Genomic DNA, 72,089 nt, shown 5'->3' with positions numbered 1-72,089 from the left:
AGAAGTTAGGAACCATTTCCCGTAGAAATATGATGCCTTTGAACCCTATTTTAGTGATTGAGGTATTTGATGTGTGGGGCATTTATTTTATGGGTCCATTTCCTATTTCGTTTGGTTATCTTTACATACTTGTCGCTATAGACTATGTGTCTAAGTGGGTTGAGGCGGTTCAGTGTAAAACGAATGACCACAGGTTCGTAGTCTAGTTTTTGAAAGAGAATATACTTACACGTTTTGGTAAGCCGCGAGCTATAATTAGTGATGGAGGTTCACACTTTTGTAATAGACCGTTTGCTCTTTTAATAAAACAATACGGTATTACCCATAAAGTAGAAACCCCATATCACCGTCAGACTAGTGGTCAGGTAGAGGTTTCCAATAGGGAAATTAAACGTATTCTAGAGAAAACAGTTAATCCAAATAGGAAAGACTGGTCGTCGAGGCTTACTGATGCCTTATGGGCTTACCGTACTGCGTTTAAGACACCCATTGGAATGTCACATTATAGTTTAGTGTTTGGCAAGGAATGTCACCTGCCTGTTGAGTTAGAGCATCGATCCTATTGGGCTATAAGAACTTAAACTTTTCACTTGACAAGGCAGGAGCTCAAAGAAAGCTCCAGCTCAATGAGTTGGAAGAGATTCGTAGAGATGCATACGATAGTGCTAAGGAGTATAAGAACAAAATGATACTTGTGCATGATAGGAATATTTTACGAAAGTCATTTTCTCCATGTCAAAAAGTTCTTATGTATGACACTCGTTTGCATCTATTCCCCGGGAAGTTGCGCTCTCGGTGGACCGGTCCTTTTGTGGTCCGTATTGTTTTTCCTCATGGCGTTGTTGAGATTGAGACACCAGATGGTAGTAGTTCTTCGAAGGTTAAGGGTCAGTGATTGAAGCCCTTTTTAGAGCCTTTTCCTACAGGTGATTTTGAGGAGGTCTCTCTGGAGGACCCTGTTTACCTTGATTGACCATCGAGGCGATTTTGTATGTTGTATAATATTTTTGTAGGTTTTTGGTTACACTTCACCCAGGTACTATCTTTCCGACTTCTCTCTTTACTATTTCCTCATGTTACTTATATTTTTGGTACTGTTCTTTGATTAGAAACATTGAGGAAAATGTTAGATTTAAGTTTGGGGGTGGGGTAGAACTTTTTGTTACCTTTTCGTTGCAATAAATAAACTCCAGAGCCTAGAAATTTATCCATATTAAGGATGGCACTAACCAATCTAAGTGGATGGAAGCATTTTGGTTGTAGGAGTTGAGGAACCAATCTGACTAGATGGAAACATCTAAAGAGTCTATTCATAAAATCACAGAGCTCAGGTGTTAGAAATAACATGATAGTTTCACCATATCTCGTTGAGTCCTTTTCACTTCTGTTTTTATTTTGTTTTGTTTTTAAACTATGTTTCTCTAAGTGATTAGGTGGGGCTCACGATTCAAGTTGTTACCAATGCTAGGGTGAATTAGAGTGATTGAGATACAAAAAAACAAAGACCAGACCATCAGACCAACTGGAATAAATTCAATAAAGTCGACCAATGGAACCCTTGTATATGCCAGTTGTGTTGACCTAGAGTTAGGATTGTCGACCACTGGTACCCTTGTATATGCCAGTGTGTTGATATTAGGCACATTTAGTATCTCGAGCCGAGTATACCTCGCCTATCTATTTCTCTTGTAGTTGCGTGTTCTGATCTTTCCCGATTCTATTGTTTGAGTATTATCTTCTCTAAGATTAATTTCTCTGATAGGCAAGATAAAACGTGGTCATAAAAATCTTCGTCTCATCGTTTGTGATTCCACAATATCTAGTTTCGCCATCATATGATTAAGATTATTGTGAGGTGATTGATAATACTAGGTTGTTCTACGGGAATATAAGTCTGGTTTATCAATTTGTTCATGTTCACCTTGATTTATCAAAAGACGGAACAAAAACTCTTGGGTATTTCTGTGGGAGACAGATTTATTCAATCATGTAGACTTTTCTGTGTGAGACAGATTTTTTTATCAAGTCTTCGATTTTGGGTCGTAGCAACTCTTAGTAGCGGGTGAGATCAGCTAAGGGAATCAAGTGCGTAGTATCCTGTTGGGATCAGAGACGTCAGGAGCGCAACTGTACCTTGAATCAGTGTGAGATTGATTAGGGCTCAACTACAATCCAGTCCGAAGTTAATTAGTAGTAGGATAGTGTCTGTAACGGATTAATACAATGTGGTGTTCAAACTGGACTAGGTCCCGGGGTTTTTCTGCATATGACGTTTCCTCGTTAACAAAATTCTGGTGTCTGTGTTATTTTTTTTCCGCATTATATTTTGTTATATAATTGAAATTTCACAGGTTGTGCGTTGTATCAATCAAATAGGAAATCCAACCTTTGGTTGTTGATTGAGATTCGTTTGTCCTTGAACATTGGTCTTTGCCACCGTTCAAGTTTACTTCTCTTATATTCAATCGGGCTAGCAGATTTCTATTTGCTGATTGTGGATTGAATTAAGAGTTAGAGATATTAAACTTTTTGATATACTTTAATCTAGATTGATTCTGACTGTCTAGTTGATTCTCTAGAACGTATATTGGATTAAGTCCTCTCAGATTGCCAAACGAATTATTGGGTCTGGTTGTTAGACCCCCGCATTTTCAACCTCAAAATCCGGTATTATGTCTCCCGAAGAGAAACCTAGATTATTATTCACCTCACAAGTATAAACTTACGGAATCACAAAGTCTAAGACGAAGAACTTTGCGATTTCTATCTACCTTGTTTGTTGGATCAAAGTTGAACAATCAACACAAGATCAGGATACACGAACTATCAAGATAACGACCTGGCTTCACGAACCCCTAGGTGAAGTCTCTTTAGTCGTTAAACCCTAGAAGGGTTTTAAGGAGAGCATGACTCTATTTTACAACTAGGACACACAAGAATAGTGTTAGGGATTCGAAGATCCTAGTTGTTTGAGATTCTTCTTAGATAGACTTTCAAGATCAAGGTTGCTTTAGTTTTAAGATAAGTTATCTTTGGAATCAGGCAATTAATAATCACCGTTAGATGAAAAACTGGACTTGGGATTAACATAACAAAATATACACTTTGTTTATAGGATGAACCTTAACCAAACCGTGTATAATTCTTGGTTCATAAAAGTTATCCAAAACTATGCAAATGAACAATACGCTTAACCATTTTCGTATAACACTTTAAAACTTTTCTTGAACCAGATCCATCATTACATAAGTCAATATATACGGGACACTTTCGGATCCAATGTCCAATCTATCTCTTCAAATCGCAACCCGGAAAAGAAGGGGAACTGGGTCGATCTGAAATGGTGAAGCATCCGAAGCATAATTGCACACTCACACGATCTTTGACAAGAGATAGGAGCATTCGGTGGAACCGGTGAACTACACCCCATTCATGTATGGTTACCTGATTCCATAGAGGGGCCTACCCCTATTTCATCTCTTATACACGCTGCTACTATGGTAACAGCAGGAATTTTTCTTGTAGATCATGTGGCATATAAGTATTCTTCATGAACTATTTTTTACTTAGCTCAATAAATAACTTTAGAGCACACGAAGTATCAGACTTTTTATTTCATGGATTGTTTCAGGGAGCATATCTCAACCTTATCACAATTATTAATATGCCAACGGATGATACAATGGATTAGACACCCATTCCCTTTAGTAGTTATTTCATACAAGGGAGAGATGAGAACCAATGGAGAGTTATAACATGAGAAACTCCATCCACATCATGGACATCATGGAGGATAAGGTGGTTTTTCAGGAATAGATCTATGTCTAGGTCTTTTATTTACAGAAACAAGAGTTTGGGAGACAAGGGTCTAGTTTGTTACCTTTGATTTACGCAATTTTTCCTAGAAACTACTAATTGATTTTCATAATTGTGAATATATCTATTGAACTCTCTTGAGAGTTCTGACTCTTTCCCTTTTTGAACCTTCTTATGTTTCTGATATAAAGTAGTTTTAGAATAGTTATATTTTAAACCCTTTTATCCTTCAGGTGATCCCGATCCTTGTACAAGAAACACTTAAGTGTTGTCTCCTTGTTTTCAGTCAGAGGTTCCTCTTATTTAGGTGTGGACGAGTTTTTCGAACTTTAGAACATGGAGAGATTTGTTGGTTTCTCTTATAAGAATTTTTAAGAAAAGACCGCTTATTCTTTTTATGAGCAATAGGATCAAGCGGATAACACATCTCTTTTAGTTCCTGCTTTAGCTTAATCAATTCACATTCCATACTTTCAAACCTTTTATTCCATGTTTCTTTTTCAAGTTGAAATTCAGCCTTTTTTGAACGAATTTCTTCAATCAAGAGGTCGATTTTTTCTTCTGAAAAAGACTTTTGTATGGCATGGCTAGAACTACTTGATTCATGAACCTGATCATTAACAATACATGTGAGAGGAACTGCATGGATGATTCATCCTTTGGACAATAGTCTAAGGTTGCCATCCAGGCTTTTGTTTTCTCACGATAGTCCTTGTTGGGACACACGAACTTATGATGACCATAACCAAGACATTTGGAACAGGATCGATAATCTTTGTCTATTTGAACCTTTTTATCCTTATTCTTAATTGATAGTTTTTTATGATTTTTCCTGTTTCTCTGTCTGAGAGTTTTCTTCAATTGTTGTATAAACAATGACATAGTGCAATTAAGGATATGCTCATATTTTTCATCAATTTGTTCAAAACTTAAATATTTTTCATAAGCATTTCTTCCCACATTCGAAACATAACGACTGTCTGTTTTACTGATTTCTAGATCAAAGATTTTTAACTTTCCAACTAAGGTATCTTTGGAATGAGTTGCAAGGTTATTTCCTTCCATGATGGCATGTTCCTTAGACTCGTATCTTGCTGGCAAAGATCGGAGAATTTTCATCACAAAATCCTTTTGGGAAATAGTCTTCCATAACGCATAAAACGCATAACAATTCCAGAAACGTTTTGATTAAACTCATCAAACGAATCTTCATAAGACATATTAAGATTTTCGTAGTCAGAATTTAGGTTTTGAAGCCTAGATTCTTTCTCTGAGGTATCTCTTTATGTTATAGCATTGCTAAGTCGAACTTGCATGCGTTGTTATCTCAAGCATGTTTTTCAATGTTAGTTATCAAAACTATAAGTCTTGATTTCTAGTTTATTATAGCTAAGTCTCGGACTAGGATAGAAAGTGTAGATGAGCTCAAGGACTTCATAGTGATTCATCATACAAGAAGAAGAATTACTCAAGGAACCGATGGAACTTCTCGACAAAAAGGTATGTGAAGACTTGAACTTATCTGTCACTCAAAAGTATATCTACTCTATCTCTTACTCTTTGATACAAGAAGTCTTATGCTATATATATAGACTTGGATTATACACATTTGGTATTTCGATCCGAGTATACCTCGCCTATATATATCTCGAAATATGTGTTGGTAAGCTTTTCGCTTCGATCAAGTTTATCTTTACCTAGTGATGAAAGTCATGATATGTTTCAATCACTTTGAAAATTGCTTTGACGAGAAATAATGTAACAAATATATAACGTCCTCTAAGAATGTTTCAATGATTGAAATGAGAGTTTAGATTATATAACCAATGGTGGACATAAGCATTGTTGTGGAAAGACATTTATGTATAAGTCATATTCCTTGAAACAAAGTTTGCTAACTTTGTTGATCGAGAGAACCGGAAGAATTATGTGAGCCAAGTCTGCGAACTCAGTCCGCGAACTGACGAAGTTCTCAAACCCGAAAATTTCTGCTGGAGTTGAAAAACTACTTGCTGAAGCTAAGTCCGAGAACTCAGTCCGCGAACCGGCGAAGTTCTCAAACCCGAGAATTTCTGCTGGAGTTTGTAAACTCTGCCCGGTAACTTAAGTCCGCGAACCTAGTCTGTGAACTTGAGAAGGTTATATATCTGAACATGCATGTAGGTTTGATGTGTGGGGCATTTATTTTATGGGTCCATTTCCTATTTCGTTTGGTTATCTTTACATACTTGTCGCTGTAGACTATGTGTCTAAGTGGGTTGAGGCGGTTCAGTGTAAAACGAATGACCACAGGGTCGTAGTCTAGTTTTTGAAAGAGAATATACTTACACGTTTTGGTACGCCGCGAGCTATAATTAGTGATGGAGGTTCACACTTTTGTAATAGACCGTTTGCTCTTTTAATAAAACACCATAAAGTAGAAACCCCATATCATCGTCAGACTAGTGGTCAGGTAGAGGTTTTCAATAGGGAAATTAAACGTATTCTAGAGAAAACAGTTAATCCAAATAGGAAAGACTGGTCGTCGAGGCTTATGGATGCCTTATGGGCTTACCGTACTGCGTTTAAGACACCCATTGGAATGTCACCTTATAGTTTAGTGTTTGGCAAGGCATGTCACCTGCCTGTTGAGTTAGAGCATCGAGCCTATTATGCTATAAGAACTTAAACTTTTCACTTGACAAGGCAGGATCTCAAAGAAAGCTCCAGCTCAATGAGTTGGACGAGATTCGTAGAGATGCATACGATAGTGCTAAGGAGTATAATAACAAAATGATACTTGTGCATGATAGGAATATTTTACGAAAGTCATTTTCTCCAGGTCAAAAAGTTCTTATGTATGACACTCGTTTGCATATATTCCCCGGGAAGTTGCGCTCTCGGTGGACCGGTCCTTTTGTGGTCCGTATTGTTTTTCCTCATGGCGTTGTTGAGATTGAGACACCAGATGGTAGTAGTTCTTCGAAGGTTAACGGTCAGCGATTGAAGCCCTTTTTAGAGCCTTTTCCTACAGGTGATTTTGAGGAGGTCTCTCTGGAGGACCCTGTTTACCTTGATTGACCATCGAGGAGATTTTGTATGTTGTATAATATTTTTGTAGGTTTTTGGTTACACTTCACCCAGGTACTATCTTTCTGACTTCTCTCTTTACTATTTCCTCATGTTACTTATATTTTTGGTAATGTTCTTTGATTAGAAACATTGAGGACAATGTTAGATTTAAGTTTGGGGGTGGGGTAGAACTTTTTGTTACCTTTTCGTTGCAATAAATAAACTCCAGAGCCTAGAAATTTATCCATATTAAGGATGGCACTAACCAATCTAAGTGGATGGAAGGATTTTGGTTGTAGGAGTTGAGGAACCAATCTGACTAGATGGAAACATCTAAAGAGTCTATTCATAAAATCACAGAGATCAGGTGTTAGAAATAACATGATAGTTTCACCATATCTCGTTGAGTCCTTTTCACTTCTTTTTTTTATTTTGTTTTGTTTTTAAACTATGTTTCTCTAAGTGATTAGGTGGGGCTCACGATTCAAGTTGTTACCAATTCTAGGGTGAATTAGAGTGATTGAGATACAAAAAAACAAAGACCAGACCATCAGACCAACTGGAATAAATTCAATAAAGTCGACCATTGGAACCCTTGTATATGCCAGTTGTGTTGACCTAGAGTTAGGATTATCAACCACTGGTACCCTTGTATATGCCAGTGTGTTGATATTAGTCACACCGGTATCTCAGTCCATTAGGATAGGGTCATTTTGGCGGAGGCCTTCAGACAGATATGAGAAACACCGTTCACCTAGTAAACATCAAAACCATCTATGTTTTTCTCTATACCCATATTCTTGATCTATCCATGTGATTAGTTTCGACTCCGGATATTGATGTCCATAGTGCAACTATCTGAGTAGACCTCTGTCACTTATATATGAATTTTAGTATGCTTGAGTGCAAACTCGTGTACAACAATTGGAATTTCACATCAGGGTACTTCCTCCTGTAGTCAATAAGTATGCCAACCAAGGAGATTCTTTAGTGCTTTCCAAGGTTCTGTGTAGATAGCTAGGGTCTGGAGTATAAAGGTTTTGTGGGTATACCTCTGGTAAGCCCTCCGGAGACAACACTCCGCCACTAGGGACACCTAGGGGTTTAAAGGCTTATTGCATACGCTAAATGCAATCGATGATGCCTGCGACAGTGAGTTAGGATTTTATTTCTATTTTATTTTTGCTCGAGGACTAGAAAATAATTGGTTTGGGGGTATTTGATAGACACATTTTTGTGTCCGATTTGTCTCGATTCTATATATTGTTAGGGCTCATTTTTTTACTTATTATGGTGTTTTATTTTTGTACTTATTGGCTCGAAAAGTTGTCGGAAAGCACCTGGAGGACATTTGCTATTCAGACTCTCACTTTGGATAAGGGGTAACCTAATTACTAAGGGGAATCCTATTTCCAGGAAGCTGCTAATCGCACCCCTACCCTGGATAAGGGGAAACCATCTTCAACATTTCAAAAACCAAGTTTTGGCGGGAAAGTAGGTGCACTGAAGAACAGATTTTAGGGTTCCTGATTTGGAGGAGTTTGAGGTCGATTAAACCTCTGATTTTCATATGATAGACTCCTTATGGGTCTAGGAATCTGATATGGGTGTTGAAATCGATTAAACTGGGCTCAATCGACGGATTTTTATCACAACAGAAAATATGGAAAGTCACGTGTGTGACCTGTTTTAGGGAATTTTAGAGAGATTAAAGTATTGTAAACCTTCCCAAAGATTTGTATCTATCTAAGGAAGAGTTTAGAATAAAAAGGAAAGCTCAGAAACGCGTAGAAATTCTAAAACAAGGCCGCAACTTGGCCGTGAAGACAAGGCCGCAATCGGTATTTTTGATATAAATAGATTGTTTGGGTCATATAGAAGGGGTGTCGAGAGTTTGGGGACCTGAGGAGAGAGCCAGAGAAGAAGAAATCAGAGTTTTATCAAATTTTGTTTCTGCTGCTGTTGCTGAAGAGGAAGAACACGAAGAACATTGATGCACGAGAAACAGTCGCAGAACAGTGTCGTTGTTTAACAGCTGAAGAACATTAAGTTGTGCAGGACAGTCGTACTCTAGGGTCTTAACAGTCGTTGTTACTCTGATCCTGTAACAGTTGATTAGTAGCGTATATCTTCAGTATTGCAACACCAACTGTAACGGTGACTTCTGTAACATCTATACACCGTTGCAGATCTGTTGTTTTATATATTCTCTTCAATAAAACCACCTTTTGAGCCATGATTTATTATTTTGAACCTGTTTTTGATATGAGGAGATAAACCCCATTGCTGAGGCGATAGAGGAAGCTATTTTTCCAACAAAAAGCGGTACAATCTATTTAATTTAATTTATTGCAATTATTATTATGACTATTTGCCTTGGACTATTATTGAATATGATTTTTATTTGAGTGATTGTGATCTATTTTTATGGAGTATACTTAGTTTATAGACTCTTGATGCTTCATGCTTGGTATTTACAATTATTGCTTTAGAAAATCTACTTGTTGCAATAGTAAGAATCAAATTGAACAAGAAAACTGCATGAATATAAATATTGGATTAAATCACTTTGAATTTGGAAAATAGTGGAATCTTAGCCTCAATGTTCTTTTAATATTGATATCAACTTTGATTGAGTTTTTTATAGTTTTTAGTGAGTTTTCTATTTTAATATTAGAATTTAAGTCTAATTAATATCCTTCACAAGTTTGAGAATCGAACCACTTTTACCACTATCTACAAATCACATCACTCTATCTCCTACTCTTTGAGATATAAAGTCGTATGCTATATATATATAGACTTGGATTATACACATTTGGTATTTCGAGCCGAGTATACCTCGCCTATCTATATCTCGAAATATGTGTTGGTAAGCTTTTCGCTTCGATCAAGTTTATCTTTACCTAGTGATGAAAGTCATGATATGTTTCAATCACTTTGAAAATTGCTTTGACGAGAAATAGTGTAACAACTATATAACGTCCTCTAAGAATGTTTCAACAATTGAAATAAGAGTTTAGATTACATAACCAATGGTGGACATAAGCATTGTTGTGGAAAGACATTTATGTATAAGTCATATTCCTTGAAACAAAGTTTGCTAACTTTGTTGATCGAGAGAACCGGAAGAATTATGTGAGCCAAGTCTGCGAACTCAGTCCGCGAACTGACGAAGTTCTCAAACCCGAAAATTTCTGCTGGAGTTGAAAAACTACTTGCTGAAGCTAAGTCCGAGAACTCAGTCCGCGAACCGGCGAAGTTCTCAAACCCGAGAATTTCTGCTGGAGTTTGTAAACTCTGCCCGGTAACTTAAGTCCGCGAACCTAGTCTGTGAACTTGAGAAGGTTATATATCTGAAGATGATTTCTGAACTTAAACTTTAAAAAGACTAAGGAATGCAGTTTGCAAACCGTGGCTATAAAAGTTCATGAACCGATTCAAGTGAATCTAATCATGTTTGCTTCAATTGTGTCTTGTGTGTAGTACATGAGATTTCCTTGCAATTGAACAATTCTCTAACTAGTTCATTTGAAGTCATTGAACTAGTTATCGTGAAGAAGAACATGGTTGATATGAAATGCTCATATGTCTAACCTTTTGGTTAACCATTGTTGAACCAACAAGTTCATACGTTTTGGTACGGTTAACAAGCTAAGTTTTCGATCTAACGGTTGAGAAATATTACTTGAATCTAAATCAAGTTTTTATCTAACGGTGAATATTGAATGCTTTGTAACTAAGCTAACATTGATTGCAAACCCTGATTTGAAAGACTATATAAAGGAGACATCTAGTATTGTGCAGAACTAATCCCCAAACCTTACGTGTGATACTAGTTTGCGTGCTAGAGTCGATTGGTTTTCTTCTTCTAATACTAGGTTAACAACTTAAAGACTTCATTGAGATTGTGAAGCCAGACCGATATTACTTTTATCGTAGTTGTGTGATCTGATCTTGCATCTTCTATCGTAAGAGTACAATCAGATTGATTGGATTGAGATTGATATCTCCTATAGGAAAGTTATAAAAAGTAATCACAAACATCTTCGTCTCATTGTTTGTGATTCCGCAACATCTTGTTTCACTACCATACGATTAAGATTGTTATGAGGTGATTGATAATTCTAGGCTGTTCTTCGGGAATATAAGACCGGATTATCGATTGGTTCCTGTTCACCTTGATTATTATCAAAAGACGGAACAAAACCTTTAGGATTTATCTGTGGGATAGAGATTGATACTTTGATAGACTTGTCTGTAGGAGACAGATTTGTTTATTGTCAAAGCCTGCGAGTTTGGGTCGTAGCAACTCTTAATTGTGGGTGAGATCAGCTAATGGAATCAAGTACGCAGTATCCTGCTGGGATCATAGGCGTATGAGCATAACTGTACCTTGGATCAGTGGGAGATTTATTGGGGTTCAACTACAGTCCAGTCCTAAGTTAGCTTGGAGTAGGCTAGTGTTTGTAGCGGCTTAATACAGTGTGTGTTCAATCTGGACTAGGCCCGGGGTTTTTCTGCATTTGTGGTTTCCTCGTTAACAAAATTTCTGGTGTCTGTGTTATTTCAATTTCCGCATTATATTGTTTTATCTTTATAATTGAAATAATACAGGTTGTGCGTTATATCATCAATTAGAGTAAACCAATATTTGGTTGTTGATTGTCATTCATTGATCCTTGGATATTGGTCTTTGGTACCATCCAAGTTATTCCTTGTATTTTATTCGAACTCGCGGTTCTTGCTTGAGTAAACAAAATCAAAAATAGAGATATAAACTCGTTGATATACTTTTAATTGATTGAGTCTTGTTGATTCTCTTAAAAGTATATTCGAGTTTTTCCATACAGATTGCTAAGCGAAATATTGGGTGGTGTTGTTAGACCTCCGCTTTTTCACTTTTGAATACGACGTTTAAGATATTCCAAGCATCTTTAGACTTAGTGCACAAAGTCACATGGTTTTGAAGATTTGGTCTTATGGCGTGAATAATAGCATTTAATCTGTCAGAATTATGCTTTACAACACTTATCTCGGCTTAACTATATTTTGTTAAACTTTTCTCGGCAGTGTTTCCGTCTCTAACAGCTTTCGGAGGATTATATCCTATACCCACAAGTTTCCATATCTCAAATTCACGAGCTTTTATAAAGGAACGCATAGCAATTTTCAACCATGTGTAATTTTTGCCATCAAAGGCTGGTGGTACATTTATCGAGATTGCACTCCTGTCCTTATAGTCAGATTGCTTCAAACATAGACTTCTTAAGTCTTAAATGTGTTTGCCTGCTCTGATACCAATTAAAAATGTGGGGGTACCAAAATACACCGCCAAATTTTTCTTAGGCAACCTATATGGACTAAACTTAAATATAATTCCGAAAGTTAAAGTTAATGAATCTCAATCAGGAAAGATTTGAAGAGATTATATCTCTTTCTCTCAAAATCAGAATGTTACAAAGACTAGTCCATGAACCTTATTATACCGTGAGAGTACTTGGATAATTCCAAAGATCAATATCCAGGAATCAATCAAGTCGTACCCAACAATTGAAATGGACTTATCTACTTGAATTGATTTCAACGTACAACCAGGGATATTTTAATTATAAATATAAACAATATAATGCGGAAAAGAAATAACACTGACACCAGAAATTTTGTTAACAAGGAAACCGTAAGTGTAGAAAAAACCCGGGACCTAGTCCATATTTGAAACCAAACTGTATTAATCCGCCACAGACTCTATCCTGCTATCAGAACTTCGGACTGGAATGTAGTTGAGACCGAATTAAACCATCATGGAAATTATGTTACAGTCACGCTCCTTACGCCTCTTGAATCCGAGCAGGACTCCATGCAATTGATTCTATTAGCTGACGTCCTTTACATCTTAAGAGTTGCTTCAACATAATTGAAGACTTTAAACCAATCCGCCTCCCACGGATAAGCCTATATGTGATTTCCATTCTGATCAAAGACTAAGGTGAGGTAGGAAATCGATTGCAATAGACAAAGTCTAGAAAACCTCTATTAGAGCATTGCTCGGTCAAACTCGCATGCGTTGCTATCTCAACCATGTTTGTCAATGTTAATGATCAAAACTATAAGTCTTAATTTGTTGCCTATTTAGATGTCTTGGACTAGGACATAGATTGTATAGTTGAGATTTAGCTTTCACGGCGTTCATCATTCGAAGACGAAGAACTACTAAGGGGAGCTTGTGGAACTTTATCAACAAAAGGTATGTGAGACTGAAACTCATCTATCACTTGGAAAAGTCTATTTCTACTATATCTCTTATATTTAGACATAAGTCGTGTTACAATATAGTTTTCTATTATACACATTTGATATTTCGAGCTGAATTTAACTCGCTTATATATTTCTCGGAATATCTGTTGGAAAGCTTTCGCTTCGGCCAAGTTCATCTTACATTCGTGACGAAAGTCCGAATATGATCATATGAAAAATTCCGAGTAACATCTTACATGGTTTGTGAGATAAAATCATTTTGGTGTAATCTTGGAATGTTTCATTATGATAATTTCAATATCTTGAAAATTGCTTTGATGCGAATAGTATTGTGAAAACGACCATTGTCATCCTCTAAGAAAGTTTCAATAATTGAAATAAAGAGTTTAGAATCAAGTAACCATGTTTGGATATAAACATAGTATGTTAATCACATTAGTGTGCAATTCCAAAATCGGGAGCCTGAAGTATGCGTACCCGTACGCGTACTGGTGGTTGCTGATGTCTGGGAAAGTATGCGTACCCGTACGCATACTAGCGGAAAGTTCACCTCCGTGAAAATCTTCTAGAGTTTGGAAATGTAAGTAGTATGCTCACCCGTATGCGTAATGGCGTAACCAAACTCATGTTTGGATACTCAAGTATGCATACCCGTTTGCGTACTTGAGTGGGTTACTTTCTAAAATCGGTTGTGTACATGAACTTAAACATTTACATAATAAGGAGTGAAATCTTTGCAAACCGTGGCTATAATGTTCATGAATTGATTCGACTGAATCAAACCGATTTTGCTTCAATTATGTTCTTGTATACTTCTATGAGAATATAGCAATTAAACGAATCTTTAACTAGTTTCATTTGAGTCATTTGAACTAGTTATGGTTGAGATGAATATTGTTGATATGAGAGTTAATCATATGGCTAACCTCGGTTAACTATTGTGAGTCAACATGGTGTACACGTTTAGGTATGGTTCATAAACCTAAATGAGGGTACATTTGATTTGTGTGTAACAATCTAAGTTCGATCTAAAGGTTGAAAGATATTAGCTTGGTTGAATCAGGTTTTTCATCTGACGGTGAATATTGAATGTTTTGTTACCAAGGTAACTTAGATTGCAAACCCTGATTTGAAAACTATATAAAGGAGAACTCTAGCAACTGGGAAATCTAATCCCCACACCTCCTGTGTGTTACTAGTTTTATAAGCTAGAGTCGATTCTCCTTTAACCTTAGGTTTTCCTAAACCTTATAGGTTAACGACTTTGGGATTTTGAAGCCAGACCCAACTATTTCTCTTGTAGTTGCGTGTTCTGATCTTTCCCGATTCTATCGTTTGAGTATTATCTTCTCTAAGATTAATTTCTCTGATAGGCAAGATAAAACGTGGTCATAAACATCTTCGTCTCATCGTTTGTGATTCCACAATATCTAATTTCGCCATCATACGATTTAGATTATTGTGAGGTGATTGATAATACTAGGTTGTTCTACGGGAATATAAGTCTGGTTTATTAATTGGTTCTTGTTCACCTTGATTTATCAAAAGATGGAACAAAAACTCTTGGGTAATTCTGTGGGAGACAGATTTATTCAATCCTGTAGACTTTTCTGTGTGAGACGGATTTGTTTATCAAGTCTTCGATTTTGGGTCGTAGCAACTCTTAGTAGCGGGTGAGATCAGCTAAGGGAATCAAGTGCGTAGTATCCTGTTGGGATCAGAGACGTAAGGAGCGCAACTGTACCTTGAATCAGTGTGAGATTGATTAGGGCTCAACTACAATCCAGTCCGAAGTTAATTAGTAGTAGGATAGTGTCTGTAACGGCTTAATATAATGTGGTGTTCAAACTGGACTAGGTCCCGGGGTTTTTCTGCATATGACGTTTCCTCGTTAACAAAATTCTGGTGTCTGTGTTATTTTTTTTCCACATTATATTTTGTTATATAATTGAAATTTCACAGGTTGTGCGTTGTATCAATCAATTAGGAAATCCAACCTTTGGTTGTTGATTGAGATTCGTTTGTACTTGAACATTGGTCTTTTCCACCGTTCAAGTTTACTTCTCTTATATTCAATCGGACTAGCAGATTTCTATTTGCTGATTGCAGATTGAATTAAGAGTTAGAGATATTAAAATTTTTGATATACTTTTATCTATATTGATTCTGACTGTCTAGTTGATTCTCTAGAACGTATATTGGAGTAAGTCCTCTCAGATTGCCAAACGAATTATTGGGTCTGGTTGTTAGACCCCCGCATTTTCAACCTCAAAATCCGGTATTATGTCTCCCGAAGAGAAACCTAGATTATTATTCACCTCACAAGTATAAACTTGCGGAATCACAAAGTCTAAGACGAAGAACTTTGCGATTTCTATCTATCTTGTTTGTTGGATCAAAGTTGAACAATCAAGACAAGATCAGGATACACGAACTATCAAGATAACGACCTGGCTTCACGAACCCCTAGGTGAAGTCTCTTTAGTGTTAAACCCTAGAAGGGTTTTAAGGAGAGCATGACTCTATTTTACAACTAGAACACACAAGAATAGTGTTAGGGATTCGAAGATCCTAGTTGTTTGAGATTCTTCTTATATAGACTTTCAAGATCAAGGTTGCTTTAGTTTTAAGATAAGTTATCTTTGGAATCAAGAAATTAATAATCACTTTTAGATGAAAAACTGGTTGGGATTAACATAACAAAATATACACTTTGTTTATAGGATGAACCTTAACCAAACCGTGTATAATGCTTGGTTCATAAAAGTTATCCAAAACTATGCAAATGAACAATACGCTTAACCATTTTCATATAACACTTTAAAACTTTTCTTGAACCAGATCCATCATTACATAAGTCAATATATACGTGACACTTTCGGATCCAATGCCCAATCTATCTCTTCAAATCGCAACCCGAAAAAAGAAGGGGAACTGGGTCGATCTGAAATGGTGAAGCATCCGAAGCATAATTGCACACTCACACGATCTTTGCCAAGAGATAGGAGCATTCGGTGGAACCGGTGAACTACACCCCCTTCATGTATGGTTACCTGATGCCATGGAGGGGCCTACCCCTATTTCATCTCTTATACACGCTTCTACTATGGTAACAGCATGAATTTTTATTGTAGCTCGACTTTACCCTCTTTTCACAGTTATACCTTACATAATGAACCTTATTTCTTTGATAGGTATTATAACCATACTTTTAGGAGCCACTTTGGCCCTTTCCCATAGAGACATTAATAGAAGTTTAACCTATTCGACAATGTCGCAGTTGGGTTATACTATGTTAGCTTTAGGTATGGGATCATATCGTGCTGCTTTATTTCATTTGATCACCCATGCCTACTAAAAAGCATTATTATTTTTAGGCTCCGGATCCATTATTCATTCTATGGAAAGTATTGTTGTATATTCTCCAAATCAAAGTCAAAATATGGCTCTTATGGCCGGGTTAACAAAATATATGCCGAAATGGGATAATCATATATGTATGTGTTCTTAGAGAGTTATTCAAATGTCGATTATCTCATATAAATAATTCTGATGCATCTGAAATTATTCGATAGGGTAAGTACGTGTACCGGGTACGTGTATTGTACCTGTTCGTGAATATTATTGTCATAGTACGTGTACCCTTAAGATAAAAATAGGTTCAAGAACTTGCAGATATTTTATAGTATGCGTAACAGGGATGCGTACCTTTCCGGTTTGCATACTAGGTATGCGAACCTTCCTGGTTCAAGATTCACAGACTTTTTATGGTATGGATACCGGGTATGCGTGCCAAAAATTCGTTGTCGAACTATAGCTACGTCGGTACGTATACTGGGTACATGTAGTCCCTCTCTTGACTTATAACAGTTCTCCTAGTATGTGAACCGGTATGCATAACGTTATATATCCATATTTACAGTAGTTCTATATCTCTCTACTAATCAGTATGAAACATTCCCGAATAACATCAATGACACATATCACTGTTCCAGGCTATTTTCAAATGATTAAATAATGGCAGGTAGTAGCCGTCAATGTGGTTGACAATTACACTCACGATTTTAGGACTTTAGAATATCCAGTAGAACACTAATTTTCACAAATTTGGTCGTTAGGTTATTAGGTTGTCGAGGGTAACGAGTCTAGCTCACAAATAGTGGTAGGCACGAGTCGTTAATGTTTCAGAGATTACCAGTAGCGACTCTGTGAGAGAAAAACATCCAGGAGAACAAATTTTTTTGAAATCTAGAGTCATTAGGTTATTAGGTGGTCGATAATGACGACTCTACTTATTCAAACTACGGCAGGTACTAGTCGTCAATGCTGTTGATATTAACACTAACTACTCTAGGAATCTAGAACATCTAGTAGAACACTAACTTTTACAGATTAGGTCATTAGGTTGTTAGGTTGTCGAGGGGAACGAACCTAGATCACCAAATAATGGCAGGCGTGACTTGTTAATGTTTATGAGCTTACTAGTAACGACTCTAAGAGAGAAAAACATCCAGGAAAACATAAAATTTTGACAGTCATAGTCGTTAGGTTCTTAGGTGTTGTCTGCATTCACGATTTCTCTCAATAACTTTTTAGCGGTTAGTCTACCTTGTGATTTTTGTTTGATTGGCTCTTCTTCTACTTCCAAGTTCTTAGATATATAGACTTCAATTATACACATTTGATATTTCGAGCTGAGTTTAACTCGCTTATATATTTCTCGAAATATGTGTTGGTAAGCTTTCGCTTTAACCAAGTTCATCTTATATTCTTGACGAAAGTCAAAAGATGATCATGTGAAAATCGCCTGGAAATATCTTACATGATTTGTGTGGGACAATCATTTGATGCAGACTCAGAATGTTTCGTATTGATCATTCAATCACTTGAAAATTGCTTTGAAGCTAATAGTTTGTGTGAGACAGTTATTGTCGTCTTCTAAGAATGTTTCAATAATTGAAATGGGAGTTTAGAACAATTAACCATGATTGGATATAGCACAGTATGCGTACTTGTATGCTAACTGTTGAAAGTTATTCCAAGTCCGGGAACCATAGTATGCATACCCGTATGCGTACTCGCGTAAAGTTCGTGTCCGGAAATTCAACTGAGTTTGGAGGTGTGCGTACCCGTTCGCATACTAGCTAACCCAAACAAATTCTGGCCACTTAGGTATGGGTACCCGTTTGTATACTTGAGAAGCTATGTTTTAAAATCAGTTTGTTCATGAACTAATACATTTGTATATTAAGGAAGGAAATCTTTTGAAAACTGTGGCTATAATGTTCATGAATTGATTCGAGTGAATCGAAATCGATTTTGCTTCAATTGTGTCTTGTATACTTCTAGAATATAAACAACTCTAGAACTAGTTTCATTTCAGTCATTTGAACTAGTTATGGTTAAGATGAATAAGGTTGATATGAAAGTGTTTATATGGCTAACTTCGGTTAACTATTGTTGAGCCGACAAGGTGTACACGTTTAGGTACGATTACTCATATCTAAATGAAGTCACTTTTCATTTATGTGTAACAAGCTAAGTTCGATCTAATGGTTGAAAGATATTAGCTCGAGTCTAATCAGGTTTTCATCTAACGGTGAATATTGAATTCTTTGCTAGCAAGGTAACATTGATTGCAAACAATGATTTGAAGACTATATAAGGTAGAACTCTTGCAACTGGGAAACCTAATCCCCACACCTCTTGTGTGATACTAGTTGTGACTAGAGTCGATTCTCTTTAACCTTAGGTTTTTCCAAAACCCTGTAGGTTTGGTAGACACATTTTTGTGTCTGAATTGTCCTCAATGTCTCTATTGATAGTACTCGTTTTCGTCCTTATTATGGTGTTTTATGTGTTTGTAGGTATTTTTTTGGAAATAAATAATTTTGGAAAAATCGGCTCGAAAAATTATGTGGAGCATCCCGGAGGACATTTGTTATTCGGACTCTCTGTTTTGGATAAGGGGCACCTCAATTTATAAGGGGCACTTGAGTTGGACACCTGCTAGTTACACTCCACAGACGGTTAGGGGGCAGTCATCTTCAAGAATTCAAATTCTGAATTTTGGCGGGAAATACTTAAACAGTTCTGGAAGAATTTCAATTGAGAAAATGAAGGGGTTATGGGTCGATTCAATGGCTGAAATTTGGTAGAGAGATGTGATGTAGGTTAAGAAACACAGTATGAGTGACAAGATCGATTAACTTTGGATGGAATTCTCGGTGTGATTCACAAGCCCAAAACAGAGTACGTGGACTGTAACACGAGCAAAAATATGTTTCTGCTGTGCATGGAGAAGTTCTGCTAGCGTTAGACGAATTCTGAGGCGTGTTTAAGCTGAATTGGAGCGTGCTACAATGAAGTTTACGTGTGAAATTACAAAAATGGTAAGGAAATATTCTCTTCACTGCCTGAGTAATGAAGGATTATTTGGAGTTATAGCGATGGATTTCAGCGTGTTTTTGAGTATAAATATGCTCCTTTCGTCTACTAGAAAGGTTGGCAAGTGATATGGGATAGAATAGAGCAACACAGAGTTCAAGGGAATCGATAGAAAAACTTCCAGAGAAGAAAGTTTCTAAATACTACTGCACTTTAGGGATATCGTTCTTTGTAACGGTGTTTGCAATAGTTATAAAAGTTGCAAACACCCGATTTTATCATTTTTCTCCATTTCATCCTTGTAAACGTCTTTTGAGCAATGAATATCAATTTTGAGCAAGTTTACACAATGATGAGCTAAACCCATCCTCTGGGGCAACGGAGGAAACTATTCGGCCAATGAAAAAGGGGTAATTTCTATTTTAATTATTTATGCAATTTATTATATTTAATTATTTTGCCTTGAACAAAGAGTTTTTCCAAGGATTTTTATTAAATAGTTGTCATTTTAATTGATGGTATATGCTTGACTTAGAGTTTTTGATATTCCATGCTTTTAACTTACATTTATTCTTTTATAAAATCCATTTTTGCAATAATTAAAACTATTTAAAAGGAAAAATTTGCATAATAATATTAGAAATATCATTTTAAATTGGTAGAAAAAGTGGAATCCTTAGCCCCAGTTTCTCCAAAAATATTCCAATCACTTTGCTATTTTGCTTCACTTATAAAATTTATTTAAATCTAAAAAAAATTTATCTCCTCCACAAGTTCGAAAAGAACCCCAGTTCTTACCACTATTCACAACAACTTTTGAAAATATATCAAATTTTTGGCGCCGCCGAGCGGACCTGTGCTTAGGTAGAATTTTTTTTAAGTTTATTATTATTTTTTATTTATTTATTTTTTTAAATTGTTTGTTCCTTTTTACGTTTCTTGTTATCTTTATTTTGCAGGTTCGAAGTGAAAACTAAGGACTTGGAGAGGAAAAAGCTTAAAGAGAAAAGCGAAAAGAGAAGAAAAGAGAAGAAAAGAGGAAAATTTTTGGATTTAGTTTTTAATTTTTTTTTTTAGAGTGTGTGAGGAAAACTGTAATTTTATTTTTTTTTATTTTTTTTTTCTTTTTGAACTTTAAATTGGACTTGGACTTTATTTTTTTAAAACCCTACGGAAGGGTCAAATTAAAAAATATATATATATTAAATTGTGTGCAGAGAAGGACGGTGATTACAATATCACCTCGGCCCCTCGAGTTCGCACACGGCATAGGAGTCGTGGCCCGAGTCGAAAACAACGGTTCATCCCCCGTCTGGTATGGGAGGTATGTCCAATAGAAACACTCGCGAATCCCCTGCAAGCGAATTACTGTACTCCTTAAGGTGCTAATTGTTTGAGGACGAACCGGACTGTCTTTATTTTCCTAGTAAAGGGCAAGGCCTGGCCTAAACAAGATAAGGGTTCGGATTTCATCACCGCTCCCTTCTTGCCCGCTTTAGGAGAACAAAACCTAACACGAACCCAAGCTTTAAAATCTGATTAGAAAGAGACCTATAGGGTATCGAGCTTGTTAGGAAAAATTTTCGAAGGATATTGGTTATTCTTTTAGCATACTTCGAAGTTCATGACGGTTTCTGTGAGTTGAATGCGTGACTGCGCCGCCTTGTACAGCGGTGAGGCCTTGAGTATCAAAGCTCCACTAAGCTTCCCTCGCCTCGATTCAACTTACTTTGACTCGGATTGATTCCAGAGGGGTTTGCTTAAATTGTAACGAATTCCCTATCGAGATATAGAAGCTAGTCTAGAAACAATCTAAGTGAGCCATCATGCTTGTTGTTTACTAGAAATCTCTAGGTTTGTTGTGGTAAAGTCGAGTCAGCCTGCTGTGTGATTGCTAGAACCTTCCTGTTAGGATTTTTATTTCTTTTTGATTTTTTTTAGTGTATGCCTGATTTTGTTAATAGGGCTTGGAAAAGAGATACTCTAGGTCGATTGATTAGCGAAAAACCTAGTAGTTCTTCTGATATAAGCAGGGAGCTCGAAGATTGTTCTTTTGAGAGCCCTGTTTTTGGAAACTTCAGTTTTGAGAATCTGTCTCTTCGTGAGGAAAGTACCCCTAGTACTTATGTTGTGCCAGCGATGGCAACTTTGAAAGATTACATGTTCCCAACTAGGACCAACCGAGCTTCGTGCATTAAATTGCCAGCCACTACGGCTAATTTCAAGATAAAACCTAGTATTCTCCAGATGATCCCTATATTATTAGCAAAAGATGATGAGAACCCTTATTTCCATATTAGGGACTTTAAGGAAATTTGTGGGACAATTAGAATAAGAGACCTTACTGATGAAGTCTTGAAACTTAAGATGTTTCCCTTTTCCTTGAGAGATAAAGCCAAGACCTGGCTGAACAACCTACCATTTGAATCCATTGAAACATGGTAGGAACTTATTGCCGCTTTCTATATGAAATTCTACCCTAAGCATAAAACTGCAACTGTTAGGCAGACAATTAGTGCTAGCGTGCAACAAGAGGGAGAGTCTCTTTATAGATTTTTAGAGAGATTCAATGATCTCCTATCTCAATGTCCTCACCATGGATTTGATAAGATGAACTCGTACAAATTATTTATGATGGTTTAGACTATTTGACCAAAGCCATGGTTGAGTTTATGTGCGCTGGTGAGTTCACTAGTAAAAGTGCTGATGATGCTTTTACCTTCTTAGAAGTTATCGCTGAAAAATCCCAACAGTGGGAATCTTGTGTTGAACCCCCTAAAAGACTCTTGGTCAATAGAAGTAGCACCAATGTGGTAGATACGAGTTTTGCGTCTGATGCTAAGTTTGCTGCTTTGTCTAGAAGGTTAGAAGCTTTGGAAATGGGTCACTCTAAAAATAGGTCCCTTGTTGAACCTAATAGAGCCTCTCAAGTATCTAGTTGTGGAATAGAGCCCGATAATTCATTTTGGGAAGGTCAGGTTAGTGAAGAGCAAGCTCATGCTGTCTATAACAATGATAGGTTTGAGAACCGTCAGAAGATTGACCCATACTCAGAGACCTACAATCCTGGTTGGAGAAACCATCCTAATTTTTCTTGGTCTAAGGGTCAGAATCAAGGCCAATCTAGTAATTTTCAGCCTCCCCCAGGATTTTTCAGAACTCTTCAGGTCATACTCAGTTTCAGAACACTTCCGAGAAAAAGATCTCTGCCTTAGAGGAAAATCTCATAATGCTATCAAAGAACCACAAGAGCTTTCAACAAGAAACTAGGAAAGAATTGAAGGATAATTCCCAAAGTCTTGCCGAATTAAAACTTCAAGTAGGACAAATAGCTAAGTTTATAAGTGAGAGAGAAGATGGAAAGTTTCCTAGTCAAATACAACCTAATCCTAAAGGATTTCATGAAATAGGAGGAAGATCTTATGATCATGTGAATGCTATTACAACCCTTAGGAGTGGAAATAAAGTTGTCAACAAGGTTTCCATGCATGATAGTGAACATGTTGTAGTTCACCCTGCTGAGCCAGAGAATGAAGAGACTGATAGAGTCTCTAAAGAGACCAATGAGGGTCCTGTTGAGCCTCACTTCGTTCCCAGAGCCCCATTCCCACGGTTGCTAGTACCAACGAAAAATGAATCCAACTTCAATGACATAATGGAGGTTTTTAAGAAAGTTACCATAAACCTTTCGTTACTAGAGGCAATTAGGCAACTACCACTATTCACAACAACTTTTGAAAATACATCAGTTAACGACTTGAATACTTCATTGGGATTGTAAAGACATACCCAACTATTTTCTCTGTAGTTGCGTGTTTTGATCTTGCTGTATTCTATCGTATTGAGTACCATCTTCTCTAAGATTTGCTAGATATTTAATCTCTGATAGGCAAGATAAAAAGTAGTCACTAACATCTTCGTCTCATCATTTGTGATTCCACAATATCTTGTTTCGTTACCATACGATTAAGATTATTGTAAGGTGATTGATATTACTAGGCTGTTCTCCGGGAATATAAGTATGGTGTATCAATTGGTTCTTGTTCACCTTGATTTATCAAAAGATGAAACAAGACTCATAGGTATTCCTGTGGGAGACAGATTTATATATTAAATAAAAAATTTTGTGTGAGACATATTTGTTTATCAAGTATTCGACTTTGGGTCGTAGAAACTCTTAGTTTTGGGTGAGATCAGCTAAGGGAATCAAGTGCGCAGAGGCGTAAGGAACGCGAATGTAACTTGATCAGTGTGAGATTTATTAGGGATCAACTACATTCCAATCTGAAGTTAACTTGGAGTAGGCTAGTGTCTGTAGAGGCTTAATACAGTGTGGTGTTCAAATTTGGATTAGGTCCCGGGGTTTTTCTGTATTGCGGTTTCCTGGTAAACAAAACTTCTGGTGTCTGTATTATTTCTTCTCCGCGTTATATTTTCTGTATAATTGAAATATCACAGGTTTTGCGTAAGTTCAATCAATTGTGGATCCAACCTTTGGTTATTGATTTAATTGATTGACACTTGGATATTGGTTTTTGATACCGTCCAAGTTGTTTATTATAATAATCAAGCTCATGGAATTGTATCTGTTTGGTTTGCTGATTACATTAAGAAACAAAGATATAGCTCTTGGATATATTTCTTGATTGAGCTCACTTTATTAGTTGGTCCTCTTAGAATTATATTAGAGTTAGTCCATACAGATTTCCTAAACGAAATATTGGGTGAGGTTGCTAGACCCCCGCTTTTTCAATTGGTATCGGAGCAGGAAAACACGTTTAAGACCTTATAAGTCTATGTCTGTAGCGATCTGACTCTATGGACAGAAGTGTTATCTCAGTAAGTGTACCACCACTCTTCGATGGCTCAAATTACTTATGGTGGAAATTTTCTATGCGTGCCTTTCTTCAAACTCGTGATTTTCAATCATGGATTTATGTTGTTAATGGCTATGATCCTACAATGGTTACAGTAGACGGTGTCTCTATTGCAAAAGATATTGGTAGATATGACCCTAACGAGATTTTCGCTGCAAAGCAAAATTCTGACGGTTTAAATGCTATCATTCATGCCATTACCCCTGATCTTCAGCACCATGTGACTATGTGCACTCGATCTAAAGATACGTGGGATATCTTAGAAACTGTATTCGAAGGGAATACCTCTAAAAAGGAAGCTAGGATTCAAAACCTAAATTCCTATTGGTAAAACCTTCGTATGGCTGATGAAGATTCTTTTGATGATTTTAATCATAAAGTGTCTGAAATTGTTAATGCATCTCTTGCGTTGGGTAAGACTATTCCTGAAAAGGACATTGTGATGAAAATTCTCAGATCGTTGCCGTCAAATACGATTCTAAGAAACATGCCATCGTTGAAGGAAATAACCTTACTACGCTTTCCAGAAATACTCTTGTTGGAAAGTTAAAAACACTAGATCTTGATCAGAACACAGTCAGAACACAGTCAGAACATCTGCGTTCAATGTTGTGACCAACACAAGCGAATCTTCTAACTTTTCTTGGGATGATGAATGTTGCTCCAATCATGTTGATTTTGAAAATCACTGATTACACAGAAGATCAAGGATATTGTTAAAATAAGCAAAATATTTGAGAAACGTCTCTCTCCGGTTAATGCTTCAGATGGTTCAATACAAGAAATATCATCCCAGGTTGTCAATATCGTGCATGCTTCCGATGTGTGTAATGAATTTTCAGTTCTCACAACAGAAACTTCTTCCTACTCAAATTCTGATTCATAGTTTGAGTCTGACGCTGAGATTTGTGAATTCTTGGATAAGTGTGAAAAATTCACCAAGAAAATCTCCAACTAAAGGCTTCGTTCGACAAACTTGAATCATCACTTCAGGTGAAAAATCTTGAGATAGATTTTCTTAATGATGAGTTCACCAGGATCTTATCTCTGAAGGAAAAGAGATTAATACTCTTAAGTGTGACCTGCAAAGGTTTTCTGGAAGTTCTAACAAAATCTCAGCAATGTTATAAGTCTTTTGGAAACACAAATGATTTAGGTTTCAAAAGAAAAACTGTGAGCTCAAACAACTCTTTTGTTCCAGCCGGTTTTGGAATAATTGATGATGAATGTTGTGATAAACATGAGGCAAATAAGCAAGACAATAAATCTTCCTTGATTTGTTCGTTTCGTGGAAATGCAAATCATGTTCAAAATAAGTGTTTCAAATTCAAGAGGAACAACAAAAGGATTGCCAAACTTCAAAATGACATGTAAAGAATGAATCTGGCCTTGGGTAATCAACAGGGTACTCCTGAAGACATGAAGAAATCTAAAAGAACCATATTTATACGAGGTAAGAGGTCTGTTTATGCAACAAACCTTGATAAGTCACTATGTGATAAAAGATGTGAGCATTCGGCTCACTCCATCACTATCTAATTCTAGTGACGTCTGCATCATCATCTTTAACTTGAGCAAATAAGGATTACATCAAGGTTGCTAAAGTTTTGTATATTTGTTAAAAAAAATTATGTTAAGAAAATATCTTCTTAGTTAAAATAGATAATGGATCATGAACCGTAAAAGAATTTTTCAAAGTTCTTCTAGGGTTTGGCTGTCCATTGGTCTATTTATATTCATTTGTGATCAAAATGTCCTTCACTTTTTTTATCTTTGAAAGATACGGTTTCATGGCTCCTATAACTAGAGGTACCACAAAAAGGTATGCAGTTGAAGAAGTTAATATGTATCTTTGTGAAGGAATCATTTCCTCAAGGAAGAAGAATGAGAGATCTACGAATGATGAAGAAGGTTCTTCCTCTAACTGCCTCTTATCTGTCTGTCATTTTGATAAAAAAGTTAGAGGTACGGTGAAGGATTTCATCAACAAAAGGAATGATTTAAAATCTCAAATCATTTTCTCTTTAGAAGATAACTCACTATAAACATATGTTGTTTCTAACAAAGAACACCTTGTGTGGACTAAAAAGAGAACTTAATGAGTTAACTGATATTTCTGAAGATTAGGAGGATTGAACGAACCCATAATCAATGGTTTTTTCAATAATGAGAAGGAATTTTCATTAGATGCTTTGAGAAATCTCTACGATGTCTAGGAAACTTCTTATGAGAATTTTTTATTGTGTTTTAAGAAGGATAACTAGGATTTGGGATAGCAATTATTATGAGTACACATAGATATTGCCAATGATTTTTATCTTAAAATGTCTTTAAATTTATTTATTTATATTCTAAAGATTATTTGGAAGATGATTTTGCAGTATTAATCCTTATTGGTTTCATATATTGCAATAATTATTATGGGATATTTGTGTTTGCGTCCGTGAACTATGATTGTCCCATATATGTCAAAAGTTTAGCCTATTGTGTCAGTATGCAAATATTGATGGAAGATAGGATGAACTTTTGATTACAAAAATTAATTCTATGATATCATTATGCAAATAATGATAAAAATAGGATGAATCTTTGAATATTCCGCAGTATTGATCTTTTCCTGATCCACTTCTATGTGAAAAGTATTGTGCGGCTCCGTAAGTTCTCTTATGTTGAGAATTTCCGATTAAATTAATCATGGGTTCACTTGTGGTTAATTTAATTGAGTTTTCTGGATACAAATTCATGTTTCATGTAATTTTTTAATGTCCAAATAAATCCTTCTTTTCTTGCAAAAGTAAGGTTGCTCTTGTTGTTCTTTCGGGAATGACATTTTATGGGGGAGATTTTTTATTTGAACTTATGCTTAATTGCCAAATCTTAGTGGGGAGTGCGGATGTGGAATATTATAGGAGTTTTCTTATATCCTTATAAACTCCATGATGAAAACACTAAGTTTCGACCATGTGAAATCATCGAAACAAAGTTGATATGTTCTCTTTTAGTCATGAAGTATCTCTTTGAGAATTTCATTATGATCCCACTAGTTTTCGTACCTTTGACAATTTATATTGACAAAAAGGGGGAGAATTAATGTGTAGTTCACACTACAAATACATATGGTTTACGGATCATTATGTAAGGGGGAGTGGTTTTCATGTGAGATGAAGTATTGATTAAGGGGGAGTGATACATGTCACCATAATATTGTTGTCAAAGTTATGATACAATTGGACTTTGATGTTGTGTAATAATACTATGACACTATATAACAATATGAAAACATCTTGTTTTTATATATTGGTATAGCTACGGATCTTCAACAACTATGATGTTGAGTAGAACACGTTCAGAATCACTGGAGTACTTGGAGGTGACGAAGATTTCGAGTAATGTTGAATAACTAAGAAAATAAAGCATTTGGATGAGAAGCTACAAAGTTTATTTATTTTGTAATCCATATGTGTTGATAGTTTTTCCACTAGAATTGAAAAAAGGGGAGATTGTTAGAGCACTGCTCGGTCGAACTCGCAAGCTTTGCTTTCTCAAGCTTGTTGTCAAGTTTAGATTCCAAAACTATAAGTCTTGATTTTTAGTCTACTTATAGCTAAGTCTCCGATTAGGATAATAAGTGTAGTTGAGCATTAGACTTTACGGTGTTCATCAATTGAAGACGAAGAACTACCAAGGGGAGCTTGTGGAAATTCATCAACAAAAGGTATGTATAGACTTGAACTCATCTATCACTCAAAAGTCTATCTACTCTATATCCTATTTGAAACAAAAGTCATACAGCTATATAGACACCGATTATACACATTTGATATTTCGAGATGAGTTTAACTCGCTTACATATTTCTCGAAATATGTGTTGATAAGCTTTCGCTTAACCAAGTTCATCTTATATTCTTGACGAAAGTCAAAAGATAATCATGTGAAAATCGCCTGGTAACATCTTACATGATTTGTGTGAGACAATCATTTGATGTAGACTCGGAATGTTATTGATCATTCGATCACTTGAAAATTGCTTTGAAGCTAATAGTTTGTGTGAGACATCTATTGTCGTCTTTTAAGATAGTTTCAATGATTGAAATGGGAGTTTAGCAAAACTAACCATGATTGGATATAGCACAGTATGCGTACTTGTATGCTAACTATTTCAAGTTATTCCAAGTCCGGGAACCATAGTATGCATACCCATATGCGTACTGGTTGGTTAATAAAAGTCCGAGAACTTAGTATGCATACCCGTATGTGTACTGGCGTAAAGTTCATGTCTGGAAATTCAACTAAGTTTGGAGGTATGCATACCCATTCGCATACTGGCCAACCCAAACTAAGTCTTGCCACTTAGGTATGCATACCCATTTGCATACTTGAGTAGGTTATGTTCTAAAATCGGTTTGTTCATGAACTAATACATTTATATATTAAGTAATGCAATCTTTTACAAACCGTGGCTATAATGTTCTTGCATTGATTCAAGTGAATCAAAATTTATTTTGCTTCAATTTTTTCTTGTATAATTTTATGAGAATATAAACAATTGAGCAACTCTAGAACTAGTTTCATTTGAGTCATTTGAACTAGTTATGCTTAAGATGAATAAGGTTGATATTAAAGTTTTCATATGGCTAACTTCGGTTAACTATTGTTGAGCCAACAAGATGTACACGTTTAGGTACGGTTACTCATATCTAAATGAAGTCACTTTTCATTTGTCTATAACAAGCTAAGTTCGAGCTAACGGTTGAAATATATTAGCTTGAGTCTAATCAGGTTTTCATCTAACGATGAATATTAAATGCTTTGTTACCAAGGTAACATTGATTGCAAACCCTGATTTGAAGACTATATAAGGTAACATTGATTGCAAACCTAATGCCCACACCTCCTGTGTGATACTAGTTGCGACTAGAGTCGATTCTCCTTTAACCTTGGGTTTTTCCAAAACCTTATATGTTAACGACTTGAAGACTTCATTGGTATTGTGAAGCCATACCCAACTATTTTCTCTGTAGTTGAGGGTTCTGATCTTGTTGTATTCTATCGTATTGAGTACTATCTTCTCTAAGATTTGGTCGAGATTTAACCTCCGATAAGCAAGATAAAAAGTAGTCACAAATATCTTGGTCTCATCGTTTGTGATTCTAAAATATCTTGTTTCGCTATCATACAAATTATGATTATTGTAAGGTTATTGATATTACTAGGCTGTTCTTCGGGAATATAAGTCCAGTGTATCAATTGGTTCCTTTTTACCTTGATTTATCAAAAGACGGAACAAAAATCATAGGTATTTCTTTGGGAAACAGATTTATCTGTTCAATAGACTTTTCTGTGTGAGACAGATTGGTTTATCAATTCTCTACTTTGGGCCATAGCACTCTTAGTTGTGGGTGAGATCTGCTAAGGGAATCTAGTGCACAGAGTCCTTCTAGGATTCATAGGTGTAAGGAACGCGATTGTACCTTGATCAGTGTGAGATTGGTTAGGGCTCAACTACATTCCAGTCTGAAGTTAACTTGGAGTAGGCTAGTGTCTGTAGCAGCTTAATACAGTATGGTGTTCAAATCTGGACTAGTCCCGGGGTTTTTCTGCATTTGCGGTTTCCTCGTTAACAAAACTTCTAGTGTCTGTGTTATTTGTTTTCCGCATTATATTTTCTATATAATTGAAATATCACAGGTTGCGCGTAAGTTCAATCAATTGTGAATCCAACCTTTGGTTGTTGATTGAATTGATTGACACTTGGATAATGGTTTTTGATACCGTCCAAGTTGATTCTTATAATAATCAAGCTCACGTATTTTTATCTGTTTGATTTGTTTATTACATTAAGAAACATAGATATAACTCTTGGATATATTTCTTGATTGAGCTCGCTTTATTAGTTGGTGCTCTCAGAATTATATTGGAGTTAGTCCATATAGATTGCCTAAACGAAATATTTGGTGAGGTTATTATACCCCACTTTTTCACTAATTAAAAATGAACCCATAGTCATACTTATACAACTAATATGTTATGGAAGAAACTTATCCGTTTTTCAGGAATTTGAACTCAAGCTATAGATCGGAATTCATCGTTTTTTTTTTTGAAGTATCAAAAACAGAAAGAACATGCATATCTAGCTATTATATGTGGGTATTTTGTACCCGCAGAGTCATTTGATAGAATTTGGTTGATAAACTGTGGGATTGCCTGGTCCCATATTGTTGTTGATAAGTTTCTTAGTTGACTTCCATTTGCTGCATAGTTTGTCAGATCATCTGCTGCTTGATTCCCTTCTATATAGTTGTGTTGTATATCACAATGAGGAGTTTGTTGCATTCTCTTTTTTATTTCGGCAATCATTTCTTCAATATACCATGGAGCTTCATTCAGTCTTCGTTTTTAGGAAGCGCATCAGATTTTCCGAATCCTTTTCAAAGATAACTTTTGGCTAATGTCTCTCAGTTGCTGTCCTTGATGCCAGGAGAGTTTCCCATGTTTCAGCTATTACGCTGTAATTATTCCAAGAGGCTGCGCGAGGGCCATCACAGTTTGAGCACTCGAATCCCTGCAAATAAAACCTGCTCCCGTCATTCCTGGTTGTCCCCTAGCAGCCCCATCCGTGTTGATCTTTATCCAATTCAGTTCGGGTCTGGTCCATCCTGCTAATATCGTTGTTGTTGCTCTTATATTTGTTGGAGGCCCTAGGGGGGACGCCATGTAAAACTAGGGGGAATTTTTTTTTTTTCCCATTCGAATTCATGTTGTTGCCTCAAGGTCTGTGTCAGGATGTTGTCCGGGGGTGTGTGATGTTATTTGAAAACCAATTCATTTATGGATGTCCAGAGGTTCCCGAAAAGAAAACAGAAAGCTGATATAGATGTGGTATGTCTAGACCACTAGTGGAAAATTGGAAAAATAAGTCTACCAGAAACAGTATGATAATCGCTAAAAAAGTGTGTTTCTGGGGACCCTAAAGTTGTAGTCTTAATTCTCGAAAACACTGTTTCTGGGAGCCCTGGAATTTATTAGAAAACGTCTATCTTAGACAGTCAATCAATAGGGCCGACAGAAACAGACTTTTATATTGAACATATTTTATAAAAAAAATTTTGGAAGTGATCCAGCTGAATCCAAATTAAGCTGATTCAACTGCATCACAGTTTTATTGATCAAAAAATTAATTTATTTCAAAGCTGATTAAGCTGCACCGATCAAAAAACTAAATTGACAGTAAAATCAAAACGAAATTTGTATTAAAAAGCGCCAACAGTCTAAAATACTTTTTTCAAATCTCGAAACTTCATCTACTTAATTATTCCTATTACAAGCTAACAAACCAGAAAATCTACACTAAGTGAAGGAGAGACTTCACCATCTATGCCTTCATTTATTAACAAACTGTCTCTAATCAAGGTCCATTAAGCACCCAACAAGCTCAGCCTATGTATTTGTATGAAAGATGTTAATGAACATTCAAGTTGCCGTGTCACTCGAGTTTGTTAGCATGTAATCCATGATTACCTGTACATCTCACATGAGAGACAACATAAACGAATCAATTTCACCATTTAAATAAATCCTACAAGCCTATAACAAGAACTTATTCAAATGATTGACAACACACGAATAACAAATCTAACCTGAAAAATATTTAAATGAACAAAGCGAGGAAAGATACCCTGTGAAGAGAAACTAAACTAACCAAACCAAGGAAACTGAAAAATAAACATGAAAATCACCAACGGAAATTTCATAACCTAGACATGATTATGATGAACTTAAATGGTCATCAAAAGGGATATAGATACAGTTACTAATGTTGAACTTATAATATTAGCACTTACAGTAATATACATCCAAGGCAAGAGAACAACAAGAAGTAATATAACTTAAATGAATACAAAATACAACAGGAAGGAACTATGGCTCCTGTTGGATCAGAAGACAGATCCTCCCACAAAAAACATAGATTAGCTGAAAATCTGCACTTGAGCTAGAAATGCTACTCTTTCTTATGATTGGTTATATAAAACACATAATACTTAAATGGTACAAAAAATCTTTAGCATAAAGCTACTCTTTCTTATGCTGGAATTGGATGCCTAAAATACTACCAATTGAACAAATTTCACCTGCTTTAGGAAGGCAAAATGTTGATCCCCTATTCATTAATGGAAGAAAATGTATTCTCATTTGTCGTATCTTACTACCTAGCGTAAGAAACTAAATCTACATAGAAATAATAATTAAGAGATACGATAGTAAACATGGGGGCCTATCATCTCGACAAGTAGTATCAAACTACTGGAAGATGTAAACAAACATGGTAAACAAGCCACACAACTGAGTCAGAAAAATTGTCCACACTCATTACTAATCAGTGTTTGTACAAGGGATACAAATAGCACTAAGTATATATAAGCTAAATTCAAGTACAACATGGAAAGAAAAAAAAACATTTGGAACATATATATGAATTTGAGAATGAGAATTTACCATACAACGCTTTCCCTTTCTCAGGTGATCGGATTCATACATGGTATCAACATAGATTGTAGCTTGACTTTACTCCATTTCTTATCCTAACAATTAGCAAAACAACATCATTCATTAGCTAAATCTTAACCGAAAATAGAATAATCTTACAAAAACATATTCCAACTTAAGTAATTACACAAACACTTTGGTTAAGTATCTCAGCATCTTCTCATTCTTCCATACTAGCTTCCTTAAAGAATCTAAAATCCAAACAATACAATTCAAAGACTAACTTTTGAAAAATGAGAGCAACAATCAAACAGACCACGAATGAAACAATATATACCACCATTGGAGCATAACCACACATCAACAACAAGAAAAACATAAAATGCACATAAATGCCAGGAGAACCCCTTACAAGCAACTTTCATCCATTCAAGTAATTCCATAACTGAAAAGATGAGAAAAACAGAAAATAACCAATACCAAAATTGAATTACCAGTGATAATATACACAATTAAAATCAATTAAACAATATCCAAATCCATGTATTTCAACTCCAAATAAGCAAAAACTGTTAAGATTAAATAAACTCTAATTTAAGAAATTGAAATCATATGAAGCAATAATGCTTGAATACCTTAGAAGTTGTTGGGAGTTGTTAATCTTTTCACCACTATCCAAACTGGACTTTTTTAGGATTCCCTTTACAGATAGATATCTTAACCTACGAATGATAAACACAAAAAAGTACTTCAGTTACAATCTACACAAAATCTAAATGAAATAATTAGGATTTGCATAACAAAATTAAAGAGGAAAAGAACCCACTTCTTAGATTTTGATCTGTAATAATACTAATTTCTCCTCCTTCAACATCTTATTCAGTAGCTTAATTGTTAGATTCAAAAGATTCAACAACTCGTATTAAAAGTCTTGAGTTGAATCTAAAAGGTCATAGAACATCTGATTTAAACTTATTTGATCCTGCTCTTGCATTACCAACGATATTTTCAGATTGTAACTGGTGATTCAAATCTTAATCGATGTAAACAAGTGCAGAGTTTTCATAGAGGGTTTCAATGATGAATCTGAGTATAAGAAAGACAAGAGAAGACGATGAGAACCCGAGATTGAGATTTTTTATTTAGGAATAGGAACTGAGATGCAGAGAGAGAACTGAGAAAGTATTTGGGTTTTCACTTGTTGATGAATAGGAACTAAGATGCAGAGAGAGATCTGAGAAAGAAGTGATAATAAAGGCAGGAAAAGACAAGGAAACCTCGGAAGTTGGGACCAGAAAAACTATTTCCACCCGCAAACTTAACTATACTCCTTCTAGAAACTCTAATTCTCTACCGAACTACTAACCTATATTACGACTTCCACGGAAGCTAGATTTGCTTTTCGTGCAAAATGACTACCTTCGGAAGCCCAAATTATAAAGTAAGCCCAGGTTAGTCTTAATCATAAAGCCCAAACAGACTTTAAAATCCCATTTTCCACTAGTGGCATCTTTCAAAATTCGTGAAATGGTAGTTTTATTGTTTATATTGATATATATGGGAGTTGAGGTTGGCTTGGTTTGTTGATAGAAGAGATAACAAACTGTTCTAGGTAGCTGCTGCTATTGAGAAGTGAATAAGAATGTGCTCAGTTGTTTCTGGTTCGGCGTTGCACCGAGGACCTTAGTTAGAATTGGTGATGTTGATGCGGTGTAAATTGTAAAAGGTCGGAAGACCTTCATTAATAGATTTCCACAAGAAAATCTGAATTTTTGGTGGACAGGGTAAGTTCCACAAGAATTTGGTGGGTGGGAGGGGGTTTAAGTGGTAATGGTTGTCTTATTGTATTAGACAATTATACCCGGTGGCGGTGGTGTATTTTACGACTTTGAATGTGGCCAGAAGATCTTATCTAGAGGCATGTATAGGGGAAGGTGGATGTTTATGATATGTTGGAAAGCAGCAAGTGGGAGGTGGTTCAGTTGTTCATGATTCCAGTTATGGGTGAAAGGGTCAATGAGTTCAACTATTGATTGGATTGGGTAGCATTAGGACGGGTCAATGTTTTGAAATTGAGGTATCCAATTTGCTTGTATAGGTGTGTCCAAACCATTTCTGATGCGATGGAAGATGAGATGTTGTAGGGTAGGTATGAGGGAGGCCATTTGTTTCCATTGTGGGATGGAGGATGAAGGAATGGGTGTGTTTTCCTAGAAAATCAATTGATTTTGCAAATATTTCTCATTGTATAATCTGGTGCAAATGGAATTAGGGTGGTCGTGTATGTTCCAGATTCTCTTCATGAGCAAGGATTTATTATGATGACTACTTTTCCTTATGCCGAGACCCCCTTTTTCTATCGATTTGTTTAGTTTGGTCTATCCTAATGGGTAGAGTTTTTTGACTGATGAATCATGGCCCAGAAAAAATTCCTAGTGATCCGGTCTATCTATTTATGTATATGGGTGGGGAATAACTATGTTTGCATAAGATGATTTGAGGTAAGTATTAATGAGTACTAACCTTCCTGCTTGATTAAGGCACTTGGTCATCCATCCTTGAGCCTTTCTCGCCAAACGTTGAAGCAGTAGATCGAATATATGACTAGGGGTTCTTCCATGTTTGAAATGTACTCCAGGTATATTGGTGGGGTTTGGGATGTTGGCATGTCAAAGAATTGTTGAATAGCGTCCAACTGACGTTGTTGTAGTCTTGGATGATGGGTTATTGTTGATTTCACTGTGTTGATTTCTTGGCCTGATGAAGAGTTGTAGGATTGAAGTAGTTTCTTGAGGTGGTCATTGCTTTCCCGGGATGCCTTGTAAGTGATAAGGAGGTTGTCCGCATACATCAGATGCAATATAGGTGGAGATTTTCGAGAAATATTTAGCCCTCTTATGAGATTTTGAGTTTCCAAATTTCCTAGGTTTGTCGAAAATATTTCTGCACATATTATAAAAATATAGGAAGATAGAGGATGTCCCTGTCGAATGCCTCTTATAGGGGTGATGTATCAGTGAGAGGTACCATTGATGTTAATTGAGTATGTAACTGAAGTGATGCATAGCATAATGTAATCTACGAATATTGTTGAAAATCCTATTTTTGTAAATGTTGTTTTGATAAAGCCCCAATCTAAGCTATCATAAGCTTTCTTAATATCCAGCTTAATGGCTATTTTGGATCTTTGGTGAGAGCTTAGGTTTTAGTGTGATAGAATAGTTCTCCCACAATAGATATGTTATCATGTATTGATCTTTGAGGGACGAAAGCGCTCTGATATGGACTTATTAGAAATGGGAGGAAAGGTCGTATGCGATTTACCAAGATTTTTAATATCACTTTATATATACTACATTGCAAAGGCGGATCGGTCTGAAATGAGATGGTTTTGATGGATGGTCGATTTTTGGGATTAGGGTGATGTTGGTGTCATTCATGAGCAGGTGAATGTTCAAGGTGCTAAAAAAGTTGCGGACCATGGCTATTAATTGATGGTGTGTGGTTTCCCAAAATACCTTGAAAAACTTACTAGTATACCCATCAGGTCTAGGAGCACTTTCAGAGTTGTTGGAGAACATAGCATGTTTGATTTCTGATGTAGTCACCTCTTTTGTGAGCTTGGTACATTGTCTTGATGATAGCCTGGGTGCGATTTGTGCAAAGAGCTCCTCGTCTATAGTTGTACTTTGGGTTGTTATTTTATTTTTCCTGAAGAAATTCATCATTTTGTTGAAAAACAATTAATTATATGATTCCCTGATATATTAACCTTACATTTTAGGGGCGACCCCGAAAGAATTAAGGGAGACTTTTTTATTCCCAAGTCATACACACGGTTATGGGATGTCTTAATGGTTCGGAAAATACCTAAATGCCATTCTATAATCGGTAGTTAGAATAGTGGTATTGGAAACCGATTATTAGTTTGTTTAAGAATGGGATATTGCAATAATCGGTAGATAAATAACATGGCATAACTACCGATTGGTAAAGTAGAAAACTCAAATTTCATTTATTTTGCAAAATTGAATTTGGGGCTACTCTAAAAATAGATAGAAAATGGAATTCATTATACTTCCGATTAAGAATTAAATCGGCAGATAATCATATGGTCATAAACTACCGATTATGGAATTACCTATACACCCCTTCAACGAATAAAACCACCCAAAACCTAATTTCATTTTCATTTCATTTTTTTTAAACTCTTGTTCTCTTCTTCGTCTTCACTTCCGATTATAGAGAGGAAAAAAAATTCCCTCGTTCTTCAACTTCAATTCATCATTGTTGTTCATCGCTGAATCAAAACCATCGTCGATTGTTCTATAAAACGATGACGAGGACTAATGAACCCAAAAAAGCTCTAGTGAAAAACGTCTACCGTGGTGATGATCCAAAAATCGGAAAAAGATCAAAGAACAAAGAGATTGTAACTGTAAATGAAGAACATGAAGAAGATGAAGCCATTGATGTAGGTGGTGGTGGTGAATCTGATAATTGTATTCTCAATCAACTCCAAATGGCCCCAATTAGGTAAGAATCTACCATTATTTGGGATTATGTTGCTTTAGTTTGACGAATGAATGAAAAATATTTGTAGGGTTTTCGGTTTCTTTCCTAGAATCAGAAGATAGATATGTTTTTAAGATCCCTATTATGTTCGTGTTCTTCATTCCTCGAGAACATCGATCTTAATCGGGTGATATATTTTTAGATTTTCTTCCGATTATAGGATGTTAGTTGTTACTGAACCCTGAAATAGGCTTAATCGGTAGTCAATTTTTTTTTGTCTACCGATAATAACATATGATTAGAAGATATAAAGACACATAGATTCGATAGAATCGGAAGATAGGGTGTAGTATTTTTCTTCCGATTATATTTGCCTCGTAAAATTAGAATTTACTGTCTATAAAAAAAGCATCATCAGAAGAAATATATAATTTTTGACATACTATTTAATTGTACCGGAAGTTAGGTTTTTTATTAATCTTCTGATTATGTGTATCTTCATGACTTCAGATATTTTCGTTCGAAAATTGAATTATAATCGGTAGATAATCTTTAACCCGTGCTACCGATTATGTATAATCATTTGTTTTACTTTTGGCTCCGAATATATACAATCGGGTTTTGTTTGTGTTCTTTTACTTTTGATTATGTAGTTAGTAAACATATTCTTACGAATCGATCGTTTTTTAATTTTGTTGTTTAGGGATAAGTGAGGTAAGAAAGCCTCCCAAGATACAATTGGCTTAGGGCCTCGTCGCGAATGGGGTAAGAAAGTAATTGCTATTGCATGGGGAGAAAGGAGTGGTCAAGGAAATTCAAACAATGATGCAACTAAAGAAGGAGTAGAACCAAGCGTTCCACAAGTAACTCAAGAAGGAGTAAAACCAAGCGCTGCACAAGTTAGAGTCCCAGATGAAGTTGGACCAAGTGTACTAGAAGTTAGAGTACAAGAAGAAGGACAACCAAGTAGTACACAAGGATAATGAGGAGTTACAAGGAAGCCAATCGCAAAGAAAGCATCATACCTTGTCCCCATTTTTGTTTTTTTGAAGAAGACGGATTTTGAAGAAAAAATCCTGGGTCTACCGAGAGATGGAGGAGAATTGTTATTTGGATACAAAGACTCTTGGGCCAAAGAAATCTACTAATTTAAGGTAATAATCATATTCTTTTTACTAACGTATTGTCGTTTTATTCGTAATACTACTCTATTTGTTTTGTAATGTGTTGTGTGTTTAATAGTATCATTCAGATGCGATTCGTCTACTCAAACCCACATCCGCACCAACAAAAATAATGAAATATTGGCCTGTAGACGATGATGTGAAAGGTTCAAGACAATTATAAACAACTCGGGGTTATCTACTGCTACCGAGAATTCAATTTTAGAACATGATCGGGTCGCGATATTGGCTTTTGTGGAGAGATTATATCCCAAGATTGACACCTTTGATATGCCGTTTGGGAAGATGACCATTACTCCGGATGATGTGAAGAAGATTCTTAATCTCAATGACCATGATGTAGCTGTCAAGTATAACTACACAAAGCAGTTAAGTTGGGTACAACTTTATGATTTGTGTCAGAAGTGTTTTGGTTGGGATAAAGAAACATTAGACACTGAGTTCAACAGGTGATTTATTTATAAAACTAAACAGTTCAACGTGATTCAGTTGATGAATATGTTCAATGGCACAACCGAGAAAGAAAAGGAAGGACTATTTAGTGATGCCGAAGTGGATGTTGCGGCCGCCGCCTATCTCTTGTGTGTATTGGGATGTGTCATTTTCCCCAATGCTAGTGGCAACCGAGTAGACGCCAACCTTCTACAACTATTGCATCCTCTCGATTAGGTCGTCGAGTACTCCTGGGGAACGACATGCCAAGCATTATTGATGGAAGAGTTGAGAAAGGCGTCGAGACTTAAAACTATCCAAATTGTTAGGACGTGAGTCTATTCCAGGTATTTCCTCAACTCTATTAATCCATTGGTCGTTATGTTTTTATTTTCTCTGATTTAAGAATCAATTTATAATACTTGGTTTGATATCTATGTAGACAGGATCTATGACCACTACCCTAGTATGAAATTGGTAGTAGTGAACCCAGAGTGAGAGAAAGGTACACCGAGAGGAACAAAGTACAAGTTCAATGACAACCTTCAAGGACAAAGGAGCAGCAGTTGATTCACTTTAGGGATAAATTAGACTCAATGAAGGCATGGAGGTATGCTTTGATCCATACAAGGAAGACGATCTAGTGGACATATAGCGGATCGTTCCGAGTTGTCCCTTTATTTTGGACCGTTGTGGCACTCCACAGGTTATGTGATGTACAATGGCTCAAGAATAATGCGACAACGCGGTTTTGTACAAGGAGTTCCATGTCATCACATGAGTGCCAAGTTCAAGTTGGACGTGGAGCATTCTCGGTCTAATACTCACATAATCAAGGTAGTTTACTCTAGTACAACATCTGTTATAGACCATTGGGATCAGAGGATGAACCACTTGGTCAACACTGGGAGACCTGTCAACCGAGGTGATGAAAATTCTCCAGGCTATATGGAGTGGTACCGGGAGCATTCCCATCTTCGTGTAATCCGTGAACTTAAAGCAAATACGACCTTGGCGGCTTCCATTTACAAATGTATCATCAAATATAAACCAAGTGGTTATGATTGACTGGTGCATATTATTATGTGTTTTCCCTTTAATATTACTTCTCAATTTTTTAGGTAAACTCCATTTGGTGTTATGTCAATTAACAAAATAGGTGACTATGTTCAAGTCTTTGTCCAAGCGGTGCGCTGATTGCATAACGGCTGGAGTGCCTGTGCCAATTGATAAGATAAAAAAGCACAGAGAGATGATTGATAATATTGATAATGAAGAGTATGCAGTTGAGTTTGGGGAGAAATTCACGAAGAACCAGCCCAAGAAAAGAACAGTAAAGACGAAAAAAGATCTGAGGCTTCATCAAGCTCTCTTGTTGAAGACAATATTGAGGAAGCTGAAGGTGATGCCGGTGATAATGCTGGTCGTCCTGGTAGTGTTAAGCGTTCTAAAACTTTAGCTAATAATACTCTGGAAAAAAAGTAGATCTTAATGTGTTGTTCGATGTTTTTGATTATGTTGTTTTAAAAGTTTCTTTCGGATTGTGTTGTTTTAAATACTTGTTTTGGATGATAATTTCTTAAGCTTATGGGTAATGAATGTCTTTTGAGTTATGCTTATTACTTGATTATCAAACGACTCAGTCTTCGCAAATAAAACTGTTGAATTTTCCACAATAATCGGAGGATAAAATATCATGGTTATCTGATTCTGAAGAATTTTCCAAAACATTCCAGTTATGGGCTTAATCGGGAGTCAAATTACATACATATCTTATGATTATTGTCATTGGGATTTTACAGTTCTCCTGTACCAAAAAAAACCTAATAATCGAAAACACAATTAGCTCGTTTACTACCGATTCTTAGTAATCGGTAGTTTGGTGAACTTCATAAATTTCCGATTACTCTGAGCCAAAATCCAAATTTTGGCCAACTTAATAATCGGAAGTTTGGTGAACTTAATATCTTATCGATTATTGTAGTGCCAAATTTCGAAAAAATCGATATTTTGGCAAAATCCAAAATTGGGGCAACTTCATAATCGGAATTTATATTCACATAATAATCTACCGATTATTGTAGTTCCAAAATTCGAAAAATTAGAGATTTTGGCAAAATCAAAATTTGGGGCAACTTCATAGTCGAAAGTTAGTTGAACATAATAACCTACCGATTATTGTAGTTCCAAAATTCGAAAAATTAGAGATCTTGGAAAATTCAAAATTTGGGAAAATTTAATAATCGGAAGTTAGTTTAACTTAATAACCTAACGATTAATGTAGTGCCAAAATTCGAAAAACTAGAGATTTTGGCAAAATCCAAATTCAGGGAAACTTAATAATCGGAAGCTATTAATTATTTCCTTCGTCCGATTATTTATTTGGTCATCTAAAACGAACCCGTAATTTCCGATTATTGGCATATATACGAGATGATACGGAATATACTCCATATACTCGTGTTACAATTTAAATGTTTACCCTCTGATTATAACAATTACATAGTGTTCAAAAGATCTTAACATTGCAAATACGTTAAAAGCACCTAAATCCATACTATCACAATCACTTAAAATTCTTAAAATATATCATAACTTCCAGTGACCATAGAAGTTGTCTCTCTTAATTTTGTAACATCCTTCATGTTCAAATCGTTTCTCGTAGAGGGACATATACCGATGATCAGCAAGGTTTCTCTGAAATTACAAATGAGTAATAAGTTAGTACTAACTAATGTTTATCTGAGTCTGAGTTACTAAAGTACTTACTCATCGTTCATACGTACACCAAGGAAAAGCGTTCCTAACAAATCGTTCCTCATCTTTATTTTTATCAATCTCCTTATCGATCGTCTTGTTTCTTCTCTTAATGTCATCATATGAACTTCCAATTCGAGTACCATCTAACGCCTCAAATACCATTAAAATACAGTTCCATAATTTTTCTTCGTATTTCGATTTGTGAAGCAAGTGATTAGGATCATGAGTTGTTACCACAACCCATGCTCTATAAATAACACAATATTCTTCTTGGGCAGAAGGAATAACCATGATTTTGTTCAAATGAGGAACGTTTTAAATTTTGAATTGAATAGAGGTGGAGAGTTTAGTACAAATGGGTTGTTAGAGATGAGCTTCCTTATATAGATTTGAACTCCAACGGCTATTTTTTTCAAAAAAAAAAAAAAAACTAGTCGTGCCTCGAAAAACACACACAATCAGTAAATAATAAGGAATATTTACTACCGATTATTTGTGTTGAAGGAAACTATGATTACAAAAACACAAATAATCAGAAGTATAACAAAATAACTTCCAACCGATTGTAAAATCGTTAGATAGACGTGAAACCTTGTCTGTAGTTTATTTCAAAATAATAAAACTTTAAAACTACATATGTAGACATTAACTACTGATTATACTAACATCTACCAATTACATAAGTAAACTATCGATTTCAATTTGGCTCCTGATTATGAATGGGAATATTAGCTATTTCAAAAGATCGGTGATAAGGAGCGGCTTCATATTAGGTTTGGGTGACCCGTGTTGTGTTATTAGTCGCCCTTAATTCTTTCAGGGTAACCCCTAAAAATGCAAGGTTTTGTTTTGTTTTTTTGTTTTTTTGTTTTTTTTTTTTTTTTGATAAGAGAACATTTTATAATGTTTATATTACAAAGCCTAAGGATCCAAGCTTCCTTTCTATACTTATCCCAGTACCTAGAATTAATATACAGATCCTTGTGTCTATTTAGGATTCTAGCTAACTTATCCGCAATAAAATTACATTTCCTTTTAATAAAAACGAAAGAAGAACTAGCAAGAAACTGGTCATAATCTTAGGCTTGCTGCAGAACTGTTTTGAACCTCCAATCAATCGCAAAATTTTTCTTCTTTTTCATACTGCTAATAACGTTTTTGTCGTCATTGAGGAAAACTGTTCTTTCATCTCTGAGTCCTTGCATCCACTTGATGGATTCTCTACAGGCTCTGGACTCTGCTTCTTCTCAGCTTGAACACCATCCTTTGCCTCCTGAAAAGTCGAGAATGCAACCTGAATTATCAGTTTTAACAATTCCATAAGCAAAATTTTTTTATAGCATTCTGAAAAGCAGCATCAAAGAAAACATAAGATATATCCTTCTCTAACTCATGGCTAGCAAAGGTACAATTAGGATGAGATTTATCACAAGTATTGACACCAATTCTGACTGCATCAGTATGCTTCTTGTTTTTAGTTTAGTTCAGTAAATCTTCCTGATAAACTCAACCAATTCAATGGGATTAACACTGACATTATCAAAGACAACCCTGCACCGGTACTTCCAAATATACCAGAGAACATACGCAATAAAATATCGATTACTTCCACCCTTTAACCAAGAAACACACCAATCTTTGAAATTTAAGTTAGCAGCATCGTAGAATACTCTTGAAAAAGACAGGCCTCTCCAAATAGCTTCAGAGAAGATACACTCAGTAAATAGATGTTTGATATTTTCTCTAGCATTACTGCTATATAAATGGAAGGTGACATCAATAGGAGTGTAGTAACCTAAACTTTATCTGACTGGTAGACAGTCACTCAGAGCTTTCCACATAAAAGTCTTAACTCTAGGCATAACATTAAGCTTCCATATTCCTACCAATTCAACTCTAAAGTCTAAATGTTTCTTGTTACATAAATAGTTATAAGAAGATTTTACAGAAACTGTGCCATCTCTGGTTCCCAACAATATTCTCTCATCTTTCTTATCTAACTTATTACTAGGTTCAAGCATTCTCAATTCTTCAATGTCACTCTTCTCAAACAAGTTGTTTATAATATTGAAATTCCAGTTTCCCCTACTATCAATTATGTCATTAACCTTATTAATTGTGTTGGCCATAAAGCTATTTTTTGGTTTTGGTATTTTCCCACTTGTGAGCCATTTTTCAGTCCAAATTTGTATATCTTTCCCATTTCCTATCTCCCAAATATGATTTTCTATGATAATGTCTAACCTTTTACAAATATTAGTCTACACCCAAGATTTTTCTTTTTTTCTTTTTATAGTACAGTGGGTTATTCTTTGGAAAATACTTTCCTTAGAATCATATACCATAACTGATCTGGATTTTCTGGTAGCCTCCAGGCCAATCTAGTTAACAAAGCTAGATTGAACTTATAAGGGTTTTTAATGCCTAAACCACCATCAGCCTTACTAATGCACATTGATTCCCAAGATTTGAGGTATATTCCTTTGTTACATTTGTTTATTTTTGCAATCCATTTGAAGGGCATCAATTTTATCTAGAGTTTTTCTAGGAATCAGGAAGCACGTCATCTGGAACACATGCATGGCACTAGAAACCGATGAAATTAAAGTATTTCTACCAGCTTGTGATATAAACTTATCCTTCCAGCCTTGAACCCTACTATAAACTTTATCTAGTAGATTTTGATAGTTAAAACTCTTAGATCTGTTAAAGAATAATGGAGTTCCTAGATATGTATCATTCTTTGTTATTCTGCCTACTTTAAGAATCCTAGCCAGCAACTTGCAATGTTTATTTTCGACTTTTTTGCTAAAATAGACACCCAATTTTTTATAGTTAATAACTTTTCCTAAAGAATCACTAAAATTTTAAGCACTTCAAATAAGTTTCTAGCCTGGGCTATACTAGCTGTAGTAAATAGAAAGGAGTCGTCAGCAAATAAAAGATGAGTAATCGAAGGACACTCTTTCGTAACTTTTATTCCTATGATTTTACCTGAAACTTCAACAAAATTCAACAATCTTGTCAGGGCTTCCATACAAGTGATAAAAATATAGGGGGACATAGGATCCCCCTGCCTAATACCTCTAGTAGGAGAGAAAGATTCACCCGGAGACCCATTCACCAAAACAGAGTAGGTAACGGAGGAAATACATGCAAAAACAAGATCGTAGAAATCTTCAGAAAAACCTAATTGCTTGAAAACTAATAAAATGAAGTTCCATTCCAGCCTATCAAAGGATTTTGAGAGGTTTAACTTGATGGAAATATGACCATTTTTCTTTTTACTAGTCTTCATAGTGTGAAGGATCTTATGAGCTACAACAATATTATCCGTTATCTGTCTCCCTGGGATAAATGCAGACTGATTCTGAGAAATTAAATTACCTAGTAAAGGTTTAAGTTTATTGGCGATAATCTTAGAAATTATTTTATAAAGAGCATTACTTAAACTGATTGGTCGAAAATCGCTAGGTGTTTTGGGTTTTTTTATATTGGGTATTAAATATATATAAGTATGGTTTATCCACTTGTTAAAAGCTTTTTCCCTGAAAACCTTTTGAATCCAGCTAACAATTTCTTCTTTTAATACGTAACAGTGTTGCTGATAAAAACCTGGGGGGAAACCATCAGGACCAGGAGCCCCCCAAGCATTCATTATAAAAAGAGCTTCTTTTATTTCATCTTCTCTTGGGATTTTACTAAGTCTTTCGCTATCATTTTCTTCAATAACTGGTTTTAAAATCTCTTTGAAAATGGGGTCAATATCCACCCACTTGTTTTTCCAACATTATTAAAATGTTTAGTTAACATAGAACTTAACTGACTCTGCCCTTCTATCCATATGCATGTATTATCTCTAAGAGCAATTCCTATGGGATGAACAAACTCAGAGTTTGTTCATTTTTCTCCCACTATAACATGAACAAACATGAAAAACAGATGTTCAAATCATCAAATATGTTGCTTTGAACATTAAGTCGGAACATCCAACGCGTGTATGTGGTAAAGTCGGGCGATCGTTCCATAGACGCGGAGTTGGAAGGAAGATTGCTGGAGTTGGAGGGAAGATCGCTGGAGTTGGAGGTAATATTGCTGGAGTCAGAAGGAATGTCGCCCCTCACATATTCTCTCTCCAAAACCTTATTATTAAAATTATGGTTTATTTTTTATTATTTATTTTATTAGTTAACTAATCTGTGGGACCAAACTCTTATTAGTTTATATAAATAAAATCATTAGTGGGACCCAACTCTTATTAGTTTTAATAAAATCAATAGTGGGACCCTAAAATATCAGATTTGTTCATTTTGCTTTGTTTCCCATAGTGGAGAATGCAGTTTGTTCATCAACGTGGCTCAACAAATTTTTATTTTCGTTCATTGCTATAGGAACTTCTCTAAGAGTGTATATACTGTTAATCCTCTTTTTTTAGAAGCATTTTGATGAAAAAACCTAGTATTGTTGTCATTTTCCTTGATCCATTTATCTTTAACATGCTGACTCCAGTATATTTTTTCTATTTCATACCATGAGCTAAGATCATTCTGAAGTTGTTCTATTTTCACTTTGTCTCTAAACAGTAAGGTTTTCGGTTTTCTTCTTCATAGCAGTGAGAATTGTAGATATATTTCTAAATATATTCCCAAAATCCTTCTTATTCCATATTCTAAGATCATATTCAACATGCTTAAGCATTCCTAACAAATTTTTATGTCTTCCTTTACTCTTGTTAATGGAATTATTTATCTGTCATTATAACTTTTATGTTCAGACCAGCATCTCATATACCTGTAAGGCCTAGAAATTTTCTATCTTGGTGGATTGTTTCTAAAAGAATGGGGGCATGATCCGAGGCTACTCTTGTAAGGTGATTATTTCTAGAATTTATAAAAAAATCAAGCCATTTATGATTATCGAAAACTCTATATATTCTTTCTTGAATGTTTTGATTCCCTGTACGCCTGTTAGTCCAAGTGAAAGGAAGCCTAGTGAAGTTTAAATCAACTAAACCCAGAGTTTGGATACAATGAAACGCATAAGCAAAACTACTGGTAGAAAGATTGTTTCCTCCCTCTTTCTCATCTTTGTGCATTATGAAGTTCATATCTCCTATAATTTCCCAAGGAATATCTATCTCACATATACTATTTAAAAAATCTCATTGCTCATTCCTGTTATGACTGTCTAAAGCTCCATAGATAAAAGACATATTCATACTAAAATTGTCCTTAAGTAACTGAAAATGGAAAACATTATTTTTGAAGGATATTAACCTAGCAGAAACCCCATGATTCCAAGAAATAGCAAACCCTCCTGATCTACCTATGGATGGCATTATGAACCAATCTTTTAATTTCATTTTTTTTTTAATATCTGTTCAACTAAAGGTATTCCAACCTTTGTTTCAGATTGAAATATAACATCTAGATTATTAGATTTATTTAGGTGATTAAGATGATCCTGTTTTAGCTTAGATCTAATTCATTGTAGATTCCAGGAAAGGACTTTAAATTCATAGCCCTTAGTATCATCTCCCGCAGTGACATATCTAACTAATAAGTTGTACTGAAGAGGGAACAGTGAAATATATAAGTTGCAAAGGAAGAGGATCAAATATTTATAACCCCAATATAAACAATCTAAAAAATCAACACACATCATTTTTCATATAAATAAACACACATATTAGGCTGCAAAGAAGGCACTCTTTCATATAAACTATCTACCATGTCGAGAAAGAGAGAGATTTTATCAACAAATGAAATCCAAGCATAACCATAAGACATCACCTTAATATTTTTAAAGATGAGATTATCTATATGTATAGGTCTATAGAAAGTATTTTCAGAAAAGGAATATCTGAAAGCTATGTTTTTTCCTATTTCGATTTGAAGCATGAATTTGATAATATTTAGGGAGCAAGCAAAGTATTTTGGGTTAAAAAAATACCAATTAAATATGCTAAGAAAGAAGTAGGCACCAAACATGTAAGAGATATATATTATCATGCAAAACCTTAAAGAAAAAAGTTTTAAAAATACCTCATTATTTTTCAGCTAGGGAAAGAGATTCAGAGCCATGTTCAGCCTTGGCCATGTCAGTATCATCTACTTGGTCTCTACTTTATGGGAGAAAAATAGCCCAATTAATGTCTTGTGCTTTCTCAGTACATGCATCCTCCTCATCCCTTTTACCATTCATTTCAGAGACATCAAAGATGTTGGCAAAGACTTCACCCATTAAGTGAATATTCTCTCATTCCTCCTCTTGTAGAACTTCCTATGCCACTGTTGTTGGAATAAAACTCTTAACATACTCAATTTCCACCCAAATAGCATTAAACTCCTCTTCTTTCTTGTCTCCCTTTTCGTTTATTACAATACCAGTTCTTCTTCCCATTATAGAGTAGTTATTTAGAAGTCTGAACCAATCAGATTTTTTTTTCTTTTGCCTGTCATCCTTGAAACTGTTTTTTGTATCTTTCTTAAATGTATCTGAATTAATAACTACCTTCCCTTTTAGAGTTGTGTTTAGATCATCAACAGTAATTTATGAGCTTATGTCTCCTATACCACCAACTTCTTTAGCTTTGCCTTTTTCCTGCATGCACATCTTTTCTGCACCCCCACTGCTTTCACCAGTTGATTCCTCAATATCCATTCTTCTTCTTTTTCTTCCTATGTTGAGATAATCCACCTTGTCTATTTCACTATCATAAATCCTCAGACTTGCTGCAACATCAGTGATGAGATTAACTCTTTCATTACCTTGAGCATTTTCTTGGGGGTTATTTTCAAATATGACTGGAATATCTTCACCCTCACCTTCTTCATAGATGAATATTTTTGGAAAGTTGTTTTGATAATCCAAATATCTGGCTCTACATTTCTCCTATGAATGTTCAGCATCAACATGCCAGCAGTCTCTGCAGGTTCGATGAGGGATCTCCATAAAGAAAATTTTCATCTTAATTGTTTCTTTATCAGTTCCTTCGATGATAATAATCTTGACTTGGTGAACTAACACTTTAGTTATATCAACTAAAACATGAGCTTTATACTCTCCTTCTTTACTTGGCCTCCTAAGGTTTAGAACTCTACCAATTTTTTCAACCACCAACTCTGCTACAAAACCTTTTTCCACTAGATCACCCCGCAGAGTAAATCTGATCCAGTAGTCTTGAGCATTAAAATAAATATCTTCAAGTCTTGTATCTCCACCCCAGTGCCTCATAGTAAGTAGATTCCAATGCACCCTATTTGGTATAGAGTAAATTGCAGCAGTATAATCACCAGCATTTGAGAATCTTATAATAAAAACTCTAGGATCAGTAGTCTTCTTGATAATGATCTTCCCAGTTGGAGACCACTCCATGTTCAAAGCATAAGCCATTTCTCCTACTCTTAAACCTCTTGGGTCGTCTCTTTTTTTTATTTCCTTGAAAAGTTTGACAACAACTCTTGGAAATTTTCTATGTTGTATTTGCCTAGTTGCATAACGAAGAAATTCAAGGTAGAATTTGAAAGAGGAGGATAAGGGATTCTCCTGATCCTCTATGAATATAGTAAGATGGGCTATGTAATTATTTTTGGGAACATCAGACATGTTTATTTGTTGTTGAAGAAACCAGTAATAGGAGTAATTTTGTGTTTCAGGAAAGCAGAAGTCGTAAGAAAGCTTGTGTTGTTTTCCTTTAAAATTCTTAATATTGAAGTGAAGATAGCTTCTATAAATAAAGAAGAATTTTTGCATATGAATAGTGAAATAGTGCTTCTGAAAATTGTTGCCATTTGTTGCAAAGCAACGATATTTCCAAAGATGCAATTTTTTAAAGATGCTGACATGAAAACAATTCCTGTCATAATCTTCTACTCTTCTATACACAATATCTTTTTGAGATAATGAGATCAATGTAATGATTATTATTGTCTTCTCCCAAAGATAATTTTGTATTAAATAATTATTATCATTACTTGTGCTTGGGAAACTCCACCGCCTAAGGAAGAAGCTGACCAGTAGCACTGTAGCTTTTCCTTCTCTCTCTCAACTGAGATACTCACCTGACATGGCCTCTGTTAGAGAAAATGAGTTTATATATATGTTTGGTTTTTGGTCTTGGTGGGATTGGAACTTAGGACCTATTGGTCACTAAGGACACTAGCTCATTTTCACTATTTGTGAATGAACTTTTAGTCCCACATAGGGGAAACTAAAGATGATACCTCTCCATAAGTATTAAATTTTTTGATATTAGAGTGGCCCTTGGGTCATACACACTTTTGTGTGAGGGATAGGACTTAGGAAATGGGATAGTTGGTGCAACCACACATTTCACACACGCGCGGTGCTTCGCACTGAAGCACGCACGCCGCCGTCCGTCCGTGCGTTCGGATGTGGGTATGGGTCAACCAAGACTTATCTTTTTGGAAAAATTTCTTTTGAATTATTTCCTAAAAGAATTTAAACGAAAATAAATTTTCTCTTAATTGTGGGGGGGCGTCTGACCTAGCGAGAATTTTTCTTAATGTAGACATTATTTTATTTTTCGTTTTTCCTTATGTCGACTGTGCATGGACGTCATGGCGAGAATATTTTCATTTATGTGCATGAACGTTTTAATACCGTTTGGAAAAATTCTGAATTAATTCGAATTTAATTTTATTTAATTCTGATTGATTCTCCCATTAATGCACTCTAATTACACCTCTCTCTTCTCTGCTATAAAAACTCCTCGAGTCCTTCATTCTAATTTGTGTCCATAAGAGCTACTATCCTCTTCTTTTCGTCTTTATCCCTCTATGTGGTCTTTCATTTCATTCTGTGCAATTGATGTTGGGTTCGTAAGAGTGGGCAAGTACTGTAGTGCTAACAGTGCTTTCAGCGGGAAGTTTTATCCTGGATACGACTTGACCATAGGGTATAGGCATCACTCATTCTTGAGGCGTACCGGTCAACTATCGTGTTAAGGACAGCGTGTTGAACACGTAACTCTGTCCTCTGTTTACTATCTTTGAGTGTGTTTAATCTTTCCAGAAATTTATATTTAACATTTTTCTTGAGTTTTATTATTACAGATCCAACAATCTTAACACAATAGTCTTCTCTTTTGTAACAATGAGTAAGAACGATGTTGAAAGGCCTGAAAAAATTTCTGGGAAATACTTTAAGAGGTGGCAGTCAAAAATGTTATTTTTTCTGAATTACCATGTGCTGGATGCTTATGTTCTGAAATTTTTTGATGAGTCTCTGAATGATGATGGTTGTGAGTCTGCACTAGAAGAATGGAACAGGGAAAACTACATGACTAAAAATCATATTCTGAATTGTTTAGAGGATGCTTTGTATGACTTTTACAATGCTAAGGAGAACTTTTCTGCTTTTGATTTATGGGCTGCTTTGGAGGCAAAATACCAAGATGAAACTGCTGGAAGTAAGAAATTCTTGGTGGCTAGGCTCTATGAATATAAAATGTCGAATGACAACTCCGTGGTTGATCAATTCCTTGAACTCCAGAAAATTATGAATGAAATTCTTGCGGAAGGTATGGTGATTGATGAAACTTTTCAAGTGTCTACTGTCATCGAGAAATTGCCTACTTCCTGGTCCGAGTACAAGAAGAAACTGAGACATGAAACTGCTGAATTAACTATGGTTGATTTGGGTAAGAAGATTCAAGTTGAAGAATTTTTGTGCTCCAAGGACAAAAATGTATCTTCTACAAGGGACATGTCTAACAAAGCTCATGTGACTGAACACAAAGGTTCCAATGCTGATAAGAACCGAAATAACTCCAAGAAACCTCTAGGAAAGAAAGGTATGTTTCAGAAACCTAAATCTAGCAGTAATAAAATTAAGAGTGATTGCTATGCTTGTGGAAATCCTGGCCATATGGCGCTTCACTATAGAAACCGTAAGGACCTTAAAAAGAAAAATAATGCTAATTTGGTTGATAACAACAAAGATGAATTTTCTTGCACGGTGTCTGAAGTAAATCTGGTAACAAATGTGAGAGACTGGTGGGTAGACTTTGGTTCTACCAAACATGTATGTGGAAACAGAGATATGTTCACCTCCTATAATAAGGTAGGGGAATGCGAGAAACTCTATATGGGTAACTCATCTGCAACTTCGGTTGTAGGGAAAGGCAAAGTTGGGCTCAAGCTCACTTCTGGCAAGACTCTCACTTTGAATGAAGTTCTTCATGTTCCGGACATCTGCAAAAATCTTGTTTCTTGTGCTATTTTAGATGATAAGGGTTTTAAAATTGTAATAGAATCTGGGAAATGTGTTGTAACTAAGGGTAAGGATTTTGTGGGGCAGGGTTATAAGATTGAGGGTCCGTATAAGCTTAATGTAAACTCTATTGTTATGGATAAGAATGATTCTTCTGATTATGTTTGTGAGTCTTTGAATGTTTGGCATGGTAGACTTGGACATGTTAATTATAAGTCAATGCATAAACTAGCCAATGTAGGATGCATACCCAAATTTAGTTTGGAAAAGGAACACAAATGTGAAATATGCGTAGAATCAAAGTATGCTAGAAAACCTTTTAGCAAAAATGTTCATAGAAATTCTAAACCCTTAGAATTAATTCACTCAGACCTAGTTGACATGAAATCGGTTCAAACTAGAGGTGGTAAGAAATGGTTTGTTACTTTTATAGACGACTGTACTAAGTATTTTCATATATATTTGCTTAGAGGTAAGGATGATGCCTTAGAAGCCTTTAAGTTGTATAAACTAGAAGTTGAAAACCAATTGAATACCACCGTTAAAACCATTAGGTATGACCGTGGTGGTGAGTACAAAATTCCTATAGGAGATTTCTGTGTAGAACATGGCATAATACACGAAGTTACCCCTCCTTATTCACCTCAGTCTAATGGTGTAGCCGAACATAAGAACCGTACCCTTAAGGAGATGATGAATGCCATGTTAATTAGTTAAGGATTACCTTCGAACTTGTGGGGGGAAGCTGTCCTCTCAGCCTGCTATATCCTGAATAGAGTACCCTTTAAAGGATCAGATAAAACTCCATATGAATTGTGGAAAGATAGACAACCTTCTTTTGCTTACTTCAAAGTATGGGGGTGTTTGGCTAAGGTTCAGATCCCTAAACCTAAAGCAACCAAGATAGGACCCAAAACTGTTGACTGTGTCTTCATAGGATATCCTGAGCATACTCCTGTATATAGCTTTATGGTTGTGAGTTCTGAAATTTCTGAAATTGGTGTGAATACTATTATGGAGTCTAGGGGTGCTGTGTTTTTTGAAAATGTTTTTCCTTTGAAAACTGACTCTCGTAAGAAAAATGTTGATCCCCTAGATGTCCCTTCAACCAGTCAGACTTTACCTTTAGAGGAAGACGAAGTAGAAATTGATCCTGGGAGAAGTAAAAGGGCTAGAACCAAAACCTCCTTTGGATATGACTTCGTAATACTAGCAGAGTCTGATCCTCGGACTTATAGAAAAGCTATGACTTCTCTTGAAGCTCCATGGTGGAAAGAGTCCAGTATTAGTGAAATAGGATCCATTAAAGTGAATGATATGTGGGAGATAGTAGATTTACCTCCAGGATGTAAGGACATAGGATGTAAATGGATCTTCAGGAGGAAACGTAACATAGATGGAACTGTTCAAAAATACAAGGCTAGGTTAGTAGCTAAAGGATATAAACAACAGGAAGGTGTATATTTCTTTGATACTTACTCAACCGTTACGAGAATTACTTCCATTAGGATGTTAATTGCTATAGTTGCGGTTCATAACCTAGAGATACATCAAATGGATGTAAAGACAGCTTTTCTAAATGGTGAATTAGATGAAGAGATTTACATAGAACAACCTGAGGGCTTTGTAGTGAAAGGTTGTGAAAACAAAGTTTGTAAACTGAAAAAATCTTTGTATGGATTGAAACAAGCACCTAAACAATGGCAGGAAAAATTTGACAATGTAATGTTTTCTAGTGGTTTTAAAATAAATGAATCTGACAAGTGTTTCTACACTAAACTTGTGAATGACACCTGTGTGATTGTATGCTTGTATGTTGATGATATGCTTATACTTGGAACAAACATGGATGTAATTAATTCCACTAAGAGCATGCTAAATGAGAAATTTGACATTAAAGACTTAGGCCCCGCAGATGTAATCTTAGGGATGAAAATTAGAAGAAATTCTAACGGTTATAGTCTTAGTCAAACTCATTATGTTGAATATGTGCTTAGAAAATTCAATCATTTGATTGTAAACCTGCTTATAATCCGTATGATCCTTGTTGTAGACTCAAAAAGAATAAGGGTAATGGAGTGTCACAACTTGAATACTCACGAGTTATAGGAAGTCTGATGTATTTGATGAACTGTACTAGGCCAGATATTGCTTATGTTGTGAGTAGGTCAAGTAGGTATACTTGTAATCCAGGGCAGGAACACTGGGATGCAATTTTTAGAGTGTTGAGGTATTTCAAATACACTTTGACCTTTTGTTTAAACTATGAAGGGTATCCTGCCATCCTTGAGGGATTTTGTGATGCAAACTGGATATCGGGCTCAGAGGAGTCTAAGTCTACGAGTGGTTATATTTTCACTCTGGCAGGTGGGTCTGTTTCTTGGAAGATTTCCAAACAGACCTGCATAGCTCGATCCACTATGGAATCCGAGTTTATTGCGTTAGATAAAGCAGGAGAGGAAGCTGCTTAGCTAAGATGCTTTTTAGAAGACATTCCTCTCTGGCATAGGCCTGTGCCAGCTATATCTATACATTGTGATAATCTAGCTGCCATAGATAAATCTAAGAACAACTAATATAATGGGAAGTCTATACATATTCGTAGAAGACACGATACCCTGAAAGAACTACTCTCAACAGATATTATTTCCATTGAATGGTTAAGATCCAAGGAGAATATCGCGGACCCTTTGACGAAAGGTTTGTCCAAAGAGATAGTTAGTAATGCATCAAGGGGGATGTGGATTAGGCTCATTAAATAGACTTGCCATGAAGGATACTCAACCTTGCTGACTGGAGATCCCAAGATCAAGGTTTTGAATGAGACAACTAATTTGTGGCGGGTAAAGGTAAACACTATCAGAGAATTTCATTCCCTGCCCCTTCCCTATGGTGTAGATGTGATAGTGTGACTGCATGTGAAGGATGAATTTTAACTAAGTCTTAATGAGTTATATAGTTTCAAGATAAGATTGAAGTGGGGTGTGGCAGTAAACACTCTTGATGGAACTCACCTATCTGAATGTGGAAATGGGTCGCTTCCTATGAGAATAGAGATGATTCTCTAGAGCATTCTGAGAAACGGGATTTGTCCAGGGCCAAAAAGGACACAACGTCACGAACTTGACATCACCTAGAGAGATATCACGCGTGGTTATTATCGCGGATTACACTAAACGATGGCAGTTCAAGACATCACGTTCACTGTCCATCAAGTAGTTCCGACAATTTCTCATTAAGCAAAGGTTCAAGACCTCATGGACACCTCTTTCCTATAGTGGTATTTCTCGCTTTCCGTTTTCTGATTTTTGTATCAGTATTTCATTCATGTGGGGGATTGTTAGAGAAAATGAGTTTATACATATGTTTGGTTTTTGGTCTTGTGAGATTGGAACTTAGGACCTATTGGTCACTAAGGACACTAACTCATTTTCATTATTTCTGAATGAACCTTTAGTCCCACATAGGAGAAACTAAAGATGATACATCTCCATATTTATTGAATTTTTTGATCTTAGAGTGGCCCTTGGGTCATACACACTTTTGTGTGAGGGAGAGGACTTAGGCAATGGGATAGTTGGTGCAACCACACATTTCACACACGCGCGGTGCTTCGCACCGAAGCACGCACGCCGCCGTCCGTCCTGGCGGGTGGGCCGGGCTCGGGTGTGGGTGTGGATGTGGGTCAACCAAAATACATTTTCTCTTAATTGTGGGGGGCGTCTGACCAGGAGAGAATTTTTTCTTAATGTGCATGAACGTTTTAATACCGTTTGGAAAAATTCTTAATTAATTCGAAATTAATTTTATTTAATTCTGACTGATTCTCTCATTAACGCGCTCTAATTACACCTCTCTCTTTTCAGCTGTAAAAACCCCTCGAGTCCTTCATTCCAATTTGTGTCCAGAAGAGCTACTATCCTCTTCTTTTCGTCTTTTTCCCTCTGCGTGGTCTTTCATTCCATTCTGTGCAATTGTTGTTGGGTTCGTAAGAGTGGGCAAGTACTGTAGTGCTAACAGTGCTTGCAACGGGCAGTTTTATCCTGGATGCGACTTGATTACAGGGTATAGGCATCACTCATTCTTGAGGCATACCGGTCAACTATCGTGTTAAGGACATCGTGTTGAACACGTGACTCTGTCCTCTGTTTGTTATCTTTGAGTGTGTTTAAGCTTTCCAGAAATTTATATTTAACATTTTTCTTGAGTTTTATTGTTACAGCTCCAACAGCCTCAACCGAGCATCATCTCCTACCAATCTTTCCTGAAAATCAGAGAGAATAATAAACAACTGATAATGAGTATAATGATAATTTTATTCATAATGAATCTGAAAAAACAAAGTAATAGGCTAAGAGAAAGACAACTGATTAGAAAAATCAGTGCAAAGGCTATAGAGCAAAAGAAAACGAAAAAACCCAAACCCCAGGAGGGATTGCATAGGAAGAAATTGAAAACTAGGTTAAAGAAAGAGAATGGAAAAATTGAAAATCCAAACAACTGAAACTCAGAAATTAAATAAAAGTAAAAGATAGGGGATAATTAATTAAGAGAAAACAGGGGTTGATAAACTGAAAAGGAACAATAGCAGAAGAAGAAAATTTAAGGAAAGGTGATGAAAATGGTGACTGAGTCAACTCCGTTTTTTTTTATCGCGGATTCGCATAGCGTCTCCCCTAAAAATGCAAGGTATATTAGGGCTATAATACCTTTCATTTGGAGGTTAGACTTTACATAGCCCAAAGCATCTCATGTCACCAGCCCAACCGCTTGGGCCATCTTTGGCGAATGAGACAACTGCATATAGACTAAATCTCATAATGTCGTTAGCATGTGCGTTGCTGGTGACAGAAACAAAATAAAAGAAGAAGATAAGTTTATGGTGACGACAATGACAATGATACGATTTTCTGGTGGCATTTGTCTCTTGGCCTGGTAAAACACTGTTTGTGATAGTTCGTGTTTACAGACGATTACGTGAATTTGCATTAACATTTTTCCAGCAAAAATAGATAACGTGTAATCGGGGCAAATGTCCCTCGTAAGAATTCGGCAGGGTGCTCTTCCTAATTAAAATAGAAAAAAAAACACACTTGCACCACTAGAGGTGCCCTGCCCACGCTCCTGTCCTTAATCATTTCAGCGGTCAGTAAGTAAAGAAAGACGCATGATTCATGCCCTCCGGGTATAATGACTAATGAAAGGGGAGAAGTAATGGCAGACTGCCAGACTTTATAGACATCATGCATACGACTTCGAAAATCCATGCAGTATATAGTCAGAAAGGACGGAATCATCATATGTCATGAAGGAAATTGTATAAATACCCCTCCTTTTCATGGATTTTACAAATACTCTTATCCATCCATAATTATATCTCTCATCTTCTAAAATGTAATCCATTTAATTTTGAATTTTTCAATATTAATAAAAATTTAGATGAAAACTATTTCACTTATTATCTCACATGCTGGAAGTGGTGGTGGTGATGCCGGCGATGGAGGTGGTGGTGCCACCAGATTTGGGATCAACGTTTATTGTTAATACCAGATTTTGGTGTCAACTTGGGTTGTTGACACGTAATCTTGACCTAACTAATTTCCGAGTTTTCAATTTTTGTAAAAACTTGGGTTGTTGACACCAGATATGATATCAACCTCGGTTGTTGACACCAAAATTTGGTGTCAACTTCGGTTGTTGATACGAAAATATGGATCATCTTCGGTTGTTGGTATGAAAATCTGGACCTAACTTATTTCCAAATTTTCAATTTTGTTATCAACTTGGCGACAACGGTGGTGGATTTGGAGGAGATGGTGGTCGCAGTTGCGGTGGCGGTGGTGACGATGAGTTGCGGTGGAGTTGTGATGGTGGAATGTTGGTGATGGTTGTGAAATGGTGGTGGTGGTGGTGGTGATGGTTGTGGAGTGATGGTGTTGGTAAATTGCCGTCGGTGGTAGAGTGATTGAGAAAGAAAATTATTGTTTTTTGAAGAAAAAAAAAATTACGTGTAATAGATTACTAAAATAGTTTATTTTTAAGAGGATAAGCTTTATATATAAGAGGAGGGGTATATTTATAATGTGATAGGGATATTTTTGAAGGGTTCCAAACTAAGGGTATTTAATTAATATACCCATGAACTGTTGCTTTCGTTAACCTAATAGTAAGTAACATCGTGGGGTAACAGGGGATGCAAGCGTCCAAAGATTTGTGAATGTTACACTTGAAAGTATTACAGTTTATATTAGGGTGTTTGGATAACAGAAGTAGAAGTCAATTCCAGAAGTTAAAATTGCTTCCATAAATAAACCAGCTGCATAGAGTCTTGATAATCATAGCGGTGATCTAATCTCACAAAGACAATTATTTTGGGAACAAAACTTCAGGATTTATAAAGGGGTACACCAGTCCTACTAGGGACTGATACCATTTCATATAAGAAAAAAAATATTAAGCGATCCTGACCATTGGATCGATGAAATGGTATCAACCCTAATAGGACTAGTATCCTTTTTATAAATCATGCAAAACTTGGGTGGTTGGATTCATACTCGATTACCATAGATCATTGCTGAAAGATTAAAAAGCACAATATTCTTTCTTTCCTTCTTTGAACAAACTTTGAGCAAGGAAAATTCCTTTAGATGGACTGTGAAGCAATTTTACTTGCTGAACGGATCATGCATGTTTTGTTGGAAAATCATGGCGGAGATCTTACATTTTTCCAAGTTGTTTATTACCTCATCACCTGGAACAAATCACAGGCCAACAAATTTAACAGTGGAGGGTTCCAAAGCGCCAAGTTACTAAATGTTGGGCGCAAATAAGCTTAAGTTCCTTTTTTAAAGTCGGTTTTTAGTAGTTCTTTTTTTTTTTTTTAGCATGAAGAGAAATGACCATGTAAGATGGGTTCCAAACTTTTTCCCACAAAGATAACTTGAAAGCCTGTTTGAAACCATTTGGCTCGTAACTTGTTTGAATACAGGTTAAAAAGTTATTTTTTGATTTATACAAATAAAATAAAAATTCTAGAAATTAGTTTGGTAATACAGTAGTAAAATGATTTTTAAGACCAAAAAGGTCAACCTTCGTGAAGTAAAAGCATTTTCCGTTCTGATATCAACACTCTCTTAATCTTCCACGCCTCTTTGTGTTTTTTTCTTAGCTTTATGTTCCTCGATTAGACTTGCTCTTACTACGATGTTCCTTAAGTTCATAACACAGTGCACCCACACAATCACATTCGTTCTAATTGATTAAGAACAGTAATCAATCAGAAATGGGAAGATCGACACTCACACTTAAAGTCATAAAATACAATAATCGATCGGAAACGAAAAAAAATTACTCTCATATTTGAAGTCAGTAATTTGGGATTGATGTAGTTTCCACTCCATGTTGGACTAATTGAACAAAAAGATCAAACTTAAATAGAATACCGTGTAGGTGCCGGCAAAGGATAACCAAAAAAATCTTCCTACACGTTAGTTGACCAAACCCGCCATGTCCACCATCCCCGCAAAACACTACAACCAGTGGGACCTCAGAAAAAGAACTTTCCAGTTTCCAGTCAAGGAACTTATATAATTAACCAAACACCCTCATGGGTGTTCACAATTTCAAAAATCATTCAAGGGCAATACGGTGAAAAATTAGTCAAACTTCGTCAATATTATAGATTTGACTTTCGTCTCCTTTTTCTCACTACTATTCTCTATAATCGTTTCAAGCAGACTTTTTTGTGCAATCAATAATTTCAATTTCTTTATTCTTTTTATTTTATTATTTCTTCAATGGCGAATTATTAAATTTCACATCTTGTAGAGAATTTTGTCTTCTGTAAATCAAACTCCAGGAATCTTACTTTATTAATCAGCTCAGAAAAAAAAACCCATTTCTGAAATAGTTTCAAAATTTATTTTTTTGAGCTTTAATGGAGGATTCAGAGAGAGAACTAGTAGTAAATGAATTATTTGAAATTGTAAGAGAAATATCAGTGTTTCCTGAATGTAAAAATACATCAAAGAAATTGTATAGTAATTTATTAAGAAGAGTTAAATTGTTAAGTCCTCTGTTTGAAGAATTAAAAGATAGTGAAGTACTTATTGATGAAGATGAAATTAGAGGTTTGGGTTGTTTGAAAGTTGGTCTTGAAGCAGCTAAAAATCTACTTAGATCTGTTAATGAAGGAAGTAAGCTTTTTCAGGTAATCTTTAATTTCAAGTTCGGGGTTTTTATTAGATTTTGTTGCAGAGTTTTTAGTGCAGAAATCTTGATCTAATTTTTATGTGGAAAAATGGAAAATTCCATTTTTTTTGTATTTAAAGAACTTGATTGAAACAGAATTACTATTATAAGTTAATTTAGATTAATTGGGATATAGGCTAAGAAGGGTTAACAATACTACATTTTTTTTGATCCAGAATTACTATTATAAGTTAGTTAATCTTTCACACCCCATATATAGCAAATTGTAGTATACTACTCTTTTTTTTGATCTGTCAGCAGGAGCTTACCAGTTTTGCGCCCGGGTTGCGATGCGCAGTGACTTTATCATTCTACTATAGAGGCGTCTGTAATCGTAATATACTACTGTTGTGTTTGAATTGATTGAGGCTACAATTGAGTACAGCTTGCATCAGTTAGGTGGAAGTCCAAACTGAATTCAGATGCTTGTTAGGTGCATGTCTTGGTGATTTAATTTGAAATTAGCTCTAATTTATGATTAGAAACCTTCTAGTATCCGCCATATTCATGGCTCGTATTTGTCGTATGCTAGTAATTGCCCTTTACATTCTCTTGCTGAACTGATCTGAAGCTGGAATCGGGTTTGGAAAAAGTCCCGACAAAAGCTTTAGATATGGAGTAGAACTGACAGTTTTCCAGCATTATCCAAAACATTATGAGATGATGTTTACTACTTGTGGGATTGTGATCTTGTGCAGATGTTATGATGATTCAGTTAGGTTCATTTTCTATTAAAACGACCGGTCAGTTTCAACTTTTTTTCTATTATTAGGTGTATGTGTAATACTGGTCAAAACTCAGGTAGTTTCAGGGAGCTGTAAACAAGATATTTTGGGTCTTTAAGTAAGCTTTCCTATGGTGCAGGCCTTACAAAAAGACAATATTGTGAAGCATTTCCACGATGTGACAGAGCAAATTGAGCAAGCATTGGGTGAGATTTCATATGATAAGCTCAATATTTCGGAAGAAGTTCACGAGCAGGTATATACATAACAATGTAGAATTTCTAAATAGAAAAATAATCTATTTATTGGTCCGACTTTGTTGTTGATGATCCATGAAAAACTTCAGAATAGCTTTGCTGTTCTATCTACATTCAGTTCAACAATTTTCAGTTAATTAGATGAGCAGTATGCATTATGGTTTAAGGAAATTATTAAGATACTGTCTATGTTTGTTTTGCACTTTCCAGATTGAGCTAGTGCATGCTCAGTTCAGGAGGGCAAAAGAAAGATCGGACTCACCGGATGTACAACTATACATGGATTTGTACTCGGCCCAAAATGAAAAAGATCCCGACCCTGCGATCCTAAAAAGGCTTTCAGAAAAACTGCAACTTAAGACTATAAATGATCTAAAGAAAGAATCTCTTGCTTTGCATGAAATGGTTATCTCCAGCGGTGGAGATCCAGGAGATTGGCTCGAAGAGATGTCTGTACTGCTTAAAAAGCTTAAAGACTCTGTACTCGCTGAAAACACAGGAGCAGAAACTTCCGAAAATGAGAAGGTCTTTATGAGAAGCAGATCCCCGGTCATCCCTGATGATTTTCGGTGCCCTATATCACTCGAATTGATGAAGGATCCAGTCATTGTCTCTACTGGACAGGTCTTGATCTCCGTCTGCCTTGAAAACTGTTGGTTTAGTTATGGTCTGGTTTCTCATTCTCTAATGATTTGAACTTTCATTTGCAGACTTATGAGCGTACATGCATCCAAAAATGGCTAGATGCTGGGCACAAGACTTGTCCCAAAACTCAGCAGACCTTGTCACACACAGCCCTCACACCAAACTATGTATTGAAGAGTCTGATAGCTCAGTGGTGTGAGAGCAACGGGATTGAACTGCCAAAGAATCAAGGGAGCTGTAAAAACAAAAACTCAATCAATTCTGTTCCAGATCGTGATCGAGCTGGTATAGAAGCCTTGTTACAGAAACTGTCACATGGTAACCCAGAAGAACAAAGAGCAGCTGCAGGTGAGTTCCGGTTGTTAGCAAAAAGGAATGCTGATAACAGAGTTTGCATTGCGGATGCAGGAGTTATTCCCTTGCTTGTAGAGCTACTATCATCCCCTGATAATAGGACTCAAGAACACGCAGTTACGGCACTCCTCAATCTTTCAATAAATGAGACTAACAAGGGTAATATAGTCAATGCTGGGGCAATACCTGATATAGTTGAAGTGCTAAAATCCGGCAGCATGGAAGCAAGAGAGAATGCAGCAGCAACTCTTTTCAGTTTATCTGTTGTAGATGAATACAAGGTGGCAATAGGCGCAGCAGGAGCCATCCCAGCTCTTATTGACTTGCTGTGCCAGGGAAGCCCTCGAGGGAAAAAAGATGCTGCAACTGCAATATTTAACCTTTCAATCTATCAGGGAAACAAGGTGAGGGCTGTTAGAGCTGGAATTGTGGTGCCTTTGATGAGGCTGCTTAAGGATGCTGGTGGTGGGATGGTGGATGAAGCACTTGCTATAATGGCAATCCTTGCAAGCCACCATGAGGGGAAAACTGCAATAGGTCTAGCTGAACCAATCCCTGCTTTAATCGATGTAATGAGGACTGGATCACCAAGAAACCGTGAGAACGCCGCAGCTGTGTTGTGGTCACTCTGTACTGGTGACGTGCAACGTCTAAAAACTTTGAAGGATCTTGGAGCAGAGGAGGCATTAAAAGAGTTGTCAGAGAATGGTACAGATAGAGCCAAAAGAAAAGCGGGTAATCTTCTTGAACTCATGCAACGGAAAGCTGAACCTGACGCCGAAGATAGCCCATGAAGTCACATGACCTCATGAAACAGGAGAGTCATCTCTGTTCTGTGATTGTCATGGCCACAATATATGATAGGTAATTTTTTGGGTAAATGTATGTAGTCAAGGTGTTGTTGTTGTATAAAAGTTGAGAATTGGTATTTGCTGCAATGGGTATTGAATGAAGAAAGCTGCATTCGTGAGTGGAATGATGACAAAACAGCGAAGGAAAACTAGCTCTCAATGTAGGCTGCAACTCATCCACAAGCCATCTAAAGTATCTGTCAGTAAGCCGAAAGTGTGATTAGCTTTGTATTGTCCATGTTTGTTCAGTGTCATCTATGTTTTATTTCTTCCACTTATTTTGTTCTTTCTTTCTCGAGTTTGTATTTTTGTTCGACTAGATTATGTAATCATGGAACTGTACACATCAATTTTCTGCAACATTTCCTTGTTGGATGCAAGAATTAAGAAGTAATGCAATGGCCATGTCATGCATTAGAGAGTTGTTTGCTAGCAATATCAATTAAAAGCAACTTAAGTTCATTAAACAACCATTCTTCATTCACACGATTACAAGCAAATGCGTAGAGCATGGCCTGCCCTTTTTGGTGCACGCCACTGCAAGTTCACAAGTGGTGCACACCACTACAAGCTCGCAAGTGGCATCTTTTCTACATTAAAGAGTTGGGTAGCGTACAAAAGCATCTCCAGGCTCATCAGCAGAAGGAAAAACTTGCAGTGAAGTAACAAGAGCATCTCTTGGACCACGCCTGCATCTTTCTTCCATGTTACTGACTGAATCAGGATCACCAGAGAAAAGTGCTTCAACTGAGCCATCTCTTCTGTTGCGTACCCAACCTTTCAGGCCTAATTCATTAGCATTCTCAATTGTCCAGTTCCTATAAAATACTCCTTGTACTCTTCCTTTCACCACAACCCTAACCTGAAAATACCCATCAAAAAAGTACAAAAAAATAATCAAATTAAATCCCAAAATGATATGAAACACAGAGAGATAGAGGGAGGGAGAAAGGGTAAGGATCTTACAGTTTTGGTAGAGATTGGTGGTGGATTGACTGGAGATTCACCATTTGTGGGGTTACTGTCACTGCTCATGGAAGCTGAAAGAAGTGTGAAACGAGAGGAGGAAGTCTTAATTGGTGTGGAAGTAAGAGGAGGAAAAGGAGACGGACATCTAATCAGTGAAGAATAAGAAGAAAAGATGGGAATTCGTTTGAGAATATGATTGAATCCAGGGATGATTGTGTTTGCCATTAACAACAGGGATAGAAATGGAATGAGCAGTGAGAGAACTGAACAAATACCACAAGATAAATTTATTTAAGCACCCAAATTTTATTTAAGCACCCAAACAAGTGTTAAAGTACACTCAGTGAAGATCATAGTGGAGTATACAGAAACTTTGATTTGATCATCGAGGGAATAATTCAGTAATTGAAGCTTCATTAACACTTGATGGGTCTGTATTCGCTCCCCAAGTAAGATCATGATTCTTGAAACTATGAGAAAAAAGAGCAGGCACTGATGGTACTGGTAGATTAGTAGAGTAGTTAAGCATTAGAACGATTTTCGCCATAGTGGGTCTGTCAGCTGCATTTTCTTGAACACATAATAATCCAATGTGGATGCATCTCATTACTTCACTTTCAGAATGATTGTCTTTCAAATTCGAACTTAACATTTCTAATGCTGTCCCGTTGTTCCAGTGTCTCCATGCCTGCAACAATTTGTCATCAAGTTCTTATGCTCCAAGCTAGCCCTGAGTTAATGTCCAACTTAAGGGTTTACAGAAGAAAAAGAGATACAACTCACATAGCTGAGAAGGTCTCCAGAGATTTCTGGATCGTTGATCTTTTTTCCGATAATAATCTCCAGAACTAAGACACCGAAACTGAAGACATCTGTTTTGTCAGAGAATTTTCCATGCATTGCATACTCTGGAGCCATGTATCCACTGCAGGTAAAATTGTTCAACAATTGCCTTGACTAACGAAAGTAGAATATCAATGTTGTGCTTAATATGAATACTTACTATGTTCCAACAATTCTATTTGTACTGGCTTGAGTTTGATCCACCTTGAAAAGTCTAGCCATGCCAAAATCAGCAATCTTGGGGTTCATGTCTGCATCTAATAATACATTGCTGGCCTTGAGATCACGATGAATAATCTTAAGTCGGGAATCCTCGTGCAGGTAAAGAAGCCCTCTTCCTATCCCTCCTATAATCTTATAGCGTTTTTTCCAATCCAAATGTGTGCGTGGAACCGGGCCTACACATTCATTCGAGCAAATGATGAAGTAAGTCACTATTTACATACAATGAAAGAAACCATAGGAACCAAAATAGAAAGAAACAGTCAGGGCATATGGTGCAAACCGAATATCAATCTATCCAGGCTTGAATTCGGCATGAAATTGTAAACAAGTAGTCTTTCTTGTCCATCCAGGCAGAAACCGAGAAGCTTCACAAGGTTTCTGTGCTGCAGTTTTACAAGTAAAACAACCTCGTTCTTAAATTCTACTTCGCCTTGACCTGAATTTTTAGAGAGCCTCTTCACAGCTATCTCTTGGGCATCAGAAAGTGTACCCTGATTGGGAAAAAAACATTGAAACAGGCAGAATGAAGAGTTGACAATTTAGAACATTAACATTGAAAAGTTCTAGTGTAATTACAGCTTCAACAATATAAAAATGTTTGTAATACCTTGTATACGGGACCGAAACCACCTTCCCCGAGTATGTTAGCAGTAGAGAAATTGTCAGTGGCAGCTTTTATTGTATCGAAGTTGAACTGGACAGATTCAGCACTCTGAATCTCATAAATTTCTTCAGCAACACAACAAGAAGTGAGAATCTTAATGACTAAAACAATAACTCTTTCAGAACATGTTAATTCAATCCTTGTAGGTACTCACTATCAAATTTCTTTGTTTTCCTTGATGCTTTTCGTGAGCATAAGCACCAAATTGCAATTATGCAGAGTACTGCAATAACCGAAAGAACGGCCATAATAATAGCAAATTTGGCAGAAGAGTTCTTTCTCTTTGCTGCAAGAAACATATATAACATACATTGGAATGGATATTCACAACAACTAGATCAATTATTGATTTCAGATCCCAAAAACTTGTATTTGCTCTATGTTACAGATTGAACTTCGGAAAGATCATGAACGTAAATGTACAACTTACCATTTGCTGGAGGAGGCAAGGACGGTTGAGGAGCTGTTGCATTCATAACCTTAGATTCATAGAAAGGATATAGCTCATATCTGAAGTTACAATTTGGATTAAGAACTCTTGCACCAACTTTTCCAAGGCAACATGCTGATAGATTCCTGACAACCCGGTTAAGGCAGTTCCTGCAATCACTTGACAAAATATCTGGTGTACATTGTACCAATCCATATATCTTCTTAGATACTGTTAAATTTGCTTCTCCAGTAGCAAACTGGTGACTATCTTCAGAAGCAGTACTTTCTCTGACTAGCCCATCCATCAACCCAGCTAAGGTCTTATTAAACTCATCTTGATTACTAGCAACCTTAGTTTCGTTTACGATATAAAACACTGGTTTTTCTTGCACGGTTGGAATAAACGATTCATTAGAGTACTTTAAAATACATTCTTCATACCATACAATCCCTTGTCTAGAATTTGGACATCTAATGCTATTTAAAATATCTCCAGTTACTGAATCAAAACAAGCTTCACAATCTTTTGATTCAAGATCACTTCTACACTGGTAAGACCCGTAAGCAGTATCAGGTTTGAACCCATAACTTGCACTTCGATGTTCGTTCACGATACTGACTACGCTTCGGAATACAGTGAGTGATGAAGAGAGGAGGAGGTTGAGGTTAGACTGGTAAGTACTGTTAGCAGTGTAATTACCTCCTGAACAGTATTCTCGAAGAAAAACTGGTTCTGCAAATATACAGAAACTGTAGTAGTTGATTATGAGTATTACCAGCAAGCAGTATCTCATTCTTAATTTCATGTTTTTTTCTGTTTCATTTTCAGTTTCGTTCTTCAGTCTTTTTAAACTCACTCACTGCTACTAAAGTAAACTACTGGTAGAGAGAAAGACAAGAGAGGTTTTGGTCCCGTCTGACACAATTTGTTGCCTAACGAGTGGGGCACCTTGTTTGATTTTTCCTAAACAGGTCGGTAGATGAATTCCGTGGACAGTTGAATAAGAATATATATTCAACGCCCCTTTGACACGCCAAAATTTGCTGCGCCACTTGCAACGAAATGGGGTTGAATTTGGAGAGGAAAAAATCTACATAAAACAATAATCATGTCATAACCATGTGAACACCAGAAAAGGGAAAAAAGAGCTAATGGTATTATGGGTATAGAAATTGACATGGACAAAGTTTTTGATAGGGTTAATTGAGAATTCCGCATCAAAGTTATGACTCAGATGGGATTCAGTGCTCAATGGTGCAACTTAATTCATCAATGCATCTCCACTACTAACCTTGTTGTGTTGGTTAATGGTTCTCCTGGAGAATTTTTCAAACCAACTAGAGGTCTCAGACAAGGAGACTCACTATCTCCTTACTTATTCTTATTCTGCATGGAGGCCCTCTGTAGATATCTGATCTTTGCAGAATCTCAAGACCTTATTCATGGAACTAAAATCTGCAATGAAGCTCATGTATCCACTTTGCTGATGACTGCATGATTTTCTGCAAAGCCAATATGAAAGAATGTAACAATCTCATTAAGATTTTCCAAGACTTTAGTCAATCCTCTGGACAGTTGATCATTTGCTAAATCAGGAATCTTCTTCAGCAAAAACACTGCTCCAGACATTGCAGACAACATAAGTGGTGCCATGGAGCTTAAAAGGATCAGCAGTACAGATAAATATTTGGGCTCTCCTCTCTTCACCAATAGAAGCAAAGTTCAAGATTTCAGGCCTTGTGTGGATAAACTAAAACAAAGACTTGCTGGTTGGAAAACTAACTTATCAACAGCATGAAAAGTTACTATGATCCAAATGTCACCTCAACCTCTAGCATTTATCAAATGAATTGTTTTAAGATCCCAAAAGGTACCTGCAAAGAGATAAATGCTATACAAAGGGACTTCTTTTGGAATAAGGAACGGGATAAATCTAAAGGTTTATACTACATTGCTTGGGATGCTATTAACAAACCAAAGGAATTAGGGGGATTGGGATTCAAAAATATGGAGTACTTTAATCTAGCTATGATCTCAAAAATTTCTTGGAGATTAATTGAAGAACCAAACTCTCTATGGAGCAGCACTATGAAGGCATCTCATTATCCAAATCAAGAAGTTATCAGAATGGACACCAGGCCAAAGACTACTGACTCTTGGATATGGAAAGGAATCTTGGAAGGCATATCTTGCATTCAAAAATACTATATCTGGGATATAGGGGATGGCAAAAACATTCACATTTGGGAGGATAGATGGATCCATAACCTACCTGACATAATCCAAAAACTACCTCAATGCCCTCAAGCCTCAAAACTGTCAATCAACTATTCAATACCTACGGAAAGTGGGACACAAACATCCTATCTCTTTGGTTTACACAAGATACTCAAAATCTCATTCTCCAGACAAATCATAACCCTAACACTGTTGACTCTATAAGGTGGAGCTTGACACATACAAGGAAATTCACTGTCAAATCCCTATATGACAAGCAAATCAATGTCAAGTATGCTAATGACACTCTCATAGCTCCTTGGAGTCAAATATGGAAACTTTATACTACACCAGCTATTCAACTCTTTACTTGGAAATATGGCCATGGCATTCTGCTAACTAATGCCAAATCATCTAGCATCCTGAACTACATTAATCCCGTATGCAACTTCTGCAAGAATGCTCCTGAAGACATCACACATGTTTTCTTGACTTTCCCAGCTGCTTCTGATGTTTGGGAAACTCTCTTTGGGGAGAATCATCAACTCTTTAGTTCTTACACTTCATTCCATGATTGGTTCAACAGTTGGTTTATTCCCAATAATCCCATTGCTAGCTGGAATGCAACTTTTGCTACCATTTGTTGGTTCATCTGGAAAGCTAGATGTGATTTGGTTTTTCAGAAACATAAAATCTGCTGCTACTTCTACTGCTCTGAAAATCACACAATATCTATGTACCTTTTCTAGAGTGAATCGTAACCCTGAACATATTCTAAACAATCTCTACTACCAAGAAAATTCCAATGCTCAAAACCTAAGTCTTAGTAGTATGATCAAAAACAACAAAGAAAAATTTGGAATAACTATTAACATACACATCTTGGAAGTTCACAATAATATGGCTAATAGTGATTTATCATCTTATACTAACTTTGCTTTTATGGCAATGGCTTTCACAGGTCAATGTATGGGAGCAAGGAACATCAAAGACACTACAACTGGTCTCAGCAGAGCAGGCAGAGCAAGCAGGAGAGCTCATCTAGCACTGAACTGGAGCAAGGAAATGCACCAGACGAATATTGATTTTGCAACAAAGGAAGAAGAAATATTACAAGCCATTCAGACAGGATACCAATTAGAAGTTCAGGAAAGATTTCAAGGATAGTTTACTCAAAACAATGACAGGAATTTTGAAGCAATTGACTTTGTGTTAGGAAAGCTTATCAAACTTGCTCCACAACAAAACACTATTGCGGCCAACTTAACTAGGCTATCTAGTTGCTCTCCTTTACTCCAAAACTTTAACTAGAAATGTCCCAATATCCAGTTACTTTTGTCTACTTTATAGTTTACTCCAAACATTATCCTTAAGGATAACTGTAATAACTCTAATATCAGTGTTAAGGGGCATCTTGGAGCTAGACATAGCCCAGATTATCACCCTGTGTATCCTTTGAGTAGATAGCTCAGTTGAGCTACTCTTCTCTTTTTTTATAAAAAAATGTCATAAAGATTTAAACAAACAACAAAAAAAAACTATTAGGGAAAAAAATACTACTGATTAATATCTGAAAGAGGAACTTTGGTGGTGCGAGTACAACCAAAGAGCAAAAACCAAAAAAATAACTCAAAGAATTTGGTTTACTCTGTGCTGCCACGCTATGGTACATGAGCAAAATATGGTCGAGCATATATAATACGTTCGCCTGGTTCAAATGCAGTTTAAATCTTCGCTTATCATCAAACGAACATTATACCCCGCCCTACTTTATACTTGAACCCTGATTGAAGCGGATGTATAACATCCGCCCCACCATCAAACATACTTTTAATCTGTATCTGGATCTTTTAATCTGTATCTGGATTACGTGTGTAGTTTATACATTTGTCTCATTCCAGATAAACTTTTAATTTGCGTATGGTATAAACACACTTTTAACCTCCTCGACCAAATATTGTTTTGGTCCGGATTTCAGACCACTCTCCGTTTTGGTTTTACTCTATACCACTGTGATTGGTTTTTATACCAAATTTTGGTTTTTACGCTCTAATACCTTAACCCCTATACTCAATATGACTAACAACACTGTCCCAACTGACCTTATTTATGCATCTTTTACCCATATTCCCAGCCCATTTATACTCATTAATTTTAGTTAAAAGACCAACAATCCTATTACTATAAATCGAAGATATAAACGAGATAAAATAGTGTAATCTTGATATTACAAATGTAGACACTAACAAAAAAAAACAAACTAAAGTTTAAATACAAGATATGATATGTAATTTATTCAAAAATAACCTGGCTAAATTGGGGCATATACCACTTAATTGGGGCCTATGACTAAAAAACAGAAAAGGTCATTAAGAAATAATTTCTAGAAACCCCTTATCCTCCTATTTATATTAATGCCTAATATGCCCTTATTCATTAGTGATGATTAATTTAATTAGTATTAGTTAAATTAATTAGTATTTGAGTTTAAGTATAGTTTAGGATTAGAGTAGAAATTCATTTCCTTTTTTAAGGTTTGGAGAGAAAGAAGAAGTAGAGGGAAAAAAGAAAAAACTAGGGTTTGTGCTTTGTTTAGCAAAAATGAAACTTTATAGTTACGATGAAGACTCTAGTAGTGATGAAGAAGTGGGTGCATCAGATTATCATGATTTCGATCTACCGAATTGGATAATTTGTTGAATGGTGAAGAGCATGACAACCAAAGAATGCTTGAGGATATTATTCAAGCACAAGAACAATATCTCCGGGAAGAAGAAGGTGATAATGATTCAAATAGACAGGTATGAGTTGTAATGATCCACAAACATGTATTTGCATGTCTAGATCACCCACAAAGGAAAACAATTTCAGAATAAATTCCAAGAATCGGTTTATTCGATATCACCACATAAACCGATTCTAGATAAAATCCCCAAATTGGGTATCATAATCGGTTGTTGTTCACTATAAAATCCGATTGTAGTAAATTTTTTTCACAGTAAGTACGTGACCAAAATCGTTTTTTTTTTTGTTTTGGTGATGTGCATAATCCGATTCCTTCACTTGGATGTTCACGTAAAATACACTAAGTTCACAATCGGTTCATTTATGTATATATGTAATCCGATTGTAGAGACGAAAAGTTCCAAGAGAAATGAGGTTCAAAATCGGATTACATCTTATGTAAAGTGAATCGATTGTGAACTTTGGGAATTTTCCCCAGAATTCATCAAGTCCCTAATCAGACTTTATATTTGCACATATGATCCGACTATTGACAATCGGTTCTCTCGAATGTGACACATAAACCTATTCTAAATCCTCAACTTGTCGATATATGTTGTAGATTGTTGCGGCGTTCGACAAAGATCAGCCCAAACCCGTATCTCTGCTGGGTCGTGATACCTCTGCCCACTATTTCACGGATTTGGAATGGAAAGAAAGAAATGATGCAAAGAAATGATTTATAGACAAGGGCATAGAGATCAAATGCGCATTAGTTTTAGTTCGCCGTTCAAGTCGAGATCTTTTGGAACTTGTTTGTGAGAGAGGTGGAAAGCAAGAAAGTCACTGGGAAAAGGAGAGACTGTACGTGAAGAAGACGACAAGGGAATACATTACTAAGTCAAAGAAGTATGATTTTCCGTTTAAGATTA

General features: G+C 36.1%; 2 protein-coding genes and 1 long non-coding RNA gene across 3 annotated transcripts; 1 reads left to right on the top strand and 2 right to left on the bottom strand.

Annotated features, from left to right (window-relative positions):
- Positions 1 to 30,577: 30,577 nt before the first annotated feature.
- Positions 30,578 to 34,138, bottom strand: LOC113338657. Its single transcript, XR_003354803.1, has 4 exons — positions 33,700 to 34,138; positions 33,509 to 33,595; positions 32,883 to 32,968; positions 30,578 to 31,907 (listed from the first exon to the last, which is right to left on the bottom strand). It is a non-coding gene; the product is annotated as an uncharacterized LOC113338657 (long non-coding RNA).
- A 25,516-nt stretch (positions 34,139 to 59,654) lies between these two features.
- On the top strand, positions 59,655 to 63,444 carry LOC113338854 (U-box domain-containing protein 14-like). The gene is made up of 4 exons (XM_026584244.1): positions 59,655 to 60,209; positions 61,115 to 61,231; positions 61,443 to 61,856; positions 61,943 to 63,444. The coding sequence occupies exons 1-4, from the start codon at positions 59,937 to 59,939 to the stop codon at positions 63,023 to 63,025; spliced, it is 1,887 nt and encodes a 628-aa protein (XP_026440029.1). The 5' UTR covers positions 59,655 to 59,936; the 3' UTR covers positions 63,026 to 63,444.
- Positions 63,445 to 63,511: 67 nt separating this feature from the next.
- On the bottom strand, positions 63,512 to 67,073 carry LOC113338852 (putative receptor-like protein kinase At4g00960). Its single transcript, XM_026584243.1, has 8 exons — positions 66,214 to 67,073; positions 65,938 to 66,069; positions 65,727 to 65,848; positions 65,400 to 65,610; positions 65,055 to 65,292; positions 64,835 to 64,976; positions 64,049 to 64,739; positions 63,512 to 63,944 (listed from the first exon to the last, which is right to left on the bottom strand). Exons 1-7 carry the CDS (start codon positions 67,019 to 67,021, stop codon positions 64,434 to 64,436), a joined length of 1,959 nt encoding a protein of 652 aa, XP_026440028.1. The 5' UTR covers positions 67,022 to 67,073; the 3' UTR covers positions 63,512 to 63,944; positions 64,049 to 64,433.
- Between the last annotated feature and the right edge of the window lie 5,016 nt (positions 67,074 to 72,089).

Source organism: Papaver somniferum, unplaced genomic scaffold, assembly GCF_003573695.1.
Source record: "Papaver somniferum cultivar HN1 unplaced genomic scaffold, ASM357369v1 unplaced-scaffold_19, whole genome shotgun sequence".
Lineage (NCBI taxonomy): Eukaryota > Viridiplantae > Streptophyta > Magnoliopsida > Ranunculales > Papaveraceae > Papaver > Papaver somniferum.
This window is presented reverse-complemented; position numbering and strand designations above follow the sequence as displayed.

Bases quoted from the DNA above. Each gene is read 5' to 3' on its own strand.
- LOC113338854 (XM_026584244.1), top strand. From the start codon at position 59,937: ATGGAGGATTCAGAGAGAGAACTAGTAGTAAATGAATTATTTGAAATT. The intron at 60,210-61,114 runs GTAATCTTTAAT...CCTATGGTGCAG, and splicing joins AAGGAAGTAAGCTTTTTCAG to GCCTTACAAAAAGACAATAT. The intron at 61,232-61,442 runs GTATATACATAA...TGCACTTTCCAG, and splicing joins CGGAAGAAGTTCACGAGCAG to ATTGAGCTAGTGCATGCTCA.
- LOC113338852 (XM_026584243.1), bottom strand. From the start codon at position 67,021: ATGAAATTAAGAATGAGATACTGCTTGCTGGTAATACTCATAATCAAC. The intron at 65,293-65,399 runs GTTTGCACCATA...ATGAATGTGTAG, and splicing joins CCTGGATAGATTGATATTCG to GCCCGGTTCCACGCACACAT. The intron at 64,740-64,834 runs GTGAGTTGTATC...AAATTGTTGCAG, and splicing joins CTGGAGACCTTCTCAGCTAT to GCATGGAGACACTGGAACAA.